The sequence below is a fragment of the Bombina bombina genome, chromosome 6, assembly GCF_027579735.1.
Source record: "Bombina bombina isolate aBomBom1 chromosome 6, aBomBom1.pri, whole genome shotgun sequence".
Classification (NCBI taxonomy): domain Eukaryota; kingdom Metazoa; phylum Chordata; class Amphibia; order Anura; family Bombinatoridae; genus Bombina; species Bombina bombina.
In genome coordinates this window covers 669,935,481-670,007,569 of record NC_069504.1, presented here as the reverse complement: position 1 = coordinate 670,007,569, position 72,089 = coordinate 669,935,481, and positions in this window count along the sequence as shown.

The window sequence follows — 72,089 nt, the reverse complement described above, 5'->3', positions numbered from 1 at the left end:
TCCCTTCCCTCTATCCTTGTCCTCAAATATCTTTGATGCCACACCCCTTTCCGCCCTGAGAAAGCATGACGCCATGCCAACTCCCAACTACCTACCGGGTTGCGGGGTCTCCAAACTGGATAGACATCGGTCCCCCAGCCAAAAGACTGTTAGTTCCGACGGGAGACCCCATACTACTATTACTGCCCATGGGCTTACCAAGGTCCACATGATTATGCAGCCCCCTGCCAAGGGAAACTAAGCCAGCTTAAATACGAACCGCCATCAATCCGCTTCATCGCCTGTAAAGGAATAACATAAACCACAGGGAGGGCTGGGAGGGAAGACAAAAAACAGGTTAGTGATTTACTTTCTGTTTACCTTTCCTTTTATCACTTCTGAATCTCCTCCCATCATTCCCACACTGTCAGAAAACAACACTCCCCCTTTAACCCTTTCCACTCTTTCCTTCCTTCAGAATAAATTCCCCCTTAATTTGTTTCGTCCCTAATTAGGTCCTACACTTTTCTAAGGGGATAAATTTCTTACTTGAATCCATACAAGAATACAATATGAACCAACAAATTAATACCCCATACCCCTAAATAAAAACACAACACTCAGGGTTTGGGAAGAAAAAACCGACCTCCCCCAACGGGGGAGGGGTTGCTTTATTAACCTAATTAACTAATTGAATCAATAACAACTGCTCCTAGCTGGCAAGATACCCTGTCCTAACAACCCACTAAGGGGTGTGGCCGCCCTGGGAATGAGGACGCCCTCATTCCGCCTACTTGTTCGCTCAAGGAAGATCGCCCAGCGAGCCGACCAATCCCTAGCCCCTCGGCGACTAGGGTCCTCCACGCTCACTGTCCCTTCCCTCTATCCTTGTCCTCAAATATCTTTGATGCCACACCCCTTTCCGCCACCCCAAAAGAGGACACGGTACTCTTGCCCTCACCTAACACACACAGGAAGCCAGGACCTGCCTGACGTTCTCCAAAAACAAGTCCATACCCTTATCCGACAGATGAACTTGATCCCTCCTGAACAGACTCACATCATCAATTTTGATGTTCTCATGAGACACCACCTTACCACCTGCTGCTAATACTACCCTGCCTACATCCCTATTCAGCTTCCTCTTCACCCGGAAACCCGCTTTCCTGGTGGCCATATGTCTCCAAACATTCCTTGAGACAATCTTAGACCATATGATCGTAACCCCTTGAAATTGAGTCTGCAACCATTTGATGTCAGACACCATTATGTCCGACAAATCCCCCATAGGCATAGTCCCTACATCGTTGCCTCCAAGATGAAGAAGAATGACGTGCGGCTTGCCCCATCTTCTCCTAGCCTCCGCTACTTGCTCAGGTAAGTGCCGCCACATCATGCCTCTCCTGCCTAACCATCTAATAGATACCCTCGCGGACGGCAGTCCCAACTGCTGTCCTCCCGGCTGAGACGCAGCCCAAATAGCCGCCCAATGGATATATGAATGTCCGACCACCCATATTCGCCTGCAAGCTGCAACCTGACCTGAAAAACATTGACAACCATAAAGTCCTGGCTTCCCAAACACCCAACCATAATACAACATTTTCGAAAAAACCACAGAAACTCTAAATCAAACTAATGCTGACTAAGTGGCCTAATGTACTTTTTGTATTGCGCCGACGACCACCTCCCCAATGCCTTTATCTGCGCCTCAGACTGTCCTGCCATGGCCGCATCCGTAGCCGAACCTATCCGGAACGAATGCGGCGCCACGACTGCCGGATCCCATCCCAATTCAAGCACAACTTTTCTTAAAACTGCCCTATACTGAAACTGTGACAAATAAGAGCCATCCTCATGCACCAAAAAGGGGCCACTCACATCGGGCCTAACTGCTATGAACCTACAGCATAGCTGTACCGGACAAATAGACGGCTCCACCTGCAACAGCAAGTTGAGCCATCTACCCTTCCCTGCCTGATCTGTCTTCGATCTAGCAACAAAAACTAACACCGCCCCATCCTCTACTCTCACATGCTCCCTCAACAATCCTGCACCCTGTAAACTTCTGGATCTGGACACCAACTCGCTTATCCTGAGAGCTGCAAAGTATGCTAACGAAAAAGCTACCGCAAACAAATAGACCTCAAACTTGGAATCACAAACACCATCTAATTGTCCTATCAGCTGCGCCAATCTAGCCCTAGTAATTGGTTCTCTCATATCCTTGCGTCTGCCCCCTAACCTACGAACCCCTTTTAATGCGGTCCTAGCTATAAAGGTCCTGGTTACATCCTCCACCCCATATAATTTTGAGAAAAAAGCAACTGCAGCCACCTTACCTCCTATGACTCCCGCCGAAACCCCTGCCAACTCCATTGCCCCAAGCCAGCTAATAAACAATGCCACCGAAGGAGTCCTCCATGTGGCACCATACACCCTCAAAAACTTGCCCCACTCACCCCAAGCGCTGCCGTAAGCCTGCCAAGTCCTAGGAGCCAATGCGCCCTTTAATAGCCTTAACGCTGCTCCCCAGAATTCGCCACCTGCCAAAAATACGTTTGGACAAGCATTACCTCCCTCTCCAGCGCAGGCCTATCCTACCTTTAGCCCGGATCCCTTAACTTAACTGAAAAACCTGCCCACGTAAGTAAACGTCAACTGCTATAAACACTCACAAAATGACACCCGTAGTGCCTAACTTCGCAACTGCAAACAAAACTTCTGAACTTAAGAATGCCCTATCCCCTAAACAGTAAAAAATTTAACTATTGACGCGGTGCCCACCGGAGAACGCACCCCTGCCTAACGCACCCTGTCTGGCCTGCTGTTCGCCGCTAAAGCTGTCCCTCTTCCGAGCACAGTCATTTCCCGGATGAGCCCCCCCGCAATATATACATACGTGCCTAAAAAGACACTGCATACCCCTGTCACACAGCTTCTCCTGAAACCGCCAGCATTCCCTACCCCCTTTTCTCCGAAATGTGCGATTCTGTTGCCCAGAAACCGTCGGTTTCTCTGCAACCGCTATTGTCCCTTCCATGAGATCAAGATTGGACCATAAGTCCATCTCCTTCATCCCAAAAGTCAGGACTGGATTTGCCTCTAACGTTCTGCGAAACTGGGCGTCATATTGACGCCAAGCTGTTCCTTTCCCTCGCTCATGGATGTCATCAATGACCTCCATGTATTTTAGTATATTCACCGCCTGGCCTGGGTTCGCTTCAATATAACATGACGCAAGCACTCTAAAGCACCTCATCCACTCCTGATACGTCTCAGGTCTCTTTATCTTTTGTCACCTGTCCCATCCTCTGCCATTTCCCTAACCTGATACGCTGCCCTAGATAATTCAAAGATTTTAACATACCGCCCCTCTCTAATCTTCCTAGCTATCTTGGGTTTCAAGTGAGAATGTAAGGAATTAATTATGCAGGGATACGTGTCCGCTGTCCCCGCTACCCTGGATTTTTTACCCTTACTAGGCTCCTGTACTGTTGTCAAACTGGAAGACCCCACCATTACACCACCTGACTGACTTTTTTCCCCACTTCCTACCTTGGGCGTCCTACCTACTAATTTACGAATTTTCTTAAACAACTGCCTATGTCCCTCATCCTTAAGACTCGTGGAGCTATCCGAATCCCCAGAAGTGGAGGACTCGCTCTCTCTAAGGTGTGGTGCGGTTAACAACTTACCAGGCCCTGACGCTGCAGATGCCGCCACCTCCGATGTCCCTGCTACTCTGCTCACCGAGGTTCCTTCGCTGCGCCCAGACAGCGCCCTCTCCTGCATCCCACTGTTCACCTCCTCCATGAGCCTGTTATGGTTTCCAACCTGCAAAATAGAAGAAACGGAGGGAGCACCACAGGAAGTAGCAGACGGCCCAGCAGACCCCCCAGCCACCTCCTCAGAAAAACCAGTCCCCACATTAATCCTGACCCTATTCTTAGCTAGCAATCTTTTTTGAAGGTTAGACATAAGGTTCATATGACCTACTCTCACACCTGTTAGGTTTCTCTTAGGTGTAACAAAATTCCCAACTGGCACCCTCCCTGCTCTTTCTTCTGTCACCACAGGCTGTTCCCTGCCTGCCACAGTTCTCAAATCACTTCTTGTTTGAAACACTAAATCCCTTTCCGAAGATAAACTATCCTGTCCTTGAACTGCTCGTTGCCTAGGGGAAACAGGCTTATCTACGCCTGCTACTGATCTCCTAACATCTCCTCTTAAACATCCTGCCTCTTTCTCTCCTATGGTTGAAGCTCTTGGCCCCGGGAATGCTCGCTTCCCAGTGAGAACAGGCTTATCTACGCCTGATAAAGTCTCTAACGATCCAGCCCCTACACCTGCTCGTTGCCTAGGGGAAACATGCTTAGCCATGCCAGATGAACAAGGTTTCTGTCCTGCGACACCTTTTCCCGCCCCCCTCACACTGCCTCGACCCCTCCCTCCCCCAACCCCTCCAACCACGGTCCTAACCGAGCGGGTAAGAGACCCGCGGGACCCCCTGCCCCCCCCGTGGTGCTCCACTCACCTTCCCGATTCCGGAACCGCCTGCGACCTCTGCCGCACTCACGCCCAACATGCCCGCTGCCTCACTGCCGCTGAAGTGAACGACCGGAAGATCCAAAATGGCGGCCGGCACAGTGAGGGGCGGAGCAATGCGCGAAAGAGGCAGCAGGGGAGGAGACACTCAGCTCACCACGCGGCTCCAGGAAAGGAGCCCCCGGCCTACCTTCCATACCCTGCTGGCCTGACACAAAGCCAGGCGAGGGTGACCTAACGGGGCTCCGCTGAGAAAAGCGGAGCTCCGGGGAGTGAAGCAGCGTGGCATCCGCTGCCCCCCTCGCCAGGTCCGCCGCAAATGCAGCCACTAGGGACCTGGGAGGGGGAACACTGGGAACCGGGAGGGAAGCCCCTGGCAGCCCCACAACAGAAAAACGGGTAGGAAAATCCAGAGGGCCCTGAGTTAGAGTAGAGACAGGGAAGGAGGTAACAGAAGATGACACCAGGTTAGGAAGGGATACAGGAGCAGAAAAAATAGGACCAGAAGGGCTAGACACAGGGATAGAATAGATAGGAAGAAAGGCAGTGGAAACAACAGGAGCCCCAGCAGCAGAAATTACTGCAGGGGAAGAAGCAGGGATAGTCAAAGAAGGAAGAGTAGAGACACTAGGAGGGTCAGAAATGCCCACAACATCACCAGCTGCTGTAACAACTGTCCTCTTCTTCTTTCCAGATGCATCCACCTCCTCATCAAACCTCCTTGGAGCCTTAGCAGACCTCTTGGACCTCTCCATGATGACACCTGTAAGACAAAAAACAGGTTAGTGATTTACTTTCTGTTTACCTTTCCTTTTATCACTTCTGAATCTCCTCCCATCATTCCCACACTGTCAGAAAACAACACTCCCCCTTTAACCCTTTCCACTCTTTCCTTCCTTCAGAATAAATTCCCCCTTAATTTGTTTCGTCCCTAATTAGGTCCTACACTTTTCTTGTATAAGTATCTTTGCCTCTACGTGCTAAACACACCTAGGGGTATATTTATCATAGTGCGAGCGGACATGATACGATGTAGCGTATCATGTCCGCTGCACATCGATAAATGCCGACAGCATACGCCGACAGCATTGGCCACTAGCAGGGAGTGTCAATCAACCCGATCGTATTCGATCGGGTTGATTTCTGTCCACTGCCTCAGAGCAAGTAGACAAGTTATGGAGCCTGAGGGTTAGCCAGAAACAAGGGGCATCAAGTTCCATACTCATGGCTTGTTTTATTCATAATAAAATATGCAGATTATTATCTTTAAGGCAACTTCTGATATAATTACAAATATTTAAATACATTTTTTATACATATAAAAAGCTGTTACAATTGAATTACAATAAGGATACAAACTGCTCTGTTACTAACTTAATAATGATAGAGTGCTTACCGGACAGATGTTGTAATATTTATTGGACAAATATATACTCATATACTCATACATTACAAGCATCCTGATTTGCTGCTTAAAGTCCTTTTACAGTGATATGTAGCCACTGAGGAAAATAAATAAAATATGTATATTGTTTACATACTACATGTAGTTCATATGATAATTTCTAGTCAAATTTTGACAGATATCCTTTATTACTTTCAAGTAATTCAGCATTTGGGTAACATCCCTTTAAAACTATAAATATATACTGAATTTGTTTGTCTACACTGACATTATTGCATTTGGGACATGCTGAACAGTTCTGCATGTGGAAAATTACTGTTATTTCATTTCCAGCTTTTTCCTCCAGCCCATAAATAAGGATTGACTGACAGATTAAGTAGATTGTATTTTGTTTAATATTGAGCAAGGCATTAGAAGCATATTACTACTGAAGTGTCTGATATTGAACAAAATGTTATGAAGTTATTAAAACCATACTTGAAAAGTTACCAAGTCCCCGTCCCCTCCTCCCTGCTCCACTTTCAACCATAATTTCACATAAAGTGCAGAATCTGCCACTTCCCTTTCTTCAGAAGCTGCGTTGCTTTTTCACGGCAGTCATTCGTTACTGTCTCTGGGCGCCGGGGGTTTAATTAACCCGCATGCTCATTAGCATGCCCATAGAGTGTGCCAGGAGGTGCGGGGTCCCTGATTATTTTGTGCTAGAGTCTCAGCCAATTACGTCCCCTCCACGGAAAGCCATTAATCAATTCTTTAGTACGGTGGCAAATTGCGAGATATCAGATAGTGAGAGGCTGCAATACTAATATGTCACTGTCAGAAGAGAGGCACAGGCATTTAGAGATTGCAAGAAATAAACTACATTGAGAAAGAACTAGAATGTACTGTACAGATCAGATTGGCTTCCTGCTAATAAGATGTGGCACAAACTGCTCATCTGGGTCACTGGAAAAAAAAGCTTAAACACTTCACTTTAGATATTTAAAAAGGAAGAACAACTGATGCTTAAACAATGATTCAAATAATAGTATCACTTTGTGTAAATTGTGTACCAATGATGACATTTCTTTCCTTATACACACAATAATTTAAGATTTTTGTCTAGAACCTATAACTAATATTTATAATAGCCAATATTTGCAAAGGAATGATGAGCTGAAAAATATTGGTTATAAAACAAGGCAAATTATATTGTGGATGTGAGTGTAATACTTAACTTTTTAACATATACAGGCCCAGATTATGAGGCCTAGTTATCAAGCCGTCTACTTTACCTGCCTTCGCCTGCCCAATACGCCCGCCTAAGCTCGCCTACCATCGCCGCCGCGGACCTGAATAATCTCGCCTAAGTTATCAATAAAGCTGTCAAAAAGCCGCGCACCAAGTATGGGGCGATGAGCAGTGGACTGTGATAGTTATCACTCATCCGATCTCGCTGCTCTTCTGCTTTTTCCCAGCTTTATTGCTAGCCTGTCACTAAGCACCCACACTAACTACAGTGTTCTACCCCCTATACCGGCGCCCCCGGAGCCCCCCGCAACTAAATAAAGTTATTAATCCCTAAACCGCCGCTCCTAGACCCTGCCGCAACTCTTATAAATGTATTAACCCCTAAACCGCCACTCCCGGACACCGCCGCCACTCTTATAAATGTATTAACCCCTAAACCGCCACTCCCGGACACCGCCGCCACCTACATTATACCTATTAACCCCTATCCTGCCCCCCTATACCGCCGCCACCTATAATAAAGTTATTAACCCCTATCCTGCGGATCCCGGAACTCGCTGCAACTAAATAAATAGTTTAACCCCTAAACCGCCGCTCCCGGACCCCGCCGCAACCTATATTAAACTTATTAACACCTAATCTGCCCCCCCTACACCGTCGCCACCTATAATACATTTATTAACCCCTATCCTGCCCCCCCTACACCACCGCCACTGTAATAAAATTATTAACCCCTAAACCTAAGTCTAACACTAACCCTAACACCCCCTAACTTAAATATTAATTAAATTCATCTAAATAATATTTCTCTTATTAATGAAATTAATCCTATTTAAAACTAAATACTTACCTTTAAAATAAACCCTAATATAGCTACAATATAAATACTAATTTTATTGTAGCTATCTTATGCCTAGATTTAGAGTTTTGCGGCCAAAGGGGTGCGTTAGCTACGCATGCTTTTTTTCCCCCCGCACCTTTTAAATACCGCTGGTATTTAGAGTTCACAGAATGGCTGGGTTTTCAGTGCGTTAGGCTCCAAAAAGGGAGCGTAGAGCATAATTTAACGCCACTGCAACTCTCGATACCAGCGGTGCTTACGGACGCGGCCAGCTTCAAAAACGTGCTCGTGCACGATTCCCCCATAGAAAACAATGGGGCTGTTTGAGCTGAAAAAAAACCTAACACCTGCAAAAAAGCCGCGTTCAGCTCCTAACGCAGCCCCATTGTTTCCTATGGGGAAACACTTCCTACGTCTGCACCTAACACTCTAACATGTACCCCGAGTCTAAACACCCCTAACCTTACACTTATTAACCCCTAATCTGCCGCCCCCGCTATCGCTGACCCCTGCATATTATTTTTAACCCCTAATCTGCCGCTCTGTACAGCGCCGCCACCTACATTATCCCTATGTACCCCTAATCTGCTGCCCCTAACACCGCCGACCCCTATATTATATTTATTAACCCCTAATCTGCCGCCCCCAAAGTCGCCGCTACCTACCTACACTTATTAACCCCTAATCTGCCGACCGCATCTCACCGCTACTATAATAAAGTTATTAACCCCTAATCCGCCTCACTCCCGCCTCACTAACCCTATAATAAATAGTATTAACCCCTAATCTGCCCTCCCTAACATCGCCGACACCTAACTTCAATTATTAACCCCTAATCTGCCAACCGGAGCTCGCCGCTACTATAATAAATGTATTAACCCCTAAAGCTAAGTCTAACCCTAACCCTAACACCCCCCTAAATTAAATATAATTTAAATCTAACGAAATAAATTAACTCTTATTAAATAAATTATTCCTATTTAAAGCTAAATACTTACCTGTAAAATAAACCCTAATATAGCTACAATATAACGAATAATTATATTGTAGCTATTTTAGGATTAATATTGATTTTACAGGCAACTTTGTAATTATTTTAACCAGGTACAATAGCTATTAAATAGTTAAGAACTATTTAATAGCTAAAATAGTTAAAATAATAACAAAATTACCTGTAAAATAAATCCTAACCTAACTTACAATTAAACCTAACACTACACTATCAATAAATTAATTAAATAAAATACCTACAATTGGGGGGCGGAGCCAACTACAGAAGCGATAGGACGTATACATCTTGAGCTCCTGCAAAATCTTCAATTATTTAGCTTATAGAACATCTACTTTACTTTCTTTCACTTAACACTTGAGTCCATTTCTTATGAGGGGGAAAACAACCTCTCTACAACTCTATTCAGGGCGATCTAAAGCATCTATATTGACGCCTGCACAGCGGAAATCTTAATGATTGCTCCACGTGGCAGCGGTGATTACCCGTTATATGGCCATATCTTATCTAGCTCTGGACTAACCTTACTAAATATGGCAGACTTTCCTGAACTTATGAGGGAATCGCTAGAGAAACTGATGCAGCAGCTAGATCTTAACTTTCAGGATCTAACACTTATACTTAGAGCCCAGAGAGATGAAACGGCTAACCCTTTATCTAAAATGGCGGCTCCTACAGAACCCGATAAGAGCGATGAGGTCTCACAAATTAACAACAGAGCTGCAGCTGCAGCGCTAGAACTACAGCGGACCTGCATATATTCTCCTATACAAGAACCACATCGTGACACAAAGGGGCGCCTTACAGTCGAGAGCGATCTAGTCCCATTTGAGCCAGTTAGAGAGGAGCTATATGTCGGGGACAGAACGGTGCGGACCACTACTATCTCACTGCTGGCAGGTAACTTATGCTTTTTTCCGGAAAGCTGGATTCCGGACTGCAACTCAGCTCTGGACACCATGCAGGCTGATCAATTGTGGAGGCTGTCCATCGTAGCAGAGTTATCACAGGGTGATTGCCATATAGCTTTTATGCTACAAGATAATCTACATGCGATCACACACTATCAGCCCTGGAGCTCAGTTGTACTACCAGGAGGTTTGCAACTTAAAGTCATAGTATTAACCGCCTACAATGCAATGGGCAGTACTCACACGAAAGATCAGAATCAGCTTACGAGGTGGCTGTGGGACACAGGACAGTCGGCATATACTGAATGTGACACACAGACTGAGGCTTGTTGGTTAGCCTGGGTTCCCTATCACCTAGACCTCTCCCTGACCAGTAGATCATTTTTCAGCCGACCGAATACCATGATGGACATTGCAGAGCTGAAATACCAGTTTGAGGGACTATGATGGAAGGCTGCTCTTAGAACGCTTTAGAAAGGGTACTGTGACCTATCTAATCTTTGCCGATCTCATATATATTTCAGAACTTGTCCAAAGGCTGTACACACTTGCATTATTACATGTTGAATGTGTCTATGACACTAGCTTTTATGTCTTACAAATTAAATATGTTATTCTTACTTCTAACATAATATCCCTCTAATTCAACTTACTTTTTACTAGGGGCTTCCTATGTATTGCTGTCCACTTACTGAAGTATTGCCGCCCCAATCTTGCAGGAGTTCAGATCCAACATGGTCAGATTAGGTTTATAACTATTACATTGCAGCAGTTTCATATTTTATAATTGAATATTCTTGTCTGTGTTTGTCCTACTGTTGGTTCATAAAAGTTTTAATCCGCTATATTCATTTTTTAGGCTCTCATTGGCTGCGTCATGTGCCTAATTCAACATTGGTATGCCTATATTTTTAAGGCACTTATAACCATCTCAAAATATGTTTGAGCCTTCTTATTTAGAGCCAAAATCTTATCAATATTATCCTGTCTATACTATAGCTATGTTATTATCTTCACCTACTAACGCCTTTGAAGGAAGGCTTATAAGGATAACAATGACGTTAGTTAAGTACATACCTGCTTAACTTGTATATTTATTAATCATCATCTAAGATGTATATTTGTTAAATTTCTATACACAGTTAACCTAGCTTCACGCAGTGCTTATAATCGGGTTTGCTGAGGGTATTACTGCACGCCCATATCGCATCTATGTCATAAATGTTGGAATCTTTAGTAGTCACTTGCCTGAATCTCAATTCTAACATGGGTTATTTGTACATATAGAGGTTTTCTATCTTAGCTCTTCCTCAGTGTTGTAGAATAACCCCCCAGCTAATGTTTTTGAATATAGATTCTCAAAAGAAGTTAGTTCAACATATGTCCAATAACTGTTACTATTATGCTTGTTCTTGACAATGGACACTTATGTCATTTTTTTTAAGAATTGCAGCTGGATAATTCTAATACATGAGAATTTATTGCACACTACCTTTGATGTGCAGACATATTCACCCAAAAGGTATGCTGTTATACTACAGAGTCTAGCGCTACTGACAGACAAGTCTCTTATTATCTCACTTTAGGGGTAATGTTTGTTTAATTATAAGTTAAATGTCAAAATTGTATATGCTTGGAGAATGGGTTTGATGTGTGATGTCTTTTATTGTCATTTATACAAAGTTGCTTAGTCTCTGAGAATCAGTTCAGACTATTTTTCTATATATTTATCACTATAGTTACCCTTTGGGGTTACCCTGCACTATCTCTCTATATTGCGCAATATTTACAAACATTAGAAAAATATAACAACAATTTTAAACTAATTACACCTACTCTAAGCCCCCTAATAAAATAACAAAGCCCCCCAAAATAAAAAAATGCCCTACCCTATTCTAAAATTAAAAAAGTTCAAAGCTCTTTTACCTTACCAGCCTTGAAAAGGGCCCTTTGCGGGGCATGCCCCAAAGAATTCAGCTCTTTTGCCTGTAAAAAAAAACATACAATACCCCCCCCCAACATTACAACCCACCACCCACATACCCCTAATCTAACCCAAACCCCCCTTAAATAAACCTAACACTAAGCCCCTGAAGATCTTCCTACCTTATCTTCACCATGCCAGGTTCACCGATCCGTCCTCGGAAGTCTTGATCCAAGCCTCGGAAGTGTTGATCCAAGCCCAATCGGGGGGCTGAAGAGTGACGTCCATCCTTGGGCTGAAGTCTGGATCCAAGCGGCGGCTGAAGAAATCCATCATCGGGCTGAAGTCGGAAGTCCATCATCGGGATGAAGTCTTCTATCAAGCAGCATCTTCAATCTTCTTTCTTCCGGAGCGGAGCCATCTTCTTCCCAGCCGACGCGGATCCATCCTCTTCTAATGATGCCTACTAGCCGAATGACGGTTCCTTTAAATGACGTCATCCAAGATGGCGTCCGTCGAATTCCGATTGGCTGATAGGCTTCTATCAGCCAATCGGAATTAAGGTAGGAAAATTCTGATTGGCTGATGGAATCAGCCAATCAGATTGAGCTCGTATTCTATTGGCTGATCGGAACAGCCAATAGAATGCGAGCTCAATCTGATTGGCTGATCGGATTAGCCAATCGGATTGAACTTGAATCTGATTGGCTGATTCCTAATTGTAACTTAGGTTAGGATTTATTTTACAGGTAATTTTGTACTTATTTTAACTATTTTAGCTATTAAATAGTTCTTAACTATTTAATAGCTATTGTACCTGGTTAAAATAAATACAAAGTTGCCTGTAAAATAAATATTAATCCTAAAATAGCTACAATATAATTATTATTTATATTATAGCTATATTAGGGTTTATTTTACAGGAAAGTATTTAGATTTAAATATGAAGAATTTATTTAATAAGAGTTAATTTATTTTGATAGAATAAAATTATATTTAACTTAGGGGGGTGTTAGGGTTAGACTTAGCTTTAGGGGTTAAAAAATGTATTAGAGTAGCGGTGAGCTCCGATCGGCAGATTAGGGGTTAATACTTGAAGTTAGGTGTCGGCGATGTTAGGGAGGGCAGATTAGGGGTTAATACTATTTATTATAGGGTTATTGAGGCGTGAGTGAGGCGGATTAGGGGTTAATAACTTTATTATAGTAACGGTGCGGTCTGCTCGGCAGATTAGGGGTTAATAAGTGTAGGCAGGTGGAGGCGACGTTGAGGGGGGCAGATTAGGGGTTAATAAATATAATATAGGGGTCGTCGGTGTTAGGGGCAGCAGATTAGGGGTTCATAGGGATAATGTAGGTGGCAGCGGTGTGCGGTCGGCAGATTAGGGGTTAAAAAAATGTAATAGAGTGGCGGAGATGTGGGTGGACCTCGGTTTAGGGGTACATAGGTAGTTTATGGGTGTTAGTGTACTTTAGAGCACAGTAGTTAAGAGCTTTATGAACCGGCGTTAGCCCAGAAAGCTCTTAACTACTGACTTTTTTCTGCGGCTGGAGTTTTGTCGTTAGAGTTCTAACTCTCACTCCAGCCACGACTCTAAATACCGGCGTTAGAAAGATCCCATTGAAAAGATAGGATATGCAAATGGCGTAGGGGGATCTGCGGTATGGAAAAGTCGCAGCTGGAAAGTGAGCATTAGACCCTTTCCTGGCTGACTCCAAATACCGGCGGTAGCCCAAAACCAGCGTTAGGAGCCTCTAACGCTGGTTTTGACGGCTACCGCCCAACTCTAAATCTAGCCGTATGGATTTATTTTTATTTTACAGGCAACTTTCAATTTATTTTAACTAGGTAGAATAGCTATTAAATAGTTATTAACTATTTAATAGCTACCTAGCTAAAATAAAGAGAAATTTACCTGTAAAATAAAAACTAACCTAAGTTACAATTACACCTAACACTACACTATCATTAAATAAATGAATCCTATTTAAAACTAAATACTTACCTGTAAAATAAACCCTAAGATAGCTACAATCTAATTAATAATTACATTGTAGCTATTTTGGGGTTTATATTTATTTTACAGGTAACTTTGTATTTATTTTAACTAGGTACAATAGCTATTAAATAGTTAATAACTATTTAATAACTACCTAGCTAAAAGAAATACAAAATTACCAGTAAAATAAATCCTAACCTTAGTTACAATTAAACCTAACACTACACTATCATTAAATAAATTAAATAAATTAAATACAAATACCTACAAATAAATACAAATAAATACACTAACTAAAGTACAAAAAAGAAAAAAAGAACTAAGTTACAAAAAATAAAAAAATAATTTACAAACATTATAAAAATATTACAACAATTTTAAGCTAATTACACCTACTCTAATCCCCCTAATAAAATAACAAAGCCCCCCAAAATAAAAAAATTCCTACCCTATTCTACATTTAAAAGATACCAGCTCTATTACCTTACCAGCCCTTAAAAGGGCCTTTTGCGGGGCATGCCCCAAAGAAAACAGCTCTTTTGCCTGTAAAATAAAAATACAACCCCCCCAACATTAAAACCCACCACCCACACACCCCTACTCTAACCCACCCTAACCCCCCCTTAAAAAACCTAACACTACCCCCCTGAAGATCTTCCTACCTTGAGTCGTCTTCACTCAGCCGAGCCGAATTCTTCATCCAATCCGGGCGATGTCTTCATCCAAGCGGGGGCTGAAGAGGTCCATCATCCGGCTGAAATCTTCATCCATGCGGGGGCTGAAGAGGTCCATCATCCGGCTGAAGTCTTCATCCAAGCGGGGGCTGAAGAGGTCTTCCATCCGGCTGAAGTCTTCTATCAAGCGGCATCTTCAATCTTCTTTCTTCCGGCTCCATCTTCATCCCGCCGATGCGGAACATCCTTCCTCCATGACGAACTCCCGACCAATGAAGGTTCCTTTAAGGGACGTGATCCAAGATGGCGTCCCTCGAATTCCGATTGGCTGATAGGATTCTATCAGCCAATCGGAATTAAGGTAGGAATAATCTGATTGGCTGATGGAATCAGCCAATCAGATTCAAGTTCAATCCGATTGGCTGATCCAATCAGCCAATCAGATTGAGCTGGCATTCTATTGGCTGTTCCGATCGTCGTGGAGGAAGGATGTTCCGCGTCGGCGGGATGAAGATGGAGCCGGAAGAAAGAAGATTGAAGATACCGCTTGATAGAAGACTTCAGCCGGATGGAAGACCTCTTCAGCCCCCGCTTGGATGAAGACTTCAGCCGGATGATGGACCTCATCAGCCCCCGCTTGGATGAAGACTTCAGCCGGATGATGGACCTCTTCAGCCCCCGCTTGGATGAAGACATCACCCGGATTGGATGAAGAATTCGGCTCGGCTGAGTGAAGACGACTCAAGGTAGGAAGATCTTCAGGGGGGTAGTGTTAGGTTTTTTTAAGGGGGGTTTGGGTGGGTTAGAGTAGGGGTGTGTGGGTGGTGGGTTTTAATGTTGGGGGGTTGTATTTTTATTTTACAGGCAAAAGAGCTGTTTTCTTTGGGGCATGCCCCGCAAAAGGCCCTTTTAAGGGCTGGTAAGGTAATAGAGCTGGTATCTTTTAAATGTAGAATAGGGTAAGGAATTTTTATATTTTGGGGGGATTTGATATTTTATTAGGGGGCTTAGAGTAGGTGTAATTAGCTTAAAATTGTTGTAATATTTTTATAATGTTTGTAAATTATTTTTTTATTTTTTGTAACAGTTCTTTTTTTATTTTTTGTACTTTAGTTAGTGTATTTATTTGTGTTTATTTGTAGGTATTTGTATTTAATTTATTTAATTTATTTAATGATAGTGTAGTGTTAGGTTTAATTGTAACTTAGGTTAGGATTTATTTTACTGGTAATTGTGTATTTCTTTTAGCTAGGTAGTTATTAAATAGTTATTAATTATTTAATAGCTATTGTACCTAGTTAAAATAAATACAAAGTTACCTGTAAATTAAATATAAACCCTAAAATAGCAACAATGTAATTATTAATTACATTGTAGCTATCTTAGGGTTTATTTTACAGGTAAGTATAGAGTTTTAGAGAAGCAAGTAAAATGTGTTCACTCAGTACACTGGGTAAACACAAGTGATACTCTATAGTTGGCGCTAGTCAGTATTGTGTAGGGTATAGTGGCAGCTATATAGAACAAATACTGGTTGAGATGTGAAGTCCCAGTCAGTAAGTGAAAAATGTGTATACAAGGATGGATACAGCGCCTATATATCCATTAAATATGGGTGGTAAGTGGGAATATGAGTGAGAGCTAAGGATAATTAGTTAAGGAAAAATAACCATTAAAAGAATATAAAAGAATGTTAAAATAAATGATGCTAGAAGAGTAATGAATAGATTATGAAACAATGTTCATATAAGTCTTTAGACAATATACAGTCCGTTGTTAATCTTCACATGAAGTTGATGTCAGTAAATAGATGGTATATAATACCCTTACCAGATATTACCTCAATCTAATGAGGTAAGTATGCCGCACTGGGGGTATATACAGATGGTAGAATCTTCTCCTTGTATCCAGATGTGGTGCCTCTTGGGTTTTCGTTAGCCTCCTGGAGTATGCAGGGATGTGTTTCTGGTTGTAGATAGATCCCTTGTACTTCCTTTATGTTGGTAGTTAGCCTCTTGGAGTACCTTTTCTGTCTTGGTATAAACTACTATTGGACTCCATATGCATTATCCCCAATTTTGAATTTCTGAGGTGAAATTGGATATTTCCATAAAGCACCCTTATGTGCTTGTGGGTGCAGGCTGACAGATTATATAGTGGGTCAGTTCACTAACTCCGGACTCCTGCAGACAATCCACTGGCTACTCCAAAGATACAAGCATGTGGCACATGCTTGTATCTTTGGAGTAGCCAGTGGATTGTCTGCAGGAGTCCGGAGTTAGTGAACTGACCCACTATATAATCTGTCAGCCTGCACCCACAAGCACATAAGGGTGCTTTATGGAAATATCCAATTTCACCTCAGAAATTCAAAATTGGGGATAATGCATATGGAGTCCAATAGTAGTTTATACCAAGACAGAAAAGGTACTCCAAGAGGCTAACTACCAACATAAAGGAAGTACAAGGGATCTATCTACAACCAGAAACACATCCCTGCATACTCCAGGAGGCTAACGAAAACCCAAGAGGCACCACATCTGGATACAAGGAGAAGATTCTACCATCTGTATATACCCCCAGTGCGGCATACTTACCTCATTAGATTGAGGTAATATCTGGTAAGGGTATTATATACCATCTATTTACTGACATCAACTTCATGTGAAGATTAACAACGGACTGTATATTGTCTAAAGACTTATATGAACATTGTTTCATAATCTATTCATTACTCTTCTAGCATCATTTATTTTAACATTCTTTTATATTCTTTTAATGGTTATTTTTCCTTAACTAAGTATAGAGTTTTAAATAGGATTCATTTATTTAATGATAGTGTAGTGTTAGATGTAATTGTAACTTAGGTTAGTTTTTATTTTACAGCTAAATTTCTCTTTATTTTAGCTAGGTAGCTATTAAATAGTTAATAACTATTTAATAGCTATTCTACCTAGTTAAAATAAATTGAAAGTTGCCTGTGAAATAAAAATAAATCCTAAAATAGCTACAATGTAACTATTAGTTATATTGTAGCTAGTTTAGGGTTTATTTTACAGGTAAGTATTTAGCTTTAAATAGGAATAATTTATTTAATAAGAGTTAATTTATTTTGTTAGATTTAAATTAGATTTAATTTAGGGGGGTGATAGGGTTAGGGTTAGACTTAGCTTTAGGGGTTAATAATTTTATTATAGGTTGCGGCGGTATAGGGGGGGCAGGACAGGGGTTAATAAAAATATTATAGGTGGCGACGGTGTAGGGGGGCATATTAGGGGTTAATAAGTTTAATATAGGTGGCGGCGGGGTCCGGGAGCGGCGATTTAGGGGTTAAACTATTTATTTTGTTGCGGCGGGGTCCGGTAGCGGCAGGATAGGGGTTAATACATTTATTAGGGGTGGCGGCGGTATAGGGGGGCAGAATAGGGGTTCATAGGTATTATGTAGGTGGAGGCGGGGGCCGGGAGTGGCGGTTTAGGGGTTAACAGATTTCTTAGAGTTGCGGCGGGGTCCGGGAGCGGCGGTTTAGGGCTTAAAATGTTTAATATAGGTGGCGGCGGTGTAAGGGGGCAGATTAGGGGTGCTTAGACTCGAGGTACATGTTAGGGTGTTAGGTGTACACACTTCCCATAGGAATAAATGGTATGTCAGGCAGCAGCGAACTTGAACTTTCGCTATGGTCTGACTCCCATTGATTCCTATGGGATCCGCCACCTCCAGGGCGGCGGATTGAAAACCAGGTACGCTGGGCCGTAAAAGTGCTGAGCGTACCTGCTGGGATTTCGATAACTCCCAAAAGTAGTCAGATTGTGCAGAACTTGCGTTCGGAACATCTGGAGTGACGTAAGAATCCATCTGTGTCGGACTGAGTCCGGCGGATCGATGCTTACGTCACCAGATTCTACTTTTGCCGGTCTGTAGGGCTTCATAACTTAGGCGAATCAGCCTTGCCTCAAATACGCTGCGGAATTCCAGCGTATTTGAGGTTGACGGCTTGATAACTAGGGGCCTATGAGTGGAGCGCAAACGTTTGCGCATAAGCGATAAGGGGTTTTCACAGGTGTTTGCACTTTTTAGGCTTAACGCTGGTATTACAAGTAAGCACCATCGCTTGAACGTAATCGCGATTTAAGAATAATTACCACATCTTTAGAGCTCTGGTTAACTGTTTAGTGAAACAAAAAAGTTGCACAAATCATGTAAAAAATACATTACAAAGTACACTTACACTCATAATAACACCAACTTGTAAAATTATTAAAATAATATATTGCATACAAAAGTTATTAAGGCTCAAAAATATGATATCTCATATGTTAGAAAACAAATGGCATGCAAAGGGCTTTAACATTGAGATACATACATGTGCATGTGTAAAGATGGATATTTATGTTCATTTACATGTCTATTTTTGTGTACATATGTATTTATGTATTTATTTGTGTATATATGTATTTACAGACAAATAAATGCATATGTACACATATAAGACATATATACTGTAAGTGCATTGGAGCACTTTGCAGTAAAAGGGATAGTCTATTCAAAATTAAACTTCATTCTTCATTCTCTTGGTATCTTTATTTGAAAAAGCAAGAATGTAAGCTTAGGAGATGGCCATTTTTGGTTTAGCATCTGGGTAGTGCTTGCTGGTGTCTAAATGTAGCCAAAATGGAGAAGCCATGTGGGAAAAACTAAGTACACCTTAGGATTCAATGGCCTCTAGTTATCAAAGTCTGGCGGACCTGATCCGACAGTGTGGATCAGGTCCGCCAGACTTCGTTGAATACGGCGAGCAATGCGCTCTCCGTATTCAGCATTGCACCAGCAGCTCACAATAGCTGCTGGTGCAACGCCGCCCCTGGCGATGTCTGTCGGCCTGCTCAGAGCAGGCGGACAGGTTATGGAGCAGCGGTCTTTGTGATCGCTGCTTCATAACTGCTGTTTCTGGCAAGCCTGCAGGCTCGCCAGAAACACGGGGCATCAAGCTCCATATGGAGCTTGATACATATGCCCCAATAGCTTGAAAACCCACCTTTAGCAGCAATAACTTGAAGTAATCGCTTGCTTTATGACTTTATCATTTTCTCACATCGTTGTGGAGGAATTTTGGCCCACTCTTCTTTACAACATTGCTTCAGTTCATTGAGATTTGCGGGCATTCATTTATGCACAGCTCTCTTAAGGTCCCACCACAGCATTTCAATCGGGTTGAGGTCTGGACTTTGATTGAGCCATTGCAACACCTTGATTCTTTTCATTTTTAGCCATTCTTTTGTAAATTTGCTGGTGTGCTTGGGATCATTGTCCTGTTGCATGACCCAATTTCGGCCAAGCGTTAGCTGTCGGACAGATGGCCTCACATTTGACCCTAGAATACTTTGGTATACAGAGGAGTTCATGGTCGACTCAATGACTGCAAGGTGCCCAATGTCCTGTGGCTGTAAAAGAAGCCCAAATCATCACCCCTCCACCACCATGCTTGACAGTTGGTATGAGGTATTAATGGTAAGATGCTGTGTTTGGCTTTCGCCAAACATGGTGCTGTACATTATGGCCAAGCATCTCCACTTTTATCTCATCTGTCCAAAGGACATTGTTCCAGAAGTCTTGTGATTTTTTCATATGCAACTTTGCAAACCTAAGCCGTGCTGCCATGTTCTTTTTAGAGAGAAGAGGCTTTTTCCTGGCAATCCTTCTATACAAACCATACTTGTTCAGTCTTTTTCTAATTGTACTGTCATGAACTTTAACATTTAACATGCTAATTGAGGCCTGTAGAGTCTGAGATGTAACTCTTGGTTTTTTTGCAATTTCTCTGAGCATTGCACGTTCTGACATTGGAGTAAATTTGCTGGGATGTCCTCTCCTAGAAACATTAGTAACTGTCTTGAATGTTTTCCAATTGTGAATAATCTTTCTCACTGTTGAATGATGGACTTTAAATTGTTTGGATATTGCCTTATAACCCTTCCCAGATTGATGGGCAGCAACAATTGCTTCTCTAAGATCATTGTTGATATCTTTCCTCCTTGGCATTGTGTTAACACACAGCTGAGTGCTCAAGACCAGCAAACTGCTAAAACTTTGACTTTTATAAAGGTGGTCACACTTGCTGATGATCAATAAATGAGGGCATTTGATTAGCAGCACCTGGCTGCTACTTAGCTTCTTAATTCCTATGGAAAGCAGTAAGGGTGTACTTAGTTTTTGACGCATGGATTCTGCATTTTGGCTTTATTTTTGTTAAATAAATCATGACACGTTGTAATATGTCATGTGTTTTTAGTAGTCCTGGTAGTGAAGGGGTTAATGGACCATAAAATACAGTAGAATTGCATAATCAACAAATAAAAAGAAAATGCAATAGCAATTTAAAATCAGTAGTAAAATATTTCCTGCAAATTTCAAAATTAATTCCCTTTTCTCTCTACCTGTATCGTGTGACAGACATTAGCCAAACACATATACATATATACTGAGAACATGCTTAGTAGGAGTTGAAGCTAGAATGTAGTTCAAGGTAGTTTAACCTGAAGCGGACTTAAAGGTTAAGGTTAACTTTCCAGCATGAGGAGAGTAAGGGAGCAACAATGTTGCAAGTTGAAGGGAGGGCTTAGATCTTACCTTATAAAGAGGGTGCACGCTGAGGTCAAGCCCTCTTTCTGCTTCCTGAAGTTTTACCTCCCTCCCCAAGATGGTGAAAGCTATAATTGTATGGCTTCCTTGAGGCTGCTTTGGTTCCTGTGGCAGGGTCAGGGCTAGTTGTCCCAGTCTGCGGTAAGTCCGAGACTGTAGTTATGCTCCCCTCGTTTTCAACATGCTGTTTGACTCATTGATTCGTGGCCCTACTGGGATGGAGTGTTGTTATCAATGCCCCAAATGGTGGTTGGTCATTGCCCAGGTGCGGACAGAGTGGGAGGAGTAATGGCCATTAATGAGGGAAGTGCAATGCATCCAGGTGCGGGCCTGGAAGTGCTCTTTCATTTGATGAAAGGCCAGACAATCTCGATCACAATACTAACAACACATTTGTCCAAACAGCATAGTAGCTGGGCTATGTCCCCTTTCTGCTCACTCGCCTAGGCTGCTGAACATCCAATAGGGGTTAATGTGCATTTTATTACACCACACAATTTATTTACAAAGTACAGCCGTTTGGTTGATATGTTCAATAAATGCAACCTACCGGTCTTTCTCCAATTTTCTGTGTCTGTGTTTTATTTCATTGTTAAGGGTAGTAAGGGAGAGGTTTATAGGTTGTTTAGAAAGGTTTCATCTCATACAGAATTTAAACATAATCCCTTAAATGTACACATAAAATGATTGTGCATGCTTTAATAATGGAAGTAGAATGGAAAGTTGTTGTTGTTTTAATTTTTTATTGCATGTTCTGAATCGTGAAAATTTGTTTTTTGTTTTTGTCTTTAGTGATCCTTTAATTTTGTTATGGCTCGGAGTGAATATTCCTGTAATAAAGGAAAAAAAGAAAAGATAACTTGCTAGCTGTATCTTTCCCATTAACCATACTGTGCACCTTATACATTTTTTGTTTATTTATTTTTGCAAGGCCATTTTTGCGCTAACTTACGCTCATATTACAAGTTGAAAGTAAATGTGATCGATCAAATCAATCGCATTTTACGCACAAAGTTTTTATACAACTTCAAAGCTCATGTAAAGGGTTTGGGCTCACAAAAGATTTGACTAAGCACACCAATAAAGTTTTTAGACCTACACTATCGAACCCCTACACTATTAACACCTAAACTGCCACATCCCCATCACAAACTACCCCACTAAACTATTAACCCCGAAACCGCAATAAACCCTACACTACTTAACCCTTAAACTGTCATTAACCCCACTGCAATAACCCCTACTCTATTAACCCCCTAAACCGCCTTTTCTCAACCGCAATAACCCCTACACTACTTTACGCCCTAAACTGAAATTACCCCCACTGCAATAACCCCCTACTCTATTAACCCTACAGTAACAGCCAACCCCAAGACCCCTAACCTAAGCTACAAAAATAAAAAAACAAAAATATTAAAAATAAAAAACACTTCCAGTAAAAGCCCTATCCTAAAACTAACTTACACTAAAAAAAGCCCCATTAAAAACTATAATAAAACTAAAATAACCCTCCCAAAAAAAAATCAATAAAAAAAACTAATCTTAAAATTGCCCTGAAAATGTCTACTTTCAACTTGTTATACCAACCGATGCAATCAAATGAAAAAGAAATTGGTACATTTTTCACAAACTTGGGGTTTCTCACAGAAATTATTTACATACAGCTTGTGCAATCATGGCACAAATGTTTGTAAAAGTTTCTCTGGGATCCCCTTTTGTTCAGAAATAGCAAACATATATGGCTTTGCCATTGCTTTTTGGTAATTAGAAAGCCACTAATTGCAGCTTTGCACCACACTTCTATTATTCCCGGAAGTGAAGGGGTTAATTAGGTAGCTTAAAAGGTTAATTTTAGCTTTAGTGTATAGATTATCTTCCCACCTGAGACTTCCCACCCCCTGATCCCTATCTGATCCCTCCCAAAGAGCTCTCTTCCCTCCAACACCCCTCACTGGTAATCTCCATCTTAGGTACTGGCAGACAGCCTGCCAGTATGAAAATATAAGGCTTTTTTTTTATTAAATATATAGTTTATTATTTTTTATATTTTGCGCAGTGTAGGTTCCCCCCTTACCCCCAAGCTCCTTGATCCCCCCCCCCCCCCCCAAACAGCTCTATAAACCTCCCCCTCTAAGTATTTCCCATCATCTTAGGTACTGGCAGCTGTCTGTACCTATAAAATGCATTTAAAAAATATATATATTTTAGCACATATTTTCTGTAGCAAAGTGTCCCCCCACCCTCTATCTTTATTTAGGGTCCCCCACACCCCCAGATCCCCTTTTCTGTAGTGTAGCAGCCTCATCCCTCCCTGTCCCTTTAATTTTATGTTTCTGTATCGTAGGGCCCTCCCACTTCTTCCCGCTCCTTTCTGCCTACCCTGCTGGGCCGCCTACTCTCCTCCCACCCACACCTCCTACCGGCACCAACAGAAGATTGTTACAGATGGTGACACACTGTTTCACAGTCTGTAATGATCAGGCATATGCCCTCGTATGGAGGCTGAGCACCGATCGCACTCCGTCTCCATATGCGGCAGATGCCTGAAGCTTCAGGAGCTCCAGCACTCTCGGCTGTAAAGTTACAGCCGAGACTGCTGGAGCATCCTGAAGTTAAGACGTATATATACGTCTTGCAGTACGATAAAAAATATTGCTAATTTATGCTTCTTTTTGCAAAATAAATAGCTGGATTTGCTCTTTGAAACCACAGCCCATCAAAAAAAGGCTTGGCTTGCTGACAGATCAGTTCTCGTTATCTTATCACTCAAATGCTTCCCTTTCTTATCTCTGTCTCTGTACAATATTTAGAAAGAATAATTGAAAATAAGCATTTTAGAGCTTCATCTCTTCCACCTCCCACTGTGAGTGTAATTTCTTCTGCTGGCTGTGTTTACATAGTTTCTCAATAGCCTATACCTAGGTATAGACACTTTCAGTATAGGAAGGGATACTACAGGATAAATCAGCTATTTCAAATGCCAATATAAAGGCTAAGGAGCTATTTGTAAACAATGTAATACACTCCAGCAGGTAAAATGGATAATTGGGAATAAATTAAAGGAGAGAACGTTTTTAGGCAAACTGTCCCTTTAAAGGTGGATCAAACTTAAAATAGACATTTACCCTAAAATTTATAATTATATGTCATAATAAAAATAATTTAATTTTACTTTCATTATTTACTGACTACTTTTCCTGTAACTTATTTCTGAACAGTGTGGTTTTTTCACCGTCCCAAAGCGGCTAGAAACCTATGTGATTTAAAACTCTATCCCTGAAAAATTCTACAAAGTGATTGTTTGATCAGTACAGAAACTCATTTATATCTCTTCATAACTGGGTGCAACAAAGGAAGAAGATAAATAACACTAAAAGGGGATTTCAATGGGTGTGCCCCTGGACTGCAAAATTGTGCAAATATTGCTAATAAAATAAGTATTTTGTATGTAATACAGTTATTCATGTTTAATATATATTGTGCATATATGACAAAAATACTTTAATATCTCTCCCTTTCTCTATATCTTCCCATTATTATTTCATATTTTTCTCCTCTGTCTCTCTTTCTCACACCAGTCCATTAAGGGAAGGCTCCTTTTAATATAAATTCCTTTCCAGCCTATAACTGGTTCAAGTGTATTTAAAGTCCCTCCTATGGGTTAGAAAAACATTGAATTTGCTAAAGCAAAACTGCATTACGGGTGTATTTACTTGTTCACATAGCAGAACAGAGATCTCTCTTTGCAGCTAATTGAAGTAAAATATTTGTTCTGATGAGCATACACTGCAGAAACAGAGAGCAGATCTGGCAAGATAAGCCTCAATTAGCAACAAACAGAAGAGACAAAAACAAAGATTAATACTAAAAATAATACTATGACTATAAATGTACAAAATAAAGACAATAAACACATAAACAAATAAACCTACAAAAATTATCTAACATGCCCACAATACACGCATAGCTGATCTGACGAGAAAGTATCTCAGATGCATTCTATGTGCCTTCTTTTAGTTATTTAGCTAATTCAAATCTAATATCCCAATCTGTAATTTAGTTTCCAGAATGCAATGTTTGAAAAATGAATCATTTAGGGTCCAGTTCTCTAAAGCTCTCTTATATGAACAGATTCAATAAAATGCCATATATCTACATCAAAGCCCAACAGGAATTGTTTTAAAGGGTTTTTTTTACCCTTGGAACTCTGTATATTATTAAAGGGACATAAAACCCAAAATGTCATTCATCTCCCATCAGTTTCATATATCTACTTTGAATAAGGATCAAAGATTTCCAATGTATGTCTGACATAGAATCCATTGATTTGACTTTTAGATTTATTTAGATTCATTTGTATCTGCAAATGACTCCCAAATATGTTAACATTGCACACAAAAAAGTGCACAATTGATATAATGTAAATTTGGCACATAACAGATTATTAACTCAAATGTACAGTATAAATGATTGATTTCACAAGTGTTATTAATGCATGGTTAGGTTAATGATTTATCAATAACAAGAGCCTTACATGGATTGCACATACATTTAGGTGTCAATGCAATATCTGAAATATGTATGAGGCATAAATCTTGTACCATTTGAGCTACATTAGATTGCCGATAATTACAGCAATATATTCAGTGGGTTTTTTTCTATTGAGAAAAGAATTCCTGCCATTTTGTTTGTGTCTCCACACATACAATACTTGATTTTGTTTTGTTTTTAGAATCAAACGGCTAGATTACGAGTTTTGCGTTATGGCTGGCTCGCTACTAACTTGCAAGTTATTTCCACCGCTCACCTTTAATTACAGGTTTGCAAAAAAAACGGCGTTTGCGGGCAATATGGCAGTGTTGAGCTCCATACCGCACACAAATACCAGCGCTGCTTTGAGCTGCTTTGACTTGCTCGTGCACAATTTCCCCATAGACATCAATGGGGAGAGCCGGCTAAAAAAAAAAACTAACACCTGCAATGACGGAGTGCAGCCCTATTGATGTCTTTGGGGAAAGAAAATGTATGTTTACACCTAACACCCTAACATAAACCCTGAGTCTAAACACCCCTAAACTGCTGCCCTTAACATCGCCGACACCTACATTACACTTATTAACCCCTAATCTGTCGCCCCCAATGTTGCCGCCACCTACCTACACTTATTAACCCCTAATCTGCCACCCTCAATGTTGCCACTACCTACATACATTTATTAACCCCTTATCTGCCGCCCCCAATGTCGCTGCCACCTACCTATACTTATTAACCCCTAATCTGCCACCCCCAATGTCGCCACCACCTACATACATTTATTAACCCCTAATCTGCTGCCCCCAATGTTGCCGCCATCTACAGAAATGTATTAACCCCTAATCTGCTGCCCCCAACATCGCCTGCCGCCACTATACTAAAGTTATTAATCCCTAAACCTCTGGCCTCCCACATTACTAACACTAAATAAATATATTAACTCCTAACCCTAAACCTAAGTCTAACCCTAACACCCCTAACTTTAATATAATTAAAATAAATCTAAATAAAAATTACTATTATTACCTAAATAATACCTATTTAAGACTAAATACTTACCTGTAAAATAAACCCTAACACTAATAGTTACATTGTAGCTATCTTAGGTTTTATATAAGTTTGTATTTATTTTAACAAGGTAGACTAGTTAGTAAATAGTCACTAACTATTTACTAGCTACCTAGTTAAAATAAATACAAATTTACCTGTAAAATAAAACCTAACCTGAGTTACACTAACACCTAACATTACACTAAAATTAAAGGGACACTGAACCCAATTTTTTCTTTCGTGATTCAGACAGAGCATGCAATTTTAAGCAACTTTCTTATTGACTCCTATTATCAAACTGTCTTCATTCTCTTGGTATCTTTATTTGAAATGCAAGAATGTAAGTTTAAATGCCGGCCCATTTTTGGTGAACACACTGTGTTGTTCTTGCTGATTGGTGGATAAATTCACCCACCAATAAACAAGTGCTTTCCGTGGTTCTGAACCAAAAAAATAGCTAAGATGCCTTCTTTTTCAAATAAAGAAAGCCAGAGAACAAAGAAAAATTGATAATAGGAGTAAATTAGAAAGTTGCTTAAAATTGCATGCTCTATCTGAATCACGAAAGAAAACATTTAGGTTCAGTGTCCCTTTAAATATAACTAAATTTAAAAAATACATTTATCTAAATTACAAAAAATAATAAACACTAAATTACACAAAATAAAAAAAGAAATTATCAAAAATAAAAACGTATTACTCCTAATCTAATAGCCCTATCAAAGTAAAAAAGCCCCCCAAAATAGTAAAACCCCTAGCCTACACTAAACTGCCAATAGCCCTTAAAATGGCCTTTTGCGGGGCATTGCCCCAAAGAAATCAGCTCTTTTACCTGTAAAAAAAACATACAAACAACCCCCCAACAGTAAAACCCACCACCCACACAACCAACGCCCCCAAATAAAAACCTACCTAAAACCCCTAAGCTCCCCATTGGCCTGAAAAGGGCATTTGGATGGGCATTGCCCTTAAAAGGAGATTTAGCTCTTTTATGGTGCCAAAAGTCCCTAATCTAAAAATAAAACCCACCCAATAAACCCTTAAAAAAAACTAACACTAACCCCCGAAGATCCACTTACAGTTTTTGAAGACTGGACATCCATCCTCATCCAGCCGGGAGAAGTCTTCATCCAAGAGGCAAGAAGTCCTCAACGAAATTGGCAGAAGTCTTCATCCAAGAGGCAAGAAGTCATCCTCTAGGCGGGCAGAAGTCTTCATCCAGATGGCATCTTCTATCTTCATCCTTCCGACGCAGAGTGGCTCCATCTTCAAGACATCCGGCGCAGAGCCATACACTGAAGGTTCCCTTTAAGGGGCGTCATTTAAAGGGTAAAAAATCCTATTGACTGATGCAATCAGCCAATAGGATTGAGCTCCAATCCTATTGGCTGATCCAATCAGCCAATAGGATTGAGCTTGCATTCTATTGGCTGTTCCAATCTGTATAAAGAGGATGCTCCGCACTGGATGTCTTGAAGATGGAGCCGCTCCGCGTTGGAAGGATGAAGATAGAAGATGCCATCTGGATGAAGACTTCTGCCCGCCTGGAGGACAACTTCTTGCCGCTTGGATGAAGACTTCTCCCGGCTTTGTTAAGGACTTCTTACCGCTTGGATGAAGACTTCTCCCGGCTTTCTTGAGGACTTCTTGCCACTTGGATGAAGAACTCTCCCGGTTGGATGAGGATGGATGTCCGGTCTTTAAAAACTGTAAGTGGATCTTCGGGGGTTAGTGTTAGGTTTTTTTAAGGCTTTATTGGGTGGGTTTTATTTTTAGATTAGGGACTTTGGGCACTGTAAAAGAGCTAAATGCTCTTTTAAGGGCAATGCCCATCCAAATGCCCTTTTCAAGACAATGGGGAGCTTAGGTTTTTTAGGTAGGTTTTCATTTGGGGGGGTTGGTTGTGTGGGTGGTGGGTTTTACTGTTGGGGTGTTGTTTGTATTTTTTTTTACAGGTAAAAGAGCCGATTTCTTTGGGGCAATGCAATGCAAAAGGCACTTTTAAGGGCCATTGGCAGTTTAGTGTAGGCTAGGGTTTTTTTATTTTGGGGGTTCTTTTTTATTTTGATAGGGCTATTAGATTAGGTGTAATTAGTTTAAATATTTAATAATTTCTTTTTTATTTTGTGTAATTTAGTGTTTATTATTTTTTGTAATTTAGATAAATGTATTTTTTTAATGTAATTTATTTAATTTTAGTGTAATGTTAGGTTTAACTGTGACAGGTTATGTTTTATTTTACAGGTAAATTTGTATTTATTTTTACTAGGTAGTTAGTAAATAGTTAATAACTATTTACTAACTAGTCTACCTTTAAAATAAATACAAACTTACCTGTGAAATAAAAATAAAACCTAAGCTTGATACAATATAACTATTAGTTATACTGTAGCTAGCTTAGGTTTTATTTTACAGGTAAGTATTTATTTAGTTTTAAATAGAAATAATTTAGGTATTAATTCTAATTTTTATTTGGAATTATTTTAATTATGTTAAAGTTAGTGGGTGTTAGGGTTAGGGTTACGTTAAGGTTAGGTTTAGATTTAGGGTTAGGTTTAGGGGGAAGCAGATTAGGGGTTAATAAGTGTAGTTAGCTGGCAGCAATTTTGGGGGCAGCAGATTAGGGGTTAATAACAGTAATGTAGGTTGCGGCAATGTTAGGGACAGCAGATTAGGGGTTAATAAGTGTATGTAGGTGGCAACGACATTGGGGGCATCAGATTAGGGGTTAATAATATTTAACTGGTGTTTACGATGCGGGAGTGCGGCAGTTTAGGGGTTAATATGTTTATTATAGTGGCGGCGATGTCCGGATCGGCAGATTAGGGGTTAATAATTTTATTTTAGTGTTTGCAATGCTGGAGGGCCTCAGTTAAGGGGTTAATAGATAGTTTATGGGTGTTAGTGTACTTTGTAACACTATAGTTATGAGTTTTATGCTACAGCTCTGTAACATAAAACCTATAACTACTGACTTTCAGGTGGCGGTACAGATCTTGTAGTTATAGGCTGTACAGTTCCCTTTTTTGGTCAGACAGGCAAACTTGTAATACCGGCGCTATGGAAGTCCCATTGAAAAATGACTTTTTGAAAGGTGCGTGACGGCCAAAAAAGTGTGCGGTACAGCTGTACCTACAAGACTCGTAATAGCAGCGGGAGTGAAAAAGCAGCGTTATTAAGCTTTTTCACTCATAAGGCAAAACTCGTAATATGGCCGAAAGTGTTTTATTTTAAAAAGGGACAAAAAAGCAATTTTTTAAAATGCACAGTATTGTTCTTCAAACTAATGACAAGCATTGGGCTCCATTTACAGGGGAGTAAACCTCTTGTAATGACAAGCATTAGGCTCCATTTATAGGGAAGTAAACCTCTTGTAATGAACAGCATTGGTCTCCATTTATAGGGGAGTAAACCTCTTGTAATGACAAGCATTGGGCTCCATTTATAAGGGAGTAAACCTCTTGTAATGACAAGCATTGGGCTCCATTTATAGGGACGTAAACTTCTTGTAATGAACAGAATGGGGCTCCATTAATAGGGGAGTAAACCTCTTGTAATGACATGCATTGGGCTCCATTTCTAGGGGAGTAAACCTCTTGTTATGAAAAGCATTGGGCTCCATTTATAGGGGAGTAAACCTCTTGTAATGACAAGCATTGGGCTCCAATCATAAAGGAGTAAACCTCTTGTAATGACAAGCATTGGGCTCCATTTATTGGGGAGTAAACCTCTTGTAATGACAAGCATTGGGCTCCATTTATTGGGTAGTAATCATCTTGTAATGACAAGTATTGGGCTCCATTTATTGGGGAGTAAAACTCTTGTAATGACAAGCATTGGGCTCCATTTATTGGGGAGTAAACCTCTTGTAATGACAAGCATTGGGCTCCATTTATAGGGGATTAAACCTCTTGTAATGACAAGCATTGGGCTCCATTTATAGGGAAGTAAACCTCTTGTAATGAACAGCATTGGGCTCCATTTTTAGGGGAGTAAACCTCTTGTAATGACCAGCATTGGGCTCCATTTATAAGGGAGTAAACCTCTTGTAATGACAAGCATTGGGCTCCATTTATAGGGACGTAAACTTCTTGTAATGAACAGAATGGGGCTCCATTAATAGGGGAGTAAACCTCTTGTAATGGCATGCATTGGGCTCCATTTCTAGGGGAGTAAACCTCTTGTAATGAAAAGCATTGGGCTCCATTTATAGGGGAGTAAACCTCTTGTAATGACAAGCATTGGGCTCCAATCATAAAGGAGTAAACCTCTTGTAATGACAAGCATTGGGCTCCATTTATTGGGGAGTAAACCTCTTGTAATGACAAGCATTGGGCTCCATTTATTGGGTAGTAAACATCTTGTAATGACAAGCATTGGGCTCCATTTATTGGGGAGTAAAACTCTTGTAATGACAAGCATTGGGCTCCATTTATTGGGGAGTAAACCTCTTGTAATGACAAGCATTGGGCTCCATTTATAGGAGATTAAACCTCTTGTAATGACAAGCATTGGGCTCCATTTACAGGGGAGTAAACCTCTTGTAATGACAAGCATTGGGCTCCATTTATAGGGAGTAAACCTCTTGTAATGACAAGCATTGGGCTCCAGTTACAGGGAGTAAACCTCTTGTAATGACAAGCATTGGGCTCCAGTTACAGGGAGTAAACCTCTTGTAATGACAAGCATTGGTCTTCATTTATAAGGGAGTAAACATGTTGTAATGAACAACATTGGGCTCCATTTATAGGGCAGTAAACCTCTTGTAATGACAAGCATTGGGCTCTATTTATATGGGAGTAAACCTCTTGTAATGACAAGCATTAGGCTTCATTTATTGGGGAGTAAACCTCTTGTAATGACAATCATTGGGCTCCATTTATTGGGGAGTAAACCTCTTGTAATGACAAGCATTGGGCTCCATTTATTGGGGAGTAAACCTCTTGTAATGACAAGCATTGGGCTCCATTTATTGGGGAGTAAACCTCTTGTAATGACAAGCATTGGGCTCCATTTATTGGGGAGTAAAACTCTTGTAATGACAAGCATTGGGCTCCATTTATAGGGAGTAAACCTCTTGTAATGACAAGCATTGGGCTCCATTTATAGGGGAGTGAACATCATGTAAGGTCATCATACCTCCTAAGATTTTGATAATCACATCTTGAATTGGCTTTCAGGGTCCATGTTGTGGTGATACAAAAGCCGATTCTAAGCAAATTCTCGCAATATGTATGTGGGGTAGTTCACTGGGGGGTCGGCTTTCTTGTGCCAGGTTTATGTAAGAAATTCAGACATATAATTTATTGTGTAACTTGCAGGACAAGTGGAGGATTTTTAATTTTACCCAAAATAGTTATGCACACCCATTCTCTACCCACCAACATTGCACTATTTAGAAGTGGATTTACTCAACAGAGGGTCCTGGTGCAAACTTTTTTTGGTTCCCTCAAAGGTAACTCAGTAGTAAACAATAATAATAATAACAGTATACATGCTGCTTTGCAAAATAATTTTGAGGATAGATAGATGGGCCTGCAACCTGCACTATTAAAAGGCTCCCCTTCATAAGGATTGTATACATTCTGAACACGCCTATGTTTAGACTGGTCCCTTCAGCACTTGGGCCCTGGTGCCACTACACCTGCTGCACCAGTGGTATTCCCCCCCCCCCCGGCACTATTAGTTCATTGCGTAATCTCTCTGCGGTCTGATCCTGATAAATGAATGAATGAATGAATCAATAAATCAATTAATGAGAAAAAAAATGGTAGGTATCCTAATGACCTGATGTGTTTCTTGTAAGGCCACCAGTTGTACAGTCTTGATATAGAAGAATAGTTCTATATTTTGGCTTTATTAAAGGCTGCCCCCCAAAAAGCTGGAAAAATGAGCAACAATAAATATTATTTTACCCTGTAGTGTGAAGTTTTTTATTCTCTTTAGGATGACTCCTGCATCCAGCCTCGTACTGATACATATAAGTGGCTATATGCAGTATTATTTGCCATGAGTTGTGGCAGTGTGTGTATTTGCTGCTAAAAACTCCTTTTTAAATGTAGATACAGAAATGCAGGCCTACAGGGGAAATGGGCATCTGATGTGTGGGTGTGAATATCTCAAAACTTAGTAAAAAAAAAATAAAAAAAAATTTTGCATTCCTAGAATCAAATAAAACAAAATTGTTACATAAATAGATCAATTCCATCTGACTGGAACATTTAACATATACCTTAATGAATTATAGTATATATTGGGTAATAAGGAACAGCATTTCTTCCCATCACTAACTACAGTAAGAAAACTATATTTTAAGCCCCCTGCTTCAGGAGACTTTTAGACCTCATTTGTCACCTGACTAATCTTCTCAACAACAGTGCATTTCTGAGAATCCAGATCTGCCTGTGAAAGAATTAAACAGAAGCCTCAGAAGAGCCATATACTCCCCCCCCCCCTTCCATGTCCCTCTTTATGCATTCCAAAGCTCCTCCGGGCTAAGTGACAGCCGCTGACGGATGTTTCCTCATACCCTGCTTCTGCTCTTACACAAACTGCTTTCCTCAGCAATGTTTGGGAGCTATCAGTTAATGTCCCGCTGATGGAACAACGCAAGTACAGCAATGCATATTACAGCTCCTGTGAATCTACAACGGGAGATACTTTTCCTCTAGCAGTGGCCCTGTTGAGAAATGAAGAACATAGTATAGGTGCCAAAGGGACGTCAGACATTTCCTCAGTTACACAATAACCAACTAATAAATACAGATCTTATTTTCTGTTTCAATAAATATTTTAACCTAAATCTCTATGCATTTTATCAGCTAGAAGATCTGGCATCCCCTTAATTTAGTACCGCGGATATATCAGCTTTTAATAAATATTTTACTTAAATGAATAAAATATTAAACGTTATATTATGTTTTTTATTACTTTTTACTACTTTGCTATTTGAATCATCAATATTAATCTTTGCAGAGAAATATTTGTGTACTTTTTACCGAGGAAAAAAATATCACAAGCCTGGTACTGAGATTATACAAGCCTCCTGGAGCACCGAATCTGCCCCCTGGTACTAAGAGTACACATGCCTCCTGGAGCACCGAATCTGCCCCCTGGTACTAAGAGTACACATGCCTCCTGGAGCACCGAATCTGCCCCCTGGTACTAAGAGTACACATGCCTCCTGGAGCACAGAATCTGCCCCATGGTACTGAGAGTATACATGCCTCCTGGAGCACAGAATCTGCCCCCTGGTACTGAGATTATACAAGCCTCCTGGAGCACATAATCTGCCCCCTGGTACTAAGAGTACACATGCCTCCCGGAGCACAGAATCTGCCCCCTGGTACTAAGAGTACACATGCCTCCTGGAGCACAGAATCTGCCCCATGGTACTGAGAGTATACATGCCTCCTGGAGCACAGAATCTGCCCCATGGTACTGAGAGTATACATGCCTCCCGGAGCACAGAATCTGCCCCCTGGTACTAAGAGTACACATGCCTCCTGGAGCACAGAATCTGCCCCATGGTACTGAGAGTATACATGCCTCCTGGAGCACAGAATCTGCCCCCTGGTACTGAGATTATACAAGCCTCCTGGAGCACATAATCTGCCCCCTGGTACTGAGATTATACAAGCCTCCTGGAGCACAGAATCTGCCCCCTGGTACTAAGAGTACACATGCCTCCCGGAGCACATAATCTGCCCCCTGGTACTGAGATTATACAAGCCTCCTGGAGCACAGAATCTGCCCCCTGGTACTAAGAGTACACATGCCTCCCGGAGCACATAATCTGCCCCCTGGTACTGAGAGTATACGTGCCTCCTGTAGCACAGAATCTGCCCCCTGGTACTAAGAGTACACATGCCTCCTGGAGCACAGAATCTGCCCCCTGGTACTGAGAGTACACATGCCTCCTGGAGCACAGAATCTGCCCCCTGGTACTGAGAGTACACATTCCTCCTGGAGCACAGCATCTGCCCCCTGGTACTAAGAGTACACATGCCTCCTGGAGCACAGAATCTGCCCCCTGGTACTGAGAGTACACATTCCTCCTGGAGCACAGCATCTGCCCCCTGGTACTAAGAGTACACATACCTCCTGAAGCACATAATCTGCCCCCTGGTACTGAGAGTATACGTGCCTCCTGGAGCACAGAATCTGCCCCCTGGTACTGAGGGTATACATGCCTCCTGGAGCACAGAATCTGCCCCCTGGTACTAAGAGTACACATGCCTCCTGGAGCACAGAATCTTCCTCCTGGTACTGAGAGTATACATGCCTCCTGGAGCACAGAATCTGCCCCCTGGTACTGAGAGTACACATGCCTCCTGGAGCACAGCATCTGCCCCCTGATACTAAGAGTACACATGCCTCCTGGAGCACAGCATCTGCCCCCTGGTACTAAGAGTACACATGCCTCCTAAATCACATAATTTGCCCCCTGGTACTGAGAGTATACATGCCTCCTAAATCACATAATTTGCCCCCTGGTACTGAGAGTATACATGCCTCCTGGAGCACAGCATCTGCCCCCTGGTACTAAGAGTACACATGCCTCCTGGAGCACAGCATCTGCCCCCTGGTACTAAGAGTACACATGCCTCCTGGAGCACAGAATCTGCCCCCTGGTACTGAGAGTATACATGCCTCCTGGAGCACAGAATCTGCACCCTGGTACTGAGAGTACACATGCCTCCTGGATCACATAATCTACCCCCTGGTACTGAGAGTACACATGCCTCCTGGATCACATAATCTGCCCCCTGGTACTGAGAGTATACATGCCTCCTGGATCACATAATCTGCCCCCTGTACTGAGAGCATACATGCCTACTGGATCACATAATCTGCCCCCTGGCACTGAGAGTACACATGCCTCCTGGATCACAGAATCTGCCCCCTGGTACTGAGAGTACACATGCCTCCTGGATCACAGAATCTGCCCCCTGGTACTGAGAGTACACATGCCTCCTGGATCACATAATCTGCCTCCTGGTACTGAGAGTACACCTGCCTCCTGGATCACATAATCTGCCCCCTGGTACTGAGAGTATACATGCCTCCTGGAGAACATATTCTGCCCCCTGGTACTGAGAGTATACATGCCTCCTGGAGCACATAATCTGCCCCCTGGTACTGAGAGTACACATGTCTCCTGGATCACATAATCTGCCCCCTAGTACTGAGAGTACACATGCCTCCTGGATCACATAATCTTCCTCCTGGTACTGAGAGTAAACATGCCTCCTGGATCACATAATCTTCCCCCTGGTACTGAGAGTACACATGCCTCCTGGATCACATAATCTGCCCCCTGGTACTGAGAGTATACATGCCTCCTGGATCACATAATCTGCCCCCTGGTACTGAGAGTATACATGCCTCCTGGAGCACATAATCTGCCCCCTGGTACTGAGAGTATACATGCCTCCTGGATCACATACTCTGCCATGGCAACTATTAATAGCTCAAGAAAAGTGAGATAATGTGTTAAACGAGCCACAACCTCATGTACAATTTATTCAGTTTTAAAAAAAATCAGATGCCACAGATCTAAACCCATTTTTAGATGTTTTCAGTGACAGCCAAAACAATCATTACAAATTTGTAACAAATTGTTTAAGTGATGATTGAGTCTCAGAAAAAAATAATAATTATATTTTACACCTTTGGGATTATCCAGAAAGCAAAATTTTACTTCCTTAATGAGGACTTCATCTACCACACCATTGACTTCAAATTCCATCAATACCAGCAATATTAAGGGGGTTTGATACATTTAATTGAGGGACTCAAATTGATTTTTATGCTTAGATTGTTACACATTTTGACATATTAACAACTCTCTAAACATCAACACATAAAATAATGGAATTGTAAGTAGAAGGTACATCTTCATGTTTCACCATCTAAAAATGTGGGTTGATGTATTTATCCACTGCCCTCACTTAAGGACACAAAATTATGGATTAACTGTCATTTTCTCATTCTTAGATACAACCTAAGAAAGAAAATGTACAGATAAAGTAAAGTCTGGGCTATACAAGGTCCAGTCATCAAGTAGAGCCTTCTGCAATTAATCCTTCTCTTTTTTTTTTTTTTTTCTCAATGAAAAGACCTAGGATTTCCCTTTGGGATTAAGTCCAGTGTCTAATAACTGCCCAATCCACAAGTAATTGCATAGTTTTAATCATAGGGAACATCGTTGGCTTTACTACACAGATCATTGGTATTCTCAAATTCTCTCTCTCTTTCTCTCTCTCTCTCTCTCTCTCTCTCTCTCTCTCTCTCTCTTAACATTTCTACTTTGCATGTATACTTGAGTATAGGGGTGAATAAGAAGACACATTTTGCCTCAGGTTTTTCAGAATTATGTAACTTTTGCACTACACCATTGCTATGGGTGCAGGGGTATACCCAGTAGTGTTTTGCTATAATGTGTTCCCTCTTGGGCAAGAAAAAGAGATGCTTATACTGCCCAGGTAATATTATTAATAACACCCCAAGCATCTACTTAAAAAGAGTTGAAGTTGCTGGTTCTGCTAACATTTATTCCTTGATATGCTGGAGAATTATTGCAAATCAGAAACCAATGCACATCAAAGTTTTTCAGCTAGTGTGATGTGCCATAGGGGAAGGCTTAGAGTATTGTTCCATTAAAGTACTGTCTTGATAAGCATTTATAGGAAAAGCCAGCACACTTTAAATAGTGCATACACAAGTACAGTGTAGAATGTGGCTTCAGTATAATTTCCTTTATTTGTGTATATAATGTTTGTCTGTTGGCTGAAATAATGTGTGTGCCATATAATTACATTTGCCTTTGATTTTTTATTTAAATCCCTAACGTAGGAAAATCATGCTGGCTGAAGAAAGAGTTGTCTAACCCAGTGTTTTTCAACCAGTGTGCCGTGGCACACTAGTGTGCCGTGAGAGATCCTCAGGTGTGCCACGGCAGACTGACAACAGTGCGGGGGTGTTTGTGAATGAATGCCAATATGTCATGTATAGTTTGTAGGAGGCATGGCATGACAGCACAGTACAGTGTATATATATATATATATATATATATATATACTGTATATATATCCTGTATTAGGCTACAATGTGTGATTTTGTAAAATTTTGGGATGGTGGTGTGCCGCAGGATTTTTTAATGTAAAAAAGTGTGCCACGGCAAAAAAAAAGGTTGCAAATCACTGGTCTAACCAATGTTTTTTAACTCCAGTCCTCTGGGCAAACCAACAGACTAGATTTTCATGATATCTGAGCTAGAGCACAGGTGAAATAAATAGCAGATGGTTGAAAGCAGGTTAGTAACCATGGTTACTGATCAGCTGATTATTTCACCTGTGCCCTAGTTCAGATATTATAAAAATCAAGCCTGTTGGTTTGCCTTGAGTTCTTGTCTTGAGAGTAATATTTTTTTTTTATAGTATAAACAGATAAAATGGTTTGTCTTCTTATTTAGATTATAAGATTCATAACCCCTGTACCTACAGTCCACTTTTAAAAAAAAAGTTAATCTACCTTTGAGTTTGTTCAAGGAAACTTTATTCCTCTCCTCTTATTTTGGTTTTTCTATATAAGTATTGTCAGTCTTGTGTTTATGCTGTGGCCCCAGTATAGAACTGCAGAAAATGTTGTATATATTATAATAATAATAATAATAGGTTATTCATGGATAATCACATTTTGTAATGGATATAATATTACTACTGAGTTACATCTTTGTGTGGATTTTAAAACAAGAAAGGAATGGGGTAGTATAGGAGCTAAAAATAATGTAACTGAATTTGAATGTCTGTCTTTCGACTGGGTTTGCAGAATGTCGTTAAATAGGAAAAGGAGAAAGATCCTTGTGTAAAATCGGTCCCTAAAACAGATGAACAGTACATCCAGATACCACTGCACTTATTTTTATAAATAAACAGGAGTCACTAACGGAGGCAGGAAGAGAAGGCCTTATGCGCGCATGTGTTTCAAATAAAATATATTTTTAAATGTCAATACTTTGTTAATGCATTATGACATCTGTTATTGTTGGATTACCAATGTATTTCATGATTTCTGACACATAAACACACAGCTATTTCGGCTGAATATAATATTTGTGTCAATATTTTTGTAACTTTGTGTTACTGTATTACAAGGCAGAGTGACAAATCAGTTTTCTGACAGAGTAGGAAAACTTTAAGGAAAGTATGGCTACCTTTAATGGAAATGAGCTTCTATGCCAGTTTGTCTAATTTCTGATAAAAAGAAAGAGTTAGGCAAAATAAAAAAGAAAAGAAAAGAAAATACATCAAATTTACATTGTCATATGAATTGACTGTGAGCCTGTGAAAAGAATTGATGGTATACATTATGGATTCACAAGAACTATTGTCAATTTGAAATATGTATATAGTTCATATAAACAATTTGGGATATATTCACAGTCTTTTTGGAACCAAGGTCAGAAATCAATATTTTACATATTTTTGTCATTGAAAACAGTATTCCAATCTCTGCAAAACGCTTGTGCTTGAGTAGGTTAAATAGAAATAAACTCTGTTTTTTTTTGTTTTTTTTTAATTAATGATTTATTTTTTACAACCCCATATTATCTAATAATAGGTACTTAAAGGGACAGTATACTGTAAAATAGTTTTTCCCTTAATGTGTTTACAATTGCTTTTTTTACCAACTGCAGAGTAAAAAATGTATGAAAATTAGCTTTTTAAGGCTTATTTGTGTATATTAAAGCTCTGATTTTGTGTTTTGAAGCCACAACCTAATAAAATGGGTTGAGCTTGAAGGTATAATCTGATCTCATTACTGTATCACATTGTGCACCTATACCTGCTTCTTTATCTTATATCTGTCCTTAAAACAATCACCAGTACTTTGAGAGAACAATGGAAAATCAACATTTTATTACCTTATCTCTGCTATATCCGACTGGGAGTGTAATTTCTTCTGCTGGCTGTGTTTACAAAGCTTATCTATAGCTGGTACGCGAGGCCACAAACTTTCAGAATAGGTGGGGATACCACATGCTAAATTAACAATTTCAAATGTCAATATAAGGGTAAAGGAGCTACTTGTAAACAATTTAATACACTCCAGCAGGTAAAGTGGATCATTGGGAACAAATTAAAGGGGAGAAAATTTTTGAGTAAACTGTCCCTTTAACTGCACTCAAGGTAAGATCTAAAAACACACCCTGATTAAAGTTAAAGGAGTGATCAGCTTGAATCTGATTGGCTGCACAATCCCCTATCAAGTACAGGAAAAAATCTGCAGGAGTTAGCTCTCAAGTTTTAGAGAGTTAAAGGGACAATTCACTCCAAAATGTTCTCCCCTTTAATTTGTTCCCAATGATCAACTTTACCTCCTGAAGTGTATTAAATTGTTTACAAGTATTTCCTTTACCCTTATATTGGCATTGAAATAGTTCATTTAGCCTGTGATATCCCAAACTATTCTGAAAGTTTCTGGCCTTAGGTCAAAGCTATAGATAAGCTGTGTAAACACAGCCAGCAAAATAAATTACACTCCCAGTGGGGTATAGAAGAGAAAAGGTAGTAAAATGTTAATTTTCCCTTGTTCTTTTCAAGTATTGGTTTACAGACAGATATAAGATAAAGAAGCATGTATATGTACACAATGTGATAAAGTAATGATATCTGTTTATACCTACAAGCTCAACCCATTTTATTAGGTAGTGGCTTCAAAACACAAAATCAGCCAGTTCATATAAATAAACCTTAAAAAGCAAATTCTCATACATTTTATAAAATGGTAAAAAGCGTAATTGAAAACACATTAAGGGAAAAAATTTTTAGAGTATACTGTCCCTTTAAGCATAAAAATGTAGCGTAGAAGCAGTAAAGTAACTATTATTAGACTATATTAAAATAAAATTGTATGTTTAAAAACAAAAAATGGCATTTATTGTCCCTTTAAGCCATCTGATATAGATCAGTCATAAGATCCTGATTTTTGGTATTCAACTGATTAAAGGCAAACTAGATATGTAATTGAAGATCTGCAGGCTTTCATGAGACCTAGGCCTCATTCCAGTCTATCAAAAGATCAGTGATGGAATATGGCATGCATGATAAGGTGATTTTAGACTGCGTTTTTCTAAGCTATATAAGGAAATATGATCATCTTTAAGTATGACAAATGTTCATATGATATTATATGACACTACGAGTATAACTGGTAACATAAGATTCATTGTGATTAACATATACATAAATTAATATGCTTAGAATTACTGTGTTTTAATTTAAAAAGCTTATTATTTGGTTTACATGAAGTACTATTTAAATATAACAAGTGTTTTTATAACATATATTATATGTAATTTTAGTGAAAATATTTGTATATAATGGCAATAGGTGTTCACATAAAATTGTATTAAACATAAATATCACCCTAGAATTATGGTTGTTTACACACATGTTGAAGGCAAATACAACATTTTATAATAATAATTAGATGTGTATTATCTTATATTAATTAATGTCTTTATACATGCTTGTAACTATTTCTACTTTACATCTTACAAGTTAGGTGCAATGTGAACGCAACCTCACACACTTCCATAGTCTCCAATGGGAGCCCTGTTCTGATGCTGTCAGAGACGGTATCAGAACATCACACAGAGAAGGGGAGCATATTTTTAAATATATATATGTAAATGACTATATACATTTATAGTTATGTGTTAATATATGTATATACACATATTAACACATAAATAAATATGTATATAGTCATATACATATATATTTACTGGAAACACACAGTTCACATAGACCGCAATGTAAAGGCACTATTCAGTGCCCGTTTTTTCTATCACCTCACTCCCACTAACTTTAGACCCCAAAAACTGCCTAGTGCTCTGTTTTTAGGGCATGTGGGGCACTTTTAAAAAATGAACTAGAGATCAGATCTCTAGTTAATTTTCTGAGCCCTAATTGCCACTTGTTATGGTTGGTTAATTTTCACGCTCCTGTAATTTGTGGACGCATGATAATTTAGCGCTCCACTTGTAATCTAGTCCTTATTCTTTTCTAAACAAAATATATTTAAAAAAAATAATCTTGAAGGAACTCATGTGTCAAACTTTCTGTAGAATAGTTTGGGCACTAGAACCATAATTTAAGTACACCAAATGTGGACTTAATCATGGATCTGGTCTGCCTATGGGACAGATAATATGTTATCTCTTCTGTACCCATATTCTGTGTGATAGGTGTGAGCATCAAGGTTCTGCACCCATATCCTTCATCATCTTGAAAAGCAGGAACGTGATATTAAAAATGCTAGGTGTACACTTAAGCATAGATTAATATGAATAAAAAAACTATAAAGTATTAACACATATGGCCATCATTGCTTCAAAACATGTCAGAATGAAAACATCCTATGTTATTTAAATACATATTATTTATGGTGCATGCCACATTTGTTGCTTGATAGAAAAAAACATTGAGTATAATCATGTCACTATCATGCAAAATGCTACAGAATTATATAACTTGTATTATGCAAGTCTTATTTATGTATTTATTTTTTTACATTTACAAAAGCCTTATTTAATTATATTACCCAATAGAGACATTTTCTAATCATATTTTATATAAAATATATTTTTGAAATAATTTAAATTATGATAACTCATTAAGAACCAGATAATATTTTTTATTTCTGTTAAGTTACCATGTTTCAGATACATTTAACAAACACTAGGGTATCAAGGTAGTATGAAATTACTTAAAGGGACACTGAACCCACATTTTTTCTTTCGTGATTCAGATAGAGCATGCAATTTTAAGCAACTTTCTAATTTACTCCTATTATCAAATTGTCTTCATTTTCTTGGTATCTTTATTTGAAATGCAAGAATGTAAGTTTAGATGCCGGCCCATTTTTGTGAACAACCTGGGTTGTTCTTGCTAATTGGTGGATAAATTCATCCACCAATAAAAAAGTGCTGTCCAGAGTTCTGAACCCCAAAAAAGCTTAGATGCATTCTTTTTCAAATAAAGATAGCAAGAGAATGAAGAAAAATGATAATAGGAGTAAATTAGAAAGTTGCTTACAATTGCATGCTCTATCTGAATCACGAAAGAAAAAATGTGGGTTTAGTGTCCCTTTAAGTGCAAACTCTCTATTTACTATGCAGTGCTAAATAGGATTTTATAACAAATTAAAAGTGCTACATTAAAGGGACAGTCTACACCAGAATTTTCATTTAAAAGATAGATAATCCCTTTATTACCCATTCACCAGTTTTGCATAACCAACACAGTTATAATAATATACTTTTAACCTCTGTGATTATCTTGTATCTAAGCCTCTGCAAACTGCCCCTTTGTTTCAATTATTTTGACAGACTTGCAGTTTAGCCAATCAGTTCCTTCTCACAGATAACTTCACGTGCATGAACACAGTGTTATCTATATGAAAAACATGAACTAACAGCCTCTAGTGGTGAAAAACTGTTAAAATGAATTCTGAAAAGGGGTGGCCTTCAAGATCTAAGAAATTAGCATATGAACCTCCTAGGTTAAGCTTTCAACTAAGAATACCAAGAGAACAAAGCAAATTTGGTGATAAAAGTAAATTGGAAAATTGTTTAATATTACATGCCCTATCTGAGTCATGAAAGTTTATTTTGGACTAGACTGTCCATTTAAGTTACTGTCATGAATTTTTTCACCTGATTGTTTTTGTTTAAAATCTTTAAAAAGTAATTGACACGAAGCATAAAATATTGGGCCAGATTATGAGTGGAGCACAAAGCATTATATTTGTGCTCCACTCATAATACCAGCTCAAGCAATTGTGGGTTGGTATTTGAAGTGAGGTGTAATGTGAACGCGAGCTCTGGTTCGCATTGCAGGGAAGCTTTGCGCTCATAAGAGCATGCTTTCATAGGATCCAATGGGAGCCACGGCAGAGAACCTAGCGCAGCGAATGGGGTAAGTCGTAAGTGAAGTCATGCAGCAATGGGCAGCAAATGTAAAATATATATGTATATGATTATATACATATATATTTATCTTTATATGTGTACATAAGTTAGCCATAAAGAGATTAGTATATTGCGGGTGTGTATTTTAAAATATCAAATAAGGGAAAATTATTTCAGTAGTAGTAAATAAAAGATTTAAATATACCCCAGTGGCCATTATTATCATTTTATAATTGGATGAGAACTGTAATTTAATTTTAAAAATTAATTTTAATTAGAAAAAAGGAAATATTTCAGTCAGTCCTCTGCTTACCTGCTGTTGGATGGAATAACAACTTGAAAACCACATTAAGACCTCTATAAAAACTCTATGCATGGCAATTTTATTAGAATTAGAGATTTTATACCTCTCAACAGGGACTCACATAAATATAGTGGATGGAGTCACAGTTTGTCCAAAGGGACGGTAGTGGAAAATGTCATCTTCTTAATAGGAATGTGGGTGGTTCTGGGGCATGACTATATGTTCTCTGTATTTATTTGTAGATACCAAGACATTTATGACACTTAATGACACAGGAAGAGCTGGGGACGGGCAGTTGGCAGAACTTCCAAACCATCACGTTCCTATAATATGTGAGATGGTTGGGAGCTCTAAGCATCAACAAATTCTCTAGGATCTCAGGATACCATTGGTAACTATAATACAGTGTTTGTAGATGTGTACATGTGAGGGTTTTTCCTTCCTTTTTACATCGTTCTTATCATTCCATACCTTTCCATATGTGATGAGCCCTTATGTTACTATTACAGGAAAATGTCCTGATTCAATAAATTACATATCATCATGATTTATTGACCATAATGTAATCTAGGTCACATCATGATGATATTGTGGGAGAAGTGTATTCATCTAAACCCCAGGGTAATACTTTAAAGCTAAAGAATAAAATGTGGTTCCTAATAAAATTAGAGGCAAGCATATTAATAAACCTTTAGCAAAAGTTCTAACTGTAATTGTCTGTTATGTTTCTTTGACATATATATAAGCTCAGAGAGAAAGCTAAATGATTGCCTCATTCTTTATTATTACCTTTGAAATAACATTAAAATTGCAGTGGTTTTTTTTTTGTGAGATCAGGGATATAATTTTCATTTCATGCTAAAATTTAATCATGGCAGTTTTATTTTATAAAAGCAATATAACAGTGGTTTAATAGTGAGGAGAAATCTTACTACTCCACTCAATGTTAAATATAGAGAAAAAAAATCTAATTTTCTAATACATGCTCAAATTTCTTACTAGTCTATGATTAGTCCCTCTTGCTGGCTGAATCCTGAGAAAGCTGTTTTTGTTGCATCTTTGTAGTTTGGATCACAGCATTAAGTATACGGCTTCTTTCAGGTTGCTTTAGATTTTTGGTAGGAGTGGGTTCAGCTGACAGTTAATTTATGCTCCACTCAGTTGTTGCTTACTGTACAACCTGCACAACTGAGGTTTCTTTCTACAGGGTTGGAGTTAATGCCCTAGCTACAGTAGTTGGTCTAATCCCTGTGAGTGAACAGATTGATGGACTGACTGATGGCCTGATATTCAAAACCTTGTCGGAATAGAGAGAAACCACGCAAAATCTTTGGGATTTTTTAGACCTTGTATTGCAATGTAGAAGTCTCTATTTCATATACAGAACACCACATAGCAATATAACATTTTAGTTAATTAATTAATATATTAATAATAATAAAATTATGTATTTCAATAAATGTGATTGTGACCCAAACTTGCCTTTTGTGCAGGACGAGAGGGGCCCCATGCCCCATGTCAGGAGTGAGGGTATTAGAAGGTGTAATGTATATCATTTTGTTTATGGAGTGTTTATGGTATCCGGAGGTGTAATATATAGCGTTATTCTTTATATATAGGGTGGCCATAAAGGGACTGGGCTAAGGGGCCCCAAAAATTCTTAGGTCCTGCATATTCTAAGGGAGGTCCTGCCGTGAACAATCTTTCTCCACCTCTGTCTATGGGCCAGATCACAAGTGCACTAACCTAACACCTCGTTAGACCTACAACACTAACCATAGTGAGTAATAAATATTTTACATTCCTATGTTCGTAACTTAGGATACAATGTACTTTTCATTTATAAATATTCATTTTTGTATATATATGGGGTTTTTTTGTAAATTATATATCTATATGCACATATACACGGATACAGTATATATATATATATATATATATATATATATATATATATATATATATATATATATATATTTAAAAGGTGCCTGTACTTACTGATTATTGATTGATATATTGTGCTCAGTAAATTTGAGAAAAGCAAAAGGAACAAAGTTATTTAGCATTTCAGAAGAAATTTTTTTAAAGGGTTCTGCCATGAATGTGAACGAGCAGCAATAAAACAAGCTTTTCAAATTAATGTTCTGCTAGATTACAAGTTTTGAGCGCTATAGGGATTTTAATGACTGCCACAAAAGCGGCGTTATTTCACCTCCCTATAGCGCTGGTATTACAGGTTTTGAAAAAGCAGGTTTGCGCAGGCGAAATGGTTGCGTTGAGCTCCATATCGCACCAGAAACAAGCGCTGCTTTGACGTGCTCGTGCACGATTTCCATATAGACATCAATGGGGAGAGACGGCAAAAAAAAGCATAACACCTGCGATCGCGGAAACAAAAGCTCCTTTACGCAACCCCATTGATGTCTATGGGGAAAAAGAAAATAATGTTTAAACCTAACACCCTAACATAAACCTCGAGTCTAAACACCACTAATCTGCTGCCCCCAACATCGCCACCACCTACATACAGTTATTAACCCCTAATCTGCTGCCCCCAACATCACCGCCACCTACATAATGTTATTACCCTTATCTGCTGCCCCCAACATTGCCGCCACCTACATAAAACTATTAACCCCTAATCTGCCGCTTCCGATGTTGCCGCCACTATACTAAAGTTATTAACCCCTAAACCTCTGGCCTCCCACATCACTACCACTAAATAAATCTATTAACCCCTAAATCTAATCCTAACGTAACCCTAACCCTAATGTAACCCTAAGCCTAACGTAACCCTAATCCTAACCCTAACACCCACTAAATTTAGCATAATAAAAATATAGCTAAATTAAATTTACAATTATTAACTAAATAAACCTATTAACCCCTAAACCGCAAGCCCCCCACATTGCAACAAGCTAAATTAAACTATATTAACCCCTAAACCTAACCCTAACCCTAAACCTAACCATAACCCCCCTAACTTTAACATAATTAAAATAGAGCTAAACTAAAGTTACAATTATTAAATAATAATTCCTATTTAAAACTAAATACTTACTTACTTGTAAAATAAAACCTAAGATACCTATTAGTTTTATTGTATCTAGCTTAGGTTTTATTTTTATTTCACAGGTAAATTTGTATTTATTTTAACTAGGTAGACTAGATAGTAATTAGTTATTAACTATTTACTAACTACTTAGTTAAAATAAATACAAACTTACCTGTGAAATAAAACTCTGCCTTACACTAAAACCTAACATTACAAAAAAATAAACACTAAATTACTAAAAATTAAAATAACTAAATTACATAAAAAAACAAACACTAAATTACAAAAAATAAGAAACAAATTATCAAAAATAAAAAAGAATTACACCTAATCTAATAGCCCTGTCAAAATAAAAAAGCCCCCCCAAAATAAAAAAACCCTAGCCTACAATTAACTACCAATGGCCCTTAAAAGGGTCTTTTGTGGGGCATTGCCCCAAAGAAATCAGATATTTTACCTGTAAAAAAATACAAACACCCCCCAACAGCAAAACCCACCACCCCCACAACCAACCCCCCCAAATAACTTTCTAAAAAAACCTAAGCTCCCCATTGCCCTGAAAAGGGCATTTGTATGGGCATTGCCCTTAAAAGGGCATTTAGCTATTTTACATGCCCAGACCCTAAACTAAAACCCACCCAAAAAACCCTTAAATAAACCTAACCCTAACCCCCAACGATCCACTTTCAGTTATTGAAGTCCCGTTTGAAGGATCCATCCAGCCAGCAAGAAGTCTTCATCCAGACGGCCTCTTCAATCTTCATCCAGCCAGAGGTGGTGTAGGCGGACGGCCGATTAGGGGTTAATAATATTTAAATAGTGTTTGTGATGCAGGAGGGTGGCAGTTTATGGGTTACTAGGTTTATTATAGTGGCGACAATGTCGGGGAACGGCGGAATAGGGGTTAATACATTTTAATAGTGGCGGCAATGTCCGGAGCGGCAGATTAGGGGTTAATAAATTTATTATAGAGTTTGTGATGCGGGAGGGCCTCAGTTTAGGGGTTAATAGGTAGTTTATGGGTGTTAGTGTACTTTTTAACTATTTAGTTATGAGTTTTATGGTACAGCTTTGTAGCGTAAAACTCATAACTGCTGACTTTAGATGGTGGTACGGATCTTGTCAGTATAGGGTGTACCGCTCACTTTTTGGCCTCCCAGGCAAACTCGTAATACTGGCGCTATGGGAGTCCTATTGAAAAAGGACTTTTTTAAAACTGCGTTACTGATGTTGCGTGACGGCTAAAAGGTGTGCGGTACACCTATACCTACAAGACTTGTAATAGCAGTGTTAGGGAAAAAGCAGCGTTATGGGCCATAACGCTGCTTTTTCAATCATAACGCCAAACTCGTAATCTAGCTGGTTGTAAGTAACTATCAGGAAATACATACTTATGTATAATTGATCTCCAGGAATAAATTGCCCACTGGTTTATAAGATCAACCTCTACAGCTCTGATGGCAAACAAAGCTCCAGAATGGTTTACTGGAGACAGGAATATCTCCTTAAAAAAATACATTTTAAAATGTAAAAATACAGGTTTATCCATTTAAAAACACTGGGTGATATGGAACAGAAAATTCTTATTCAACTGAAACCCTGCTTATGTATTTTCTTATCTGCCCCCTTAAAGAAACAGTCACTCTTACCTGTAAATGCTCATGCAATCAGGAAGAAAATGAAAAATGTCTGCTTATTTCTGAGCTGGCCATAAGAAACAGCAGGTGTGACAAACAGAGGAACTTTTTACAGCATCCAGTACCCAAGGGATTTGTAGTTAGTACACTGTGTCCAAATCTCCTTTCAAACATTCATCTGTGTCTCTATTTCGGGGGTGGAATAAAAGAGCTCAAATTTAATGATATGCCCCATGTGCTGATTCACTAGACTATAAACCCTTAAGCTGCCTTCTCTGGTGGCAAAATAATAAGCATAATATTATTAATAGCACTTCAGCCTATGATGCTCTGTATGTAGAGTGATTCAGGCATATGTTCCAGTTCCTTGGAGCTTGTAGTCTAATTTTCAACCCACAGAGATGCATGTTTAGAGAGTTGTCCTATTCCATAAGAAATGATTCAGCACAAGAAACTGCATTGCATTTTATAAACAGACATTTTAAAATGACAGAATTTTTTTTTATTATTATTATTATTATTTTGCATTAAACAATAAAATATAAGATAGATGTCAAAACTAAACATAGAGAATATTGTAAGATAAGGCTGATACCTTTTTTTGTGAAGGGTAACCACCCAGCGGGTATTTCACTGGCTTGGTATTGTTTATTTCAATGTAGATAGTAAAGAATAAATATAGAAATAAAGGTTATGCAAGAGTTAATTACTTTTTTAGTGCGAGAGAATCTAATTTTAACTAAATGATCATTAAAATAATTTTGATGTGGTTTATTTTCCAAGTTATGCTGCATAATTATTATAGTTAATTTAGGATAATTAGTATGGCTGGGTTGTAATGGCAAGAAAGTTGGCAACCCTAACTCCATGGTGCCATTATATGAATTATTACGTACCCCAATTATAAATGTAGCTCACAATACATTTTGGGCCAGATTTAAGTGGAGCGGTATTAAATGCACCCGCTCGAGCGCTAACTTTTCTAGAAGAACGTTTTTTGAGTGTGTCGGGTAGCGATTGTATTACAAGTTGAACGTAAACATTTTGCTCCTGCTTAACTGTTAGCCATCCACTCGTAATCTGGCCCTTTATTTGGTGTTCTTTTGTATATGCCCTTTGCTCTACTAGAACAAAAAGATTTGAGGGTATTTAAATAAGAAAGTGCCACCCTTTATCCTTCATATGCAACTATGTTTTTTACACATCCCCCCCAACAAATCCAATGTTAAGGTCTAGAACAAATGTTACTTACCCCTTACACTTTACTTTGGATGTCAAGCTACCCTAAATATTTTTGTGCAATTTCGGCTTGCGCTCGAGCGCAAACTGTTACTTTCAACTTGCAATACCAGTGCTATTTAGCTCCGTCCATTGAAAGTATAGGTTGCGCTCGAGCGGTGTCTGCCGCCCTAACCCATTTCTGGTAAGTGGGATTTACCATGGACTTGTAATATCAAGTTGTGCGCTAATGTCATGGTCCAGCGATACTGCTTATCGCGATCATTAGTGCGCCAATTGTAATCTAGCACATAATGTCTTAAATAACTTTCCCATATAATATTGTTTAAAATTATACCTTAAACTTTATTTGAATTAGAAATGTGCATCTTCTGCACACCCCTGATGATAATTTAAAAACCTTAAAAGCTACTGATTGGTTTGTATACACTATGTAAACACATAATGGGGGTATTAGAATAGGAATAACTTTTTTATTTTGGATAATTTCGTTTGGTATTTTGTGTAATGTTATTTTTTTTTATTTTTGTCATTTTAGTTTTTTTTAGTAATTTTCTTTAGTAATTTAGTTTTTTTATTTTCTGTAATGGTAGTTTTTTTCTGTAATGTTAGGGTTTTATGTAAATTAGGTTTTTCTATTTTTAGTATTTGTTTTTTTATGTAGTTAGTATCTTTTTAATTTTATTTACGTGTATTTTAATTGAGGTTAAGTTAGGGGGTGTTAGGTTAAGGGGCTTAGTTATTAGTTTAATTGTTTGTGTTGTGGGGGTGTGGTGGATGAGGGGTTAATAGGTTAATTAGGTGTTTGTGTTGTGAGGGGTTGGTAGATTAGGGGTTACTAGGTTCATTAGGTGTTTGCGTTGTGGGGGGGTTGGTGGTTTAGGGGTAATTGTTTTATTAGGTACTTTGCATTGTGGGGGGTTGGCGGTTTAGGAGTTAATAAGTTTTATTAGTGATTGCGATGTGGGAAGATTGCGGATTAAGGGTTTTGAATGGCGTTTTGACGTGTCGGTTTAATTTTTATATTCCGGTATAGATTTTAATTAAAAGTTACACCTGGCTCCAAAGCTCCAATTTAGAGCTCGCAGTAGCAATTAGCACTTATAAAATTAACCAGAGATCAGATCTCTGGTTAATTTTATAAATGTTTCCCAAATTAAGCATTGCTGTGAACTTGTAATACCAGAGCACATTAGCGATATTTAGTGCTCCACTTGTTATCTGGACCTTAGTGTTTAATGACCCTTTAAAGGGACATTATACACTAGATTTTTCTTTGCAGAAATGTTTTGTAGATGATCCATTTATATAGCCCATACAGGGTTTTTATTTGTAACAATGTATAGGTTTGCTTATTTTTAAATAACATTGCGCTGATTTTCAGACTCCTAACCAAGCCCCAAAGTTTTAGAAGTAGATGGTTGTCTACCTACTCCAGCTTCCTCCTGTTTGTGTAAAGAGTCTTTTCATATGCAAGGGAGGTGGGGAGGATTGTGTGCTCTTTTTGCTATAGAACCACTTTCACTGGGTGTCCCAGCCTAACATTTTCAACAGAGCTAAACTGGGAGCTTGTAAGTAAGTTTTTAATCGGTTTTATACTGCATTTTTAGATCAGTATCTGTGCATCTTATTCTTTATAGTAGTGTTTATTACATGCAGTTATATGAACATTGTATACTGTCCCTTTAAGTCACTGGTTTTCAAACCTGCCCTCAGACCTCCCTAACAGGACACATTTTGTGGAAATCTGAACTAGAGCACAGGTGAAACAATCAGCTTATTAGTAACCATGGTTATTTTACCTGATCTCATCCAAGATAATCCTGAAAACCTGGCCTGTTGGGGAGGACTGAGGAAAGGTTTGAAAACCAGTGCTTTAAGTTATGAGCAAATGTTCACTTGGCCTTTGTTGCTACTACTCATAAATGCTCTTGGTTATACTCACATATGCTCTTTTTTACAAATAATTTATGGTAAAAGTTGCATAAATACACTTGATTGTAGTAATTCAAATTTACACTCAGTAGGTATTGACAAACACTGAAAAATATTATTTTTAAATATAAGTGTGAAAACAGGATATATTAATACTGCCATTAGGAACTAGGTGGTCTCTAGTGCTATTTAAAAGAAAAAAATGCAGAGTAAACATGTTCAAGAGGCAAATATACTTTATTGAAGAATCGTTTTATTATTGTTCTTATTGTGTTTTTTTTTATTTTATTTTAGATTAGTTCAGTGCTAGCCAATTGAATAACTGAATGCATTAACTAATTCATTTGTTTATACAGTGGGTATTGAAAAGAATCACCCAATTGAAAATAATCACATTTTGTTGCTTTGCAGCCTGAAATAAAGACTGACACAGTTTTTGTTTATCCAGTTGTAATTGCTCAGTGCAACTTATAACATCCAAGTGAAAGATATAACATCAACATGTCAGACAATAATAAAGACAATTCAAAAACAGAATCACTGAGTTGGAAAAGGCATCACCCCCTTGTGTCAGTATTTTGTTACCACCTTTTGATTTAATTATATCCTTTAATCTGTTGGGATATGTCTCTAGTAACTTTGCACATCTAAACTGTACAAATATATTTGCCCACTCTTCTTTGCATAACTGCTCCAGTTCCTTTGTTTGATGGTGACCGTTTGTGGACTGCAGTCTTCAAGGCATGCCACAGATATTCAATGAGGGTTAAGTCTGCTGGGCTCTGACTAGACCATGCAAGGACATTCACCTTTTTCTCCTTCTACCACTGTGTGGTCATTTTTGCTGTGTGCTTTGGGTCATTGTCATATTGGAAGGTAAACCTTCATCCCATTGACAACATCCTGGCAGAGGGCAGCAGCTTTTTCTCAAGAATTTGATGGTATTTTGCCCCATCCATTATTCCTTCTATCCTGACAAGTGTCCCAGTGCCTGCTGCAGAGTAACATTTCCCATAACAGGATAATACCACCTCCATGCTTTACTGTAGGTATGGTGTTATTTGGATGGTGAGCTGTATTGGATTTCCTCCAGACATATCATTTGGAGTTGAGGCCAAATAATTAAATTTTAGTCTCAGCTGACCATAGCACCTTTCTCCTATGTGTGTGGCAAAGCTCAGTCATGACTGCATGTAGCCTTTCTTGAGGAGTGGCTTTTTTCTTGCAACCCTCCCATACAAGCCACATTTGTGGAGAATTTGTGATATTGTTGTCACATGCACACCATGACCACTCTTTGTCATAAATTCCTGCAACTGCTTCAGAGTTGCTGTGGGCCTCTTGGTAGCCTCTCTGACCAGTTTTCTCCTGGCTCTTTCATCCAGTTTGGAGCAATGTCCTGATCCAGAGAGGGTCTGTGTTGTACCAAATACCTTCCACTTCTTAATAATAGACTTCACTGTGCTTCTAGGCATCCATAAAGCCTTTGATATTTTCTTCTATCCATCTCCTGACTTGTGCCTGTCCACAACATTATCCCGGAGTTCTTTTGACAGTGCCTTGCCACCCATAGTTGATTGTTTGCTTCAGTTGCATTACCAGGTACTGAGATGCTCCAGGAAAGCTCTTTGCATGCTTGGCTAATCAACATGCCCACAGTTGATTACAGTTGAAGGTCAAATGGCTTTGTGTGTGCCGTTGGGTGATTAGCTACACCTGATTGAGTTTACAAGTAATTTTAGCAGGGGGTGATCCTTTTTCCAACTCAGTGATTCTGTTTTTGAATTGTCTTTATTTTTGCCTGACATGTTGGTGTTATATCTTTCACTTGTAAGTTGCACTGAGTAATTACAACTCGATAAATAAAAACTGTGTCTGTCTTTATTTCAGACTGCAGAGCAACAAAATGTGATTATTTTCTAGGGGGGGGGGGTGATTATTTTCAATACCCACTGTATGTCCCACTGAAAATGATAAAGTTTAGGTACAAATTCTATTACATTAGTAATAGTGATCTCCTCGTGGTATAAAGTAGGATATGTTGAAGTCACATAGAGCTAGATTACAAGTGAGGCACAAACGGTTTTGCACTAGCACAATCCTTTTTTTGCGAGCCATTTTCATTTTGCTGATATTACAATGGGGCGAAATCACGATTGCGCTAGCGCAAACGGCCTTTATGCTTCAATCCTTGATCTCAGAGCTGTGGTTAACTGTTTTCTAAAACAAAAAAAAGTTGCACAAAACACATCACACATACATAACGATGTACAGTTACACTAATATTAATACAGTCTAATAAAATTATTTGAAAATAAATAATTATACAAAAAAGTTATAAAGGCTCAAAGATATGAGATCTTGGGTGTTAGAAAAAAAAGGCAGACAAATGTCTTGAGACACATTCATATACATTGCTAAATATGAATTTATATGTGTGTATATATATATATATATATATATATATATATAAGCATCCAAAGAGAAAAGCACTCACCGGGTCTTATTGAGCAAAAAACACTTTTAATCCGTGACGTTTCGGGGTTGCCCCCGTCTTCAGACAACAATTACAGGCAACCAGGACGCCTCCCGGCAGAATCCCTGTTACATATTAAAACTTAAACATTAAAAATTAGTTAACTGTGCAAAGATACAGCATTATTTACAAGAGGCTAAACGAAAAATATATGCTGGGAAAAATACTACTAAAGAATGGGCTCTGACATCCAGGTAATAAATCGTAACATAATCGTTAGAAAAACATCCTAATATCCCTAAGTCCCTATACTATAATAGTCAATATACAATATCAATGAAATCCTAGATTAGGTGAGTAACAAACAAATAATTCCTAAACGGAGATAAATTATATCCTAACACCGTATCAAGCAAGATAAGCTAAACAAGCAAATCTAAATATACTCCATATCAAGTCTCCAAAAACATAACATTAGGAATAACAAAGTATCATTGTCCATGAATCTTAGATCAGAAGTACAGCCTCTTGTAAATAATGCTGTATCTTTGCACAGTTAACTAATTTTTAATGTTTAAGTTTTAATATGTAACAGGGATTCTGCCGGGAGGCGTCCTGGTTGCTATGGCAACCGGTGACGTAGTGTTCTGCGCACGGCTGCTGACTTCCGGTATGCCACCGGCGGGACTGCACTTGGGAGCGGGTTTGTTTGCTTGCTATAAAGGGTGAGTTGTTGTATGTACCTGTAATTGTTGTCTGAAGACGGGGGCAACCCCGAAACGTCACGGATTAAAAGTGTTTTTTGCTCAATAAGACCCGGTGAGTGCTTTTCTCTTTGGATGCTTGTATTGTTATTTTTAAGCACCCCGGGCAGGCTGAACAAGAATTATGTTACCGTGAGTGCTTCTACCTCTTGGGATATTATATATATATATATATATATATATATATATATATATATGTGTGTGTGTGTACATACATATTAATGTATTTATATGTGTATATATGCATTTACAGTCATAATTACACATATAAAAACATATATATATATATATATATATTTGCATATGAAGAGAGAAGCGCTCTACCAGGAACAAACAACAGCTCATCAGCTATTTCTATGCCACCCAGGAGCAGCCTCTTTTAGACCAGTGTGCTTTTCACAGAGGAAAACTTTCCTGTAGTATATCAGTCTGATCCCCCAAGTAAGGTCAGTCCAGCACCGATATACCAGGCAATTCTCCTCTGAACAAGGAACATGACAACCCCAGAAGATCGTTGCGGCCTCCTATGGGCCTCGTCAGTGAGGTGCAGCCAAATTCCTCTAAGCACACTGGGCAAGGAGTCCACATCTGGTTTTTCCCATCACCCATAGGGAGACCTTCCTAGGGTCATATAAAATTGCATACAAAGAGAGAAGCTCTCTTCCAGGAACAAACAACAGCTCATCAGCTAGTTCTATGGCGATTTACCACCCAGGAGCAGCTTGTTTTAGACCAGTGTGCTTTTCACAGAGGAAAACTTTCCTTTAGTATATCAGTCTGATCCTGCCAAGTAGGTCAGTCCAGCCCCGAAATACCAGGCAATTCTCCTCTGAACAAGGAACATGACAACCCCAGACGATCGTTTCTGCAACGTCTGCAAAGAAACGTTTATTATTCCACTTGCAGATATTTCTATAGTTACACATAAATTAATTTAGGAAGTGTGACTTGAAATAGACCTTAAGTGTGAAGCTTAATAAATGCATGACTGTTGCTGTATATAGGTATGGCAACTGATTCTTGTTATTCCCTATACCAACATGAAAGACTTTAATATATATTCTCACTCACTACCCCTACTGATAGGAGTATGGATGATCTGGCATATAAAGGGGTGTGAGTGAGTAGTAACAAATAAAAAAAAAAACTGCAGTGGAAAATATGTGCACAATGAAAAGTTCCGGTATTTACAGAGACAAAAGCTAGCTTAACAGAATCCCAAGTGAAAGACAACTGAGGCAGAAGTGGTGGTCTGGGGGAGAGCTGGAATACAGAGCGGCACTGAGAGCAGGTAGAAAACGTCCACAGATGGTGACTAGCAGCAACGCTAGTTAGCAGCGGATCAGCTGATAGAGCTGGTGATGTACAAGGGTTGTGACTGCAGATGACATCACCCACCAAGCAGTTACGATAAGGAGAGATTGCAGCTGAATCTAGGAGCTGAAAGTCCAGGATGATAGGCAGGAAATGCCCCAGAGGATATCTTCTTACCAGGTAGTGACTTCCAGCAGGCAGCGGATAAGGAGGAAGGATAGGCTTGGGGAAATCCACAAAGTGGAAGTAGAGACTGTCAAAAGACAGAATTCAATACCAAGCAATGCTTGAATGGAATAGACTGCAACTTATAGGTAAAGAGAGGTAAACACCCACTTAAAGGTACAGCATCAGGGGAATAGATGTTGAAGGTTTTGGCCTCCTATGGGCTTCGTCAGTGAGGTGCAGCCACATTCCTCTAAGCACACTGGGCAAGGAGTCCATCGTCCATCTCTGGTTTTCCCCATCACCCATAGGGCGACCTCCCTAGGGTCGTATTAATTTGCATACGAAGAGAGAAGCGCTCTACCAGGAACGAACAACAGCTCATCAGATAATAAAATTTAAAAAATATAATAAATTATTACTGTTTATAATTGCTTAAAGGGTGCATAAAAGTGCAAAAAGAAAATGAGTTAATGTGTTAGAGCATCATGTTATTGCACTACCGCGTTCATATAATTATGTGTTCAGCACTTCTGTGAGCTATCTGAACACCTCTGTAAAGCCAATGGAATGGCATACATGTGTAGCCATCAATCCCTAGTTAGCTCTCTAAAGTGCATTGCTGCTTTTGTATTAACCTTTACTATTCGTGTGACCCAGCAAGCAAACAGCAGTAGGTTGAATGTGCGCTCACTGACCTCTCGATCATTCTCTCAGTACTCTAATATCACACTACTTGTCACCCACATTTATAGCATGCAAGACAAAGAAATAAGTATGCACAGGATCAAACACAGTATTCTTGCAGGGTCACATGCACAGTAAAAGATATTGCAAATGCTCTGATAGTTATTACAAGATCCAGAAATACTGTTATATGTTTCTATAAAAATACAAAATGTACTGCTATGCAATTCTATTGGTTTATGTTCCTTTCTGAAGTCAAATAGGGCCAATCTCTAAACATGCACATCTGTGGGTTGGAATAAAACTGCATTTAAAAGGAAAAGGGGATTGTGTAGTTTCATTTGTGTCAAAAGTGATTTGGATGACATATGTCACATAAAGTAAAGTGTTTTTTATAGCAATTAAAAAAAATGCTTCAATTTATAGCAAATTAATACAACCCTTATTCTAAATAGATAAAAATAAATAGATATACTCACTTAAATATATATATATATATATATATATACACACACAGACATACCCCACACACCTTAAAGTGATTCAAAAGTTGAATGATTCAAAGCTCAGTTTTTTAAAATACTCTTAAAAACATGGGCACTTTAAGTCATTAAACTTTAAAATTACATCTTCTTTTTAAAATATTTACCTTTTTGTTACTGTAAACATTCGCCGATCCTCCGCCCCATCTCCTTCAGTATTGAGCAGATCAGTGACATATCCGGCTTCCTCCAATTGTTGTGTACCCCCTTTTTTGTCCAGCTCATAAGGCACACAATGATTGGAGGAAGCTGGATCATCATCAATATGCTAAATACTGAAGGAGATGTGAGCGGAGGATCAGCAGTATGTTTACTGTAGCAAAAAGGTAAGAATTTCACAAAAGAGGTATACTATAAGCACTTCATCATGACTTAGGGTGACTTCCTGTGGGCGGAGCGCTGAGGAAGGTGTACTCGCGCTGAGCTCCCTTGAATGCGGAGCTAACGTAATAGCGTTATTGCTGGGGCGAAAGATTTACCCAGCCTGGGGGAGAAAAAGTGTTGAGCAAGGAAGTCATTACACCTGTGAGAAGTCGGATGTAACATACCCGCAAGGAAGGTGTCTTAGTGTTCCAGATAACCTTTAGCGTTCCAGATAACCCTACGTCGGGCACAGAGACTGGCTGGAATTAACACAGTTTGTGGCGAGAGCCTGGCCTTACCTGAATGCTGAAAGGAGGGCCAAGTGAAGGGACCGGCACAGGAGAGTGCAGCGGACGCAATTCTACAGCGTAAAACTGACAGCGGCTGGGTAAGATGACATCATAGCGGCCCGGCCACGACGGCGTGAGGAGCTGCTGTGTCAGGGCTGAGGTGAAAGCCGTATCGCCCGGAGGAAAACAAGGCAGACAGGAGAAAGGAAAAAAGTGGAGGTCCCCCTGGTGGGACAAACAAATGGAGAAAGACCTTAAGCAATTTGCCGCGAAGAAATGGGGGGGGGGGGGGTAAGTACGTATGTAGATGGGACTTTTGACAAAGTTATAACGCCAGGAGTTTGTGTTGTGTAAGTTTGCAGAGTCAAGTGCTTTGAAGCTGAAAAACAGTAAGGTCCGTAAGTCTAAAAGCAATCAGGGCTAAGTGGGCTACACTGATTCGTGTAGCCGCGCACAAATATACTGAGGTAGCTCCTGAGACATGAAAAGAAGCGACTGCGCCTAATCCCTATATTCTTGCAAGATACTGCTTCTTATCTGTATTGTCCTTTGGAAAGCATAGCAGTCACAATACCAAAAGGTCCCTACACAGAGTTTACTGGAGCTGGACCTGTTCAGTAAAAAAAGTTTTGAATATCAAGGTATAAGAGACCTGAAAGTTATGCTGGACTGTATATTGCTTGATGAAATGTTATAGACAGGTATTTTTTTTTTTTGGGAACAAGTCATTGGCTGTACTGTGTTTCTGGAGCTAATCCCTTTAAGCCACACAAGGGAATCGCCAGGGAACAGAAACGGTTTGGCAGAAGGTGGCGAAATTGAAATCAGCCATTATTGTTTTTGATACGAAATACTTTGAATGGGTACTGGTCACAATCTAAGGCTGAAATACATTTCATATTTTGGCGCTGTAAAAAACCTGCTCGAGTAGATATACAGTAGAAGATCCTCCCCTGACGCTACTTAAGACACTTATTGATAGTTTTTGCAATACTGTGTGCGTTTCAGTAGAATGGATATGTTTAATTGTTTACTACAGCAGAGTATCAGTAGGGTGGACATGTTTAACTTCTGATTACAGCAGAGTGTATTATCATTTCATTTATTATTTATTATTATTTCTGTTTTCAAAAAATATTTGAGTATTGCAAAATAAGTAAGCAGATGAAAGTTATAACTATTATACATGTAATGTAATTATATGTGTTTTGCAACTACGGTTTAAGTCACAAGAAGACAGTTTTTGCAATATTGTTTCTATATTTGTAAGATAAGTATGTTTAACTGTTGATTACAGCAGAGGGTATTACCATTATTCCTGACCACAAAGGGATTTAAGTGTTGCAAAAGAAGCAAGCAAGCGAAAGTTATACTTAAGACACTAATTGATAGTTTTTGCAATACTGTGTGCGTTTCTGCAGACTGGATATGTCTAACTATTGACTACAGCAGAGTATCAGTAGGGTGGACATGTTTAACTTCTGATTACAGCAGAGTGTATTATCATTTCATTTATACATTCGTCATTTATTATTATTTCTGTTTTCAAAAAATATTTGAGTACTGTAAAAGAAGTAAGCAGATGAAAGTTATAACTATTATACATGTAATGTAATTATATGTGTTTTGCAACTACGGTTTAAGTCACAAGAAGATAGTTTTTGCAATATTGTTTCTATATTTGTAAGATAAGTATGTTTAACTTTTGATTACAGCAGAGGGTATTACCATTATTCCTGATCGCAAAGGGATTTAAGTGTTGCAAAAGAAGCAAGCGAAAGTTATAATTATTATACATGTAATGAAATTATATGTGTCTTGCAAGAGTAAGTCTACTAAGGTATAGATTCTAAAGACTGAGGCTATAAATCAGCATAGAGCATCAGAATAGACTAAGAGAAAATTCCATAAAAAAGGTTTAGGCGACAATAGGTTGCAGGAGAAAAGGGCACGCACAAATGGAAAAATACGTGATAAGTGGGAAAAATAAATCACCAGCAATGCCATTAAAAAGGGACAAAAGACAGAAAGCACAAAGCGAAATCAGTATAGAATCTAATATACAGAGTCCGGATAGAAACCTTGAAATACAGCTCACAACAAACCAATTGGCTGATTTAATTTTACCACAATTCGAAATCGTCAAAAAAGAGATTTCAGACCTATCCTTTGAAATCAGGTAATTTTCTATTAGACTAATTGAGGTAGAAAATAGGGTGTCAGATGTGGAAGATAAAGAGAACACACAGTAGTCAACACTAGTCAGACATACAGATAAAATTAATGCATTACAATCAAAGATAGAAGACTTAGAAGACAGGTCGCGACGGAGTAACATCCGAGTAGTAGGTCTGCCCGAAACAAATGGGCAGGAAGATTTACTGACCTTTGGTTCTGTCACACTACCTAATTTATTAGGGATGCAACCCGCACACGGGGCCTTGCAGGTGGAGAGGGCACATAGGATTGGCCCGTCAAGACAACCTAGAGAGAGTAATACTAGGCCAAGAGTGCTTATCATTAAATATCTGAATTTTCAGGACAAGGCAAACATAATGTATCATTATAGAAAAATGAGGACACGATAGGAGATAAACCAATTTTAATTTTTCAAGATTTTTCGATGGAGACATCGGTGAAAAGGCGTGCTATGGCACCGTACTGCACAGGGCTGATTAAAGCCGGGTTGAGAGCCACGATGAGATACCCAGCAAAAATAACGGTATTGGGCATGGACGGTGTCATAGCACTTAATACGGTGGAAGAAGTGAAAGCTTTTTGCACTGAGAACAATATAGAACTATAAGATACTTGAAGGGGTTCTTGATGGCAGTCAGCAATGTAGAGACAAAATGAGAGGGAATGGAGAAACAGACTCAAGGGGGGGGCGTGGGGGAGAGGGGGGTGAGGAGGGTTTTTCTTTTTTTTTTTTTTTTTTTTTTCCCGTATCGGATGTTAAAAAATGGATGATTATTATTAGTAATGGATGAGTGTGTCACTTAACTTTGTATCATGGAATGTGGGAGGGACAACCTCCCCCATTAAACGTAAGAATATTTTAAAATTATTAAAAAAGCAGAAACCAGATATCATATTTCTGCAAGAATTGCACCTGAAAGCTTCTGAAATTGAGAAGCTGAGAACTAACTGGCTTGCAGAAGTTATTGCAACTCCATGTGAGTCACGTAAATGTGGGGTAGCTATACTATTTAATAGGAGTTTGGATTATGAGATATTAAAAGTAAAACTGTATCAACAGGGGAGATTTATTATTGTGCAAATAAAAATAGACGACAGAATATGGACCCTGTGTAACATATACGCACCCAACACATTTGAAGTTAAGTTCTGGCAGCGGATAAAAAAGGAGTTGGCACCACATTTAGGTCAGAATTTGGTTGTAGCAGGAGATATGAACACAACACTACACCCAGACAGTGATAGACTAAAAGCAGGACACAGGCAGGCCTATCATCGGGAAGCAAGAATTTTTCGGAATTTTTTAAAATCAATTAAAGTTAACGACATCTGGCGTTTGCAGCACCCAGACGAACGGTCTTATACGTGTGAATCTAAAACACATCAATGTTTCTCAAGAATAGATATGTTTTTTAATAGACGAACAGCTCTTAAAATATGAGATTAAGACACATATAGAAGAGATAATATTATCAGACCATGCAATAATCAGCTTTAGGATATTGCCACCTGACAGGCCAAGTTTTAAGACGAACACATTCAGTTTTCCTGGCTTTATGCTTAATAATCTAAAATTTGGCAATTGGGTTACGAACAAATGGAAGGAATATATTGCGCTTAACATGAATTATATAGACAAACCGGAGATTTTGTGGGAGGCAGGTAAAGCTGTTATGCGCGGTGAGATAAAGGCGTATATGGTCAATTTAAATCGGAGAAATAAGGCGAAAGAAATTCAGCTGGCTAACCAGGTTAGAAATGCATATGTGAGGTATTTAAATAACCCGAACACTGGTCAGTGGAAAAAATTTTCACATGCAAAAACAGAAAGCTAACAATTCATGAAAGAGAAATGGGCAAATGAAGAGGCAAAGTGTAGGGCAAGATTTCAAGGACTTCAGGGAGTATCGGCAAAACATTTAGCCAAGATAACTAAGTTTCGTAAGAAACGAAACATAATCTCAGCAATTAAAGAAGGAGAGAAGATATATACTACTCCTACAGAAATTAAAGAGGTATTTTTTCAGTATTATCAAAAGTTATATTTAAAGGAGAGTATAAATAGGGAATGTAAAGAACAATTCTGGGACCAGATAAAAACTCCCAAAGTTACCCCTGAAGCGCTACAGCAGGTTAATGCTCCGATCTTGGAAGGGGAGGTGTTGAGAGCCATTCAAAAAGCCAAAACAGGAAAAGCACCAGGGCCAGAAGGTCTCTCCGCTGATTTTTACAAAATGATTTCAGAAGTAATAGTAGGGACCCTCACTAAGTTGTACAACGGGTATTATATCAAGAAATATATGAAATCCCCATATTTCTCAGACGCAATTATCTCATTAATTTTTAAAAAAGGGAAAGACGCTTTAAGCTTGTCTTCATACCGCCCTATCTCATTGCTAAATCAAGATTACAAGATATTAATGTCCATAATAGCTGATAGATTAAAAAAGGTAATACCAGATTTGATACATCCAGATCAGGTCGGTTTTATACCAGGAAGGAACTCTACGCGTAATATGAGAAGGGTGTTGACAATGGTGGATCATTTTTTTCGGGTCGGGCAGGGCGTCACAGGGAAGAGAGAGAATCGGAAGGATCATGATATTGCACTAGTAACAATAGACGCCGAAAAGGCATTTGATTCAATAGTATGGGATCATCTTTTTGTAGCTCTTGAGAAGTTTGGTCTCTCTGGCGCCCTGCTCGACCTGATTAAGTTGATTTACAAGAAACCTAAGTCACAGCTGTTAATTAATGGAGAATTATCGAAACCGATAACACTGGAAAGAGGCACGCGTCAAGGGTGTCCGCTTTCTCATTTGTTGATCGATATTGCACTAGAACCTTTCGCAATATATATCAGAGACGAATTATCACCGGTGAAGAAAGGCGCGGAAAAAATGATAATTTCTCTATACGCGGATGATATTTTATTTTTTCTACATGATACAGCCACCTGCATCCCACAACTTCTGTTGATGATTAAGAAATTCAGCTCATTTACAGGCTATAAAATAAATCCGGCGAAATCTGAAATCCTATGGATAAATAAAGCTGAGGCAAGCCAGAACACAATTTTTCAAGAGGTCCAATATATTAATTATTTGGGGATTAAAATCGGGAGGAATCCGGGTGAGTGGTATCAGTTGAATTATAAAGATCTATTTGATAAAATGTTATTGGATTTAGGAAAGTGGAACATGTATTATTTGTCACTATCTGCCCGGATTATGCTGATTAAAACTATTTTTTTAACAAAAGTATTATTTTGCCTTAAAAATCTACCCCTAGTGATCAGAAAGAAAGATATAGACAGATATAACAGAGCATGTTCTCTTTTCATCTGGGGTAAACGGAAGGCCCGTATCTCAGCAGAAAAGCTAAGCTACGTGAAACAATATGCTGGATTTGCTCTTCCAAATATCAGGTATTATAACTATGTTACTCTGATTAAATTTGGAATAGATTGGCTGACCGAGTCAGAGAATGTAACTTATAATAAATTGGAAAATTAGATAGTCAAACCCTTCAATCTGCAAGCTATATTGCACTGCCCACACAAGAGCTTACCAAGTAATGTGGCAAATTTAGTAACATTTACCAGTATAGTGTGGGCATGGCAAAAATACTGTTATATAGTGGGACAAGAATATCAGGTGTCGGCATGGCTTCCGATTGTTGGGTGCGTAGATTTTTCACCAGGGTTGCACAATAGGGTCTTTCGAGAATGGCAAGGTAAGGGCCTGCGATATTTTTCACAGATAAGAATGGGGCAGGAGGGACCAACACGGACCTTTGAGAGTCTGGCGACAGAATATAACCTTCCCACTAAACACTTCTATACATATCTGCAAGTAAGACATTACGTAGAAACTCACACCGCGAAATATGGTTTGGATTGGACCCAATCAGTGGTCGATCCGAGTTTAAAATTATATAGGGCAGGGGTGCGTTCTATAGCTATATGGTATCATAATATAATTTAGAAACTAGGGAAGAGACAAATAAACCAGAGCACTTAAAAATTTTGCAGATATTTTTCTTCTATAGAAGGTGAAAACATTGTGGATAGTATTAAAAAAGCCGAAGAAGCCACTGAGAGAACTAGTTGGCGGGAGTCACATGCGAAACTGATTAATAATTTCTACTTGACCCCAGAGAGAATAAGCGGATGGGCCAGAGCAGCTCCAATAGGTTGTTACAAATGCAATCATGCGAAAGCAAACTTGATGCATTGTTTGTGGAGCTGCCCAAAAGTACAACAATTCTGGTTGAGAGTCCAGTTCTGGCTCAATAAATATCTACATGATAAAATAAAGTTAGAAGCTATGCAGATATTCTTTCTTTATCAGGCTGAAAATATAGGGGATAAAAATCTTACAAATCTGGCTATCTTGGCAGCTCGTAGCCTCATATTTAAGAAATGGAAACAGAAAGAAGCCCCAAGTATGAATGAGTTCATTAATAATATAAAATTTCAAATAATAGTAGAAAGGCAGGATTTAAAAAATACAGATAAACATCACAGAAGGTATTTTAGTAAGTGGAAAAAGTATATTGAGTCTTGGCCAAGAGCTTTACAGCGGCAGTTTCTTAATTCTCTGCAAGGCTCAGTCCCTTTTTTGAATCTAGTAGTAGCAGGAACTTTGCCGGCACACTGGGTGGAGTAGTAAGGAGACACACTCGTCCTGGGTAAGGATATGAAAGGTTAAAAAAAAAAACAGAGAAGGAAACTGGAATATATACAAAAAAAAAAAATTTCTCTCTCCCTCCCCAACCTCCCACGCCCCCTCCCTACACACTCACCTGTAGCAGGTGGGTTGTTTCAGACAAAGCTAGGATATGTGGTTTTCTAGCTAATAGATGTAGAGACAGATTGCGTACAGAAGGCAGCTCAAATCGATAGGAATAATATACAGAGGTCTTGAAATAGTTAGTGAATACCTCTGTACCACTAAGACCTTCAGATAATACGGAGAAGGGAATGGTTTTGGAAAAATTTTTAAGTTTGTATGTAAATTGGGAATTAGTATCCCTCTCTTGTAATATGTGCAGGGGTGGAAGTTCCAGAGGGGTAGGAAGGGGTCACACTAGAGTAAATCAGGCGATAAGTTGTTTTCTTTTTTTTTTCGTACAGATTCAGTGTGACACGATGATTGGTTCTTTTTTTGCTGATTTTTTTTTTATGTATAAGAGAAAAATTTAACAAGATGTAATGGATTATTTTCTGGTTATGATTGTCTAAACTTTTTATTTTTCAATAAAATCTTTATTAAACTCAAAAAAAAAAAAAAAAAGAATTTTACAAAAGAAGCGTAAAGTTTAATGACTAAGGGCGCTATGTACTAAGGCGTCAAAATCATAGCACTAAGCGTATCAAATTTACCTGCCGGCATTCGCACCTAGCAGATTTAACTTACATGAATGTACTAAAAATCAACCTGTAAAATATTGTGTCTAATCTGTCTTGAAGACAATCGGATTATTGTGTAACTATGAAGCTTTACCTGGTGCGAAAGAACAAAGTTACTAAGACTAAGACTATGGTCTATTGGTCGATTTCTTAACCAACATGACCATATAGGTGTAATATTCATCATACAAGCGGCAACATAAGCTGTTCACATGTATAAGAACGTGTATTTCCCAGAAACTTTTATATTCCTTTCGGGTTTTTACTGTGAGAAGAAAGCTGATATGGCTTCCTCCGAAGATTCTGGTACTTCGATGAAGACTTTCAACCCAAACTTCTCCCATCAACAGAATGTTGTACTGGTTGATCTCCTTTATTTTAAATAAATACCAGTCAGCTAGATTTTGAGTTTGGCGTTATGAGTGAAAAAGCAGCGTTATGCTTCATAACGCTGCTTTTTCCCTAACGCTGCTATTACAAGTCTTGTAGATATAGGTGTACCGCACACGTCTTTGGCCGTCACGCAACGTCAGTACCGCACTTTTAAAAATTTCCTCTTTCAATGGGACTTCCATAGCCCCAGTATTGCAAGTTTGCCTGGGAGGCCAAAAAGTGAGCGATACACTCTATAATCACAAGATCTGTACCGCCATCTATAGTCAGTAGTTATGAGTTTTACGTTACAAAGCTGTAGCATAAAACTCATAACTAAAGTGTTAAAAAGTACACTAACACCCATAAACTACCTATTACCCCTAAACTGAGGCCCTCCCGCATCGCAAACACTAAAATAAAATTATGAACCCCTAATCTGCCGCTCCGGGCATCAGTGCCAATAAAACTTTTTATTAACCCCTATTCCGCCACTCCCTGACATCGTCGCCACTATAATAAACCTTTTAGCCCCTAAACCGTCGTCCTCCCGCATCGCAAACACCATTTAAAGATCATTAACCCCTAATCTGCCGTCCGCCCACACCGCCGCTATAATAAACCTATTAACCACTAAACCGCAAGCCCCCCACAACAAAATATACTAAAATAAACCTCTGACCTCCCACATTACTAACTCTGCATAAATATATTAACCCCTAATCCTAACCCTAACGTAACCCTAACCCTAAATCTAACCCTAATGTAACCCTAACCCTAACACCCCCTAACTTAAATATAATTAAAATACATCTAAATAAACCTTAAAATGATTACCTAAATAATACCTATTTAAAACTAAATACAAACTTGGGGGTGTTTGTTTTGTTGGGGGGATGTTTGTATTTTTTTTACAGGTAAAAGAGCTGATTACTTTGGGGCAATGCCCCACAAAAGGCCCTTTTAAGGGCCATTGACAGTTTAGTGTAGGCTAGGGTTTTTTTTTTATTTTGTGGGCTTTTTATTTTGATAGGGCTATTAGATTAGGAGTAAATCGTTTTTATTTTTGATCATTTGTTTTTTTATTTTTTGTAATTTAGTGTTTATTTTTTTTGTAAGTTAGAAAATTGTATTTTGATAATTTAATTTAATTTATTTTATTGTAATGTTAGTTTTTAGTGTAAGGCAGGTTAGGTTTTATTTTACAGGTAACTTTGTATTTATTTTAACTAGGTAGTTATTAAATAGTTAATAACTATTTACTAACTAGTCTACCTAGTTAAAATAAATACAAACTTACCTGTGAAATAAAAATAAAACCTAAGATAGCTACAATATAACTATTTTATATTGTAGCAAGCTTAGGTTTTATTTTACAGGTAAGTAAGTATTTAGTTTTAAATAGGAATTATTTAGGTAATAATTTTAAGGTTTGTTTAGCTTTATCTTAATTATATTTAAGTTAGGTGTGTTAGGGTTAGATTTAGGCTTAGGGTTACGTTAGAGTTATGCTTAGGGTTAGGGTTACGTTAGGGTTAGCGTTAGGTTTAGGGGTTAATAAATGTATTTAGTGTTAGTGATGTTGGAGGCCAGAGGTTTAGGGGTTAATAACTTTAGTATAGTGGTGGCGACATTGGGGGCAGCAGATTAAGGGTTAATAACTGTAATGTAGGTGACAGCGATGTTAAGGGCGGCAGATTAGGGGTTAATAACTGTATGTAGGTGGCGGCGATATTGGGAGCGGCAGATTAGGGGTTAATAACTGTATGTAGGTGGCGGCGATATCCGGGGTGACAGATTAGGGGTGTTTAGACGTGGTTTTTATGTTAGGGTGTTAGGTTTAAACGTAACTTTTTCTTTCCCCATAGACATCAATGGGGCTGCATTACAGAGCTTTTGTTTCCGTGATCGCAGGTGTTAGGCTTCTTTTTTGCCGGGTCTCCCCATTGATGTCTATGGGGAAATAGTGCATGAGCACGTCAAAGCAGCGCTTGTATTTCGGTGCGGTATGGAGCTCAACGCTTCCATAACGCCTGCACAAGCCTGCTTTTTGTAAACCAGTAATAGCAGTGCTATAGGGAGGTGAAATAATGCCGCTTTGAGGCGGTCGTTAATTTCCCTATATCGCTGAAAATTAGTAATCTAGATGAATGTAAAAAAGGCACAAGAGTCATCTATGTGCTGCCACCAAACAGAAATTCATGAGGTTATAGAGATATGTTTTTCATCAAAGGATATAAATAGAATGAGGAAATTTAGATGACAGAAGTCAATTCGAATCTGGTTTACCGTTTTTTTTGGTATCGTTATCATAAAATAAAAATAATTTATTTTAATGATCCTTTGATATTAGCATTTCTCACAGTTTAAAATATATAATTTTTAAACCTTTGACAAATACCGAGATTTATATTTATTTATAAAATATAATGGAAAATAAATTTTTTGAGAACTTGTTAAATAGTGAAACACTACTTTTATTAACAATAAAAGATAATAATTTGAATGATAACAATCATTCGCCTAGATTACGAGTCTTGCGTTAGCCTTAAAAAGCAGCATTGAGGGGTCCCAATGCGGCTTTTTAACGCCTGCTGGTATTACGAGTCTGACAGGTACAGGTGTACCGCTCACTTTTCTTCCGCGACTCGAGCTTTCCGCAAATCCTCTTACGTCAATTGCGTATCCTATCTTGTCTATGGGATTTTCCTAACGCCAGTATTACGAGTCTTGGAGAAAGTGAGCGGTAGACCCTCTCCTGTCAAGACTCCTACCGCATTTAAAAGTCAGTAGTTAAGAGTTTTATGGGCTAACGCCGTAATATAAAACTCTTAACTAAAGTGCTAAAAAGTACACTAACACCCATAAACTACCTATTAACCCCTAAACCGAGCCCCCCCTCCCCACATCGCAAACACTAAAATAAAAGTTTTAACCCCTAATCTGCCGACCGGACATCGCCACCACTTAAATAAATGTATTAACCCCTAAACCGCTGCACTCCCGCCTCGCAAACACTAGTTAAATTTTATTAACCCCATATTCTGCCGTCCCTAACATTGCCGACACCTACCTACATTTATTAACCCCTAATCTGCCGCCCCCAACTTCGCTGCTACTATATTAAATGTATTAACCCCTAATCCTAAATCTAACCCTAACCCTAACACCCCCCTAACTTAAATATAATTTAAATACATCTAAATAAAATTACTACAATTAACTAAATAGTTCCTATTTAAAACTAAATACCCTAAGCTAGCTACAATATAACTAATAATTACATTGTAGCTATCTCAGGATTTATTTTTATTTTACAGTCAAGTTTGTATTTATTTTAACTAGGTACAATAGTTATTAAATAGTTATAAACTATTTAATAACTACTGAGCTAAAATAAATACAATAGTACCTGTAAAATAAATCCTAACCTAAGTTACAATTACACCTAACTCTACACTATCATTAAATTAATTACCTAAACTACCTACTATTTGTAATTTAGTATAGGGTAGGGAATTTTATTATTTTAGGGGACTTTTTTATTTTATTAGGGGGATTAGATTAGGTGTAATTAGTTTAAAAAAATGTAATTATTTTTTTATTTTCTGTAATTTAGTGTTTGTTGTTTTTCGTACTTTAGTTTATTTAATTTAATTGTAAATAATTGTAGGTAGTTTAGGTGATTAATTTAATGATAGTGTAGTGTTAGGTGTAATTGTAATTTAGGTTAGGGTTTATTTTACAGGTAAATTTGTATTTATTTTAGCTAAGTAGTTATTAAATAACTATTCTACCTAGTTAAAATAAATGCAAACTTGCCTGTAAAATAAAAATAAATCCTAAGCTAGCTACAATGTAACTATTAGTTATATTGTAGCTATCTTAGGGTTTATTTTATAGGTAAGTATTTAGTTTTAAATAGGAATAATTTAGTTAATTGTAGTTATTTTATTTAGATTATTTAAAATTATGTTTAAGTTAGGGGGTGTTAGGGTTAGGGTTAGACTTAGGTTTAGGGGTTAATAAATTTATTATAGTGGCGGCGACGTTGGGGGCGGCAGATTAGGGATTAATAAATTTAATATAGTTGCAGCGACATTGGGGGCGGCAGATTAGGGGTTAATAAATATAATGTAGGTGTCAGCGATGTTAGGGGCAGCAGATTAGGGGTTCATAAGTATAATTTAGGTGGCGGCGGTGTCCGGAGCGGAAGATTAGGGGTTAATGCTATAATGCAGGTGTCGGCGATGTAGGGGGCGGCAGATTAGGGGTTAATAAGTGTAAGATTAGGGGTGTTTAGACTCGGGGTTCATGTTAGGGTGTTAGGTGTAAACGTAAATGTTCTTTCCCCATAGGAAACAATGGGGCTGTGTTAGGAGCGGAACGCTGCTTTTTTACAGGTGCTAGGTTTTTTTTCAGCCAGCTCAGCCCCATTGTTTCCTATGGGGAAATCATGCATGAGCACGTAACACCAGCTCACCGCTGACTTAAGCAATGCTGGTATTGAGGTGAGATGTGGAGCTAAATTTTTCTCAATGCTCACTTTTTAGAGGCTAATGCCGGATTGAAAAAAACCTGTAATACCAGCGTTGTTTGCAGGTGAGCGGTGAGCTTAGATCTATCTGTAGCATTCAAATGAAAAAAAAAAAAAGGATCTTAATGTACTATTTTTATTCATTCATTAAAATAATTTTCAGCTACAAAATTCTTTGCAGTTATGGCCTGTCTGGTTGGTGCATCATTGCAGATCCATTAGCATCATCTTCAATTTCACATCCTCTGCAAATTGCAATGTAATGCAGTATACAGCAGACCAGAATTATTTTGGCAACCTTTTCTGGAGCATACTGCATCACACCACCTGAGTGGTCAAGACAACGAAAGCGCATTTTTAGCAATACAAAAGTTCTCTCAATGATTCCTCTGGTGGATCTGTGTGCCTCGTTAAATTTAACCTCACATCTTCTTCGAGGATTATTGTATGGTATGAATAACCATTCTCTACTAAGATAACCAGCATCCCCTAGTTTAAAAATAAAAAAATAATTAACATTTAGAATAATAATACAATTGAAAGATGCTACATTTTAAGACATTTGACTTTAAGATCTTACTATCTAGTTCTGAAACATAATTAAAGGGACAAGAATGCATTAGTCTATAAATAACTACCTAAAGACCATCCTTCGGGCATCTCTCCATCCTCAAACTTCCTATATAACCCAGACTGATGCAAGATATAGAAATAATAGCAGGACCCAGGGAAGTTGGAACGGACACTGATTATTTTCATGTTATGGTACTGTTTTCTATTACGGTAAACTTCTTCACGTTCACGTGCCGATTTTACTGCAACATGTGTACAATCAATGGCTCCAAGTAAATTGGGCATTCCGGACATTCTATAAAAGTTGGACTTGCCACTGTTCAGGAGTCGATGGAAGGCACACATACAATGGAAAGACCACCATCAATGCGTTTATTACTTTTGTCAGGTGCCTAGAAAATGCAGACTGGCTTATGCCAATTATAACGTTAGACACAGCCTGGAAAGAACCCGTGGCAAGAAAGTGTAATGCTGCCAACAGTTTTAAGAGTCCAGGTATGG